Genomic DNA, 72,089 nt, shown 5'->3' on the forward strand with positions numbered 1-72,089 from the left:
CAGGAAGACATTTTCATAATAGCTAATAAATTATATATACCCTGAGCCATAATTAAACAAATATTCCTGTAATCTTTATACACAAAACTTATGTGTACAGTCTAGATTTTTACTACACAATAATTTATCCTCGCAACTTCAATGAAAACACTTTGGTTCCTGTCCTTCAACATTGCTATGTAAAAACCTCAGACCAGCTTGAATGTTCCTTCAAATGCTTCTTCTAATATGCTTATATTATTTTTTTTAACTTTAAAGGTTAACATCTTTACCTAGTTATGTTTCTGCCTATTGTTCTCTATTAATTCTTTATCAATTCTCACTATATTTCTAGTAACCCTTTTTGATACATGACAAATTTTTGTATTTTTTAAAATCACCACAACAACATCATCCATCCCACATGCTCCCCTTAAAATGAGGCATAGTCACTCATAAAGAAGTGGGTGTATGTTCTCTTACCTGAAATGTGGATAGGTCTCTAACCAAGGAAGATGTTACTCTAAGTGACTTTTGAAGACACATTACAAAAACGTCACATTTATCTGCTTCGTTCTCTTAAAACATTAGCTCTCAGAAGCCTAAAGTCACAGGTAAGCCGTTCCAGTGTCTCAAGTCCCTGATACTTTGAAGAGACCCAAACTAGCTCATGGTGAGACCACATGAGGAGGCCCTACGACCTGTCCACAAAAAGAGAAAGATGCCTGGCTCCAGCTGTCCCAGCTCCAGCTGTCATATGAGAGTTTCTGAACAAAAACCACCCAGGAAATAATGAGAGATTTTTTTTTAAAAGTTGTTATTGTTTTAAGCTTTAAATTTAGGGGTGACTTTAATGCAACAGTAGATAAGTGATGACATGTACATATTCAAATCTTCCTTTAGTTTGAGGAAGATATCTTTCAATATTTCTTTTCTCACCAATAGTTAGGTCCTCTTCCTAAGAAATTGCAATTCTTGAAGTATAGTACAAGATACTGCCATTCCCACACACCTATTGGTTGTGCTGTCGTCACTTTTGTTCTTGTAAGTTTCCCTTTGTAGTATATGCAATCTTGTCTCTCCTACCTCTTCTATCAGTTCTTTGTTTTTTAGTGTTCATTGTTGTTCTTATTCTTGATTTTTACTGTATCAATTCTTTTAGTTTCTTCTAATGGAGCTTTTAAGTATTTTCATATTTTATGTTTCACTTCAATTTCTTTCCCTGGATTTGTCAGTAACTTGTATTTTGTATCATCTCTTGTTTCATGTTTTCTTTAATTTCCTTGAGAATGCAGATATTTTTCTAAAATGCTATTTTCTTTTCTTTCAATGGGGTCTTGCTGTGTTGCCCAGGATGGAGTGCAGTGGCGTGATCATAGTTCACTGTAACCTCAAACTCCTGGCCTCTGGCAGTCCTCCCCCCTCAGCCTCCCAAAGTGCTGGGATACAGGCATGAGACACTGTGCCTGGCCACCTTTTCCTTTCTTTAATATATGATTTCCCACCAGGCTATGTTAAGATTATGTTGACATGCTTTTATAAGTTCCCTGACTGTGGCTGCCTTTAGTCTGTCCCAAGAAATCTTTTGGTCTTCCAAAAGGTTTGAGACTATAATTTATAACTTTCCCTGATATTTCCCTAATATTTCGCCAGTCACCCCAAGTGAATCTTAACAAGGCTACCTCTGCTTAAGAAGGACTATGCAGAGTTAAGTTGGCACGGGATCACAATGTCTCTTTAAGGCCCAATTCCATGCTCTCCCAGAAACTTAGAATAGGCTTCAACTGGAGTGACCCTCACTGCATTTCACTCTTGGCTCCCTATGGCCCAGTTATTGTCTTTCAAGGATAAGTACTGTGGCCTGGATGATTCACAGCTCTGTCATTTACTTTGTTGAAAACATATCACAAGTTTGGAGCAACTGTTACATCCCAGTGTCCTCTTTCAATTTGTTCAAAATTTCCTTTTATCTGGGAGATATTATTTATAATTGTGTCGAGAGGTTGTTCCAGATACATGGTTTCACTGGATATAATTCTTTCTCTTCTTTAAATATAGTGTGTATGTTTTGATGAACTTTGGGGGAGAGAGCTCTACTGGTGTCCAGAAACTTTTTTGTTGTCCCCAAAAAACCCTAGTCAGCACTTTTGAACATGACAAACTTGTGATCACTTATTTCTCCTAAATTCGCATATGCTGCCAAGTAGCCAACAGCTTCCAGAAATTTTATTAAGAATTTCAGACATTCCACCAAGGAATTTTATCTCTGCCAATGAGATCAAGTGTATAACCAGAGCTAAACTAAACATGCCTAATTTCATGCTAGCTTGCTGCTCTGTAGATAAATGTGAAACAGCGCTTTGTAGCCAAATGCACAGTTCAGTGAAATTGTGTTGCCTCAATTCTTCAAGTGCCTTGTGAGTTGCAAGAGGGAATAGTAAACCTATCCTGATTGGCATCTGTCAACTGTCATGAACTTCCTGGACATGTACAGTGATAAGAAAGTTGGTGACTGTTGGGACCCACAGACAAAAGCATTTGCTATAGAATCTACTGCAATAGATGCAGTGTTCACCCTTCTGAGTTGTGGCCTGTCTCTGGCCTTAAGATTCTGCATTTAGACAGGCTGTCAAAGATAAGACAGGGTGCAAGAGAGGCCCTGCTGCAGGGCACCTCAGGTAAGGTTTTAATAGCTTCCTATGCTTGAATAAGAATCCTCCTGATGCCTGAAATTTTTTTCCTAGTACAATGAAGTCATGCCTTCATATTTCTTAAATGACACTTCCATCCGGGAGAAATAATAGTTCAGTGCATTAATTGATGCCAATTTCACATGGAGCATTTTTATGGAAAGCACTTAGTTCTGATTTTCCAGGGTAGAAAAGAATGATTTGCTGTTCATGTTTCACCAGGCCTGACTGTACACCTAAGACAGGAAGAAGGAAGTGGATTTGGATTCTATGTAAGTAATAGGGTGCATGTAAACAAATAAGGCTGGCATTTGCTTTTTCTTCCTGCTTACAGATATATTTGACTGGTGCTACTGAAATAAAAGATATGCTACTGCATTAAGCCAATGCAATGGTAGGTGCTGGGCAAATAGATGATGGGTAGAGTGAGACAGATTAGGAAGATATGAAATGGATGATGAATTATATACTAAATAGACTGAAAGGATAGATCTTTCTGCTTTTCATTTTTCTTCTTTCCACAAATGTTCTCATATGTTTTTCTACAAAGCACAATAACATTCCTTGCAATATAATATTGAGTATTTATATCTCCTCTCTAAACCAATTTTTCTTTTACATTGCTTAATCTTGACATGCAGCAATATCTCAGTGATATTCTAAGGATTATCAGTCACAAATATTCACTGAACAGGCAGTGTGTGTGTTGAGGCCTATACCATTTATTTTGAAGTGGTTCAGAGAAAGCAGGATATCTAGCTATAACCCTTGTTCTAAAAATAAGAGCAGGAAGAGAAAGATGAAATAGAATACAATAAAATACATGATTTATGGGAATTTCTAAAAGTTCATCCCAGGTTTCTCTTCTTTTCTCGCTCTCTCTCCTTGCTTCAGAAGGATTTCATCTATGCACAGAGGCACTTTACTTTATGCAATATACAAATATGAATCAAGTGCCTTTAGTGTGTCATATCCTGAGCAAGAAGCCAAGAATTTAGAGAATAAGTCTTATTCTCTGTCCTTACAGTGCTTGTAGTATGGTGGTAAAGATAATTACATAGACGAACACAGAGAATCATCCCAAAGAAAGTGCATTAATTACAAGGATATGGAGCACAGCATAATGACATCTAATTCACCCTGATGAGGAGTAGGGAGTGTTTCTGGACAAAGTGATAGCTGTGCAGACTTTTAAAGGGTGAAAAGGGATCAAGACATGAATAGGAGAAAGAATATATTTCAAGTAGATAGGACATCAGGAGCAAAGGCATGAAAAAGAGAAACTTCACAAGTGTTCTGTGCTACTGAAGCCAAGAGTGATGGTAGGGTCAGAGGAAAGTCTATAATGGAGAGCTTTAATTTTACATGTTAGGAAACTTAGATTGTATCCACTGGGCAATGGGTGCTACTCAAGAGTTTTAAACAAACAAATGACAGGTCAGATTTCTATTTTAAATCTGATGGTTCAGTGTCAAACTGATTTGAAAGCAAACAAGGCTGAAGTTAGAAAAATTGGTTAATAGACTGTTTCAAGAGGCAGATTGCAAGATAATGATGGTGTCATCTAAGATAGCATTCACAGATGCAGAGAAGGAGAACAGATTTGAAAAACATTTAGCAAAATTGGCAGAGGTTGTCATTACTTGGACCTGGCATAAGGGAGAGAGCAAAGTAAAAGAAAACCCAAACTACCTGATATACTCTGCAAAGAGTCACAACAATATTCACTGCCCTCAAGGTCCTAGTTATCTGCCCTGGCTGAGTGCAGTTGTCTGTTTTGGTGAACAATTTAGAGGTCAGAGTATTTGTGTGACTGTCATTCATCCTTATTTCTAAATCCTGAGTAACATTTCATTGATAGAATGAAGCACCTCATTAATGAAACATTCAAACCACAATGAAAGATTTCATTGTAGAATTTGAGACACAGCAAATAAAAATAACTGACCCAAAGTTCCTTGACTTTTCTTAAAAGCTCTGGAAAAGCTTGGCCAGCTGTCTGCTACCATGTATAAGTTTGAGAGCCTCTGTATGTGTTCCTCAAGAGTGGCCTACAGAATAGAAGGCAGATGGTGCAGCAGCAAACACCAGGGTCATTGTGCACACTCTGTGCAGCAGAATATGTCTTCCTGTGTCTCCTATCACTGCTAAAATTGTTTACTCTACATCAAAAAATGTGCATAAAAAGGAAGGAGACTCTGGACCTGCTCTAATAGAGCAAAATGCAACTCATGGAACCAACTGCTTTATTATACCCCCATCTTGTATGGCCACTGGGTTGCTCACACCACAGATAGCTCAAAAGATTATACATAGGTGTGAAATGTAGGAGACTCTTCCCCATTCTGTCCAAAAGTTTCATTCTCTCAACTAGATGGGTGTATTAGTCCATTCTCACACTGCTACTGAAGACATACCCAAGCCTGAGTAATTTATAAAGAAAAGAGGTATAATTGACTCACAGTTCTGCATGGCTGGGGAGGCCTCAGGAAACTTACAATTATGGCAGAAGGGAAAGCAAATACATCCTCCTTCACATGGCAGCAGCAAGGAGAAGTGCAGAACAAAGGGTGAGGAAAAAACCCCATATAAAACCATCAGATCTTGTAAGAACTAACTCACTATCATGAGAACAACATGGAAGCAATTGCCCCCTTGAATTCAATTACTTCCCACCAGGCCCCTCCCAAAACACATGGGGATTATGGGAACTATTACACAATTCATGATGAGATTTGGGTGGGGACACCCGAACCATATCAGTGAGAGACAAGAAAGTACAAGGTTTTCTTCAAATTTTTAGTTGGCTGGAGAGGTAGACTATATACTTCCATATGCTCTGTGTTATCCAGCATGTTGCTACTTCATTAATATGCTGGTGGTAATATTAATGAGAATGGCAATATCGAATGCCTAGAAAATATACTTGCAAATTTTAAAATGATAAATTAAGGAATAGTTCTTCCAACAGAAAATGTCTGTAACCTTTAAAAATTATCATTAACAAAGTATAGACTAATAGGCTGAGACAAAAACCATAAAACATCCTTAATACAGAAAGATGGCATGAATTAGGTCAAGTAATTAGACCCAAATCAATAAAGCTGTGAGAAATAATTACCTGAACATGGAGCAGAGCTACAAAAACTCATCCAAAAAACAGAAAAAATATTTGGATAATTCTTAAAGCCACTGCATAATTGGGAATATCTAATTAAAATACAGCAAAAGGGAAAGCGAGCCTGGCAATGCATAACTAAAACAAAAACAACAAATCTCAAAGCAACAAAAGCCATGACCAAGAAAATAGCTTCTACTGTGGAGTCTCAGACGGAATTTTAAGTAGAAAATTACTGCGCTATCTTCCAAATTAAGTAAACATGGCTACTTGCGTGGCACTAAAACTCATCATATGCACAGCATGCTTCTAGTTTGTATCTTGATGATTACCGAACTATTGTAAACAAGTGTGCCAGGAAGAGTATGTCAAGAATGATGTACTCATTTTATACAGCTAACCAAGGAAACATGTTGCTAATGAAAATAACAGTGCAAAGAGACAAATTCATTTCCCCATTGATATGTGGAGGGACTGCATTCACACTATTTTACTTCTGTGTTCAGAATATAAAAAGGCAACCATTCTTAACTAGTTCTATTCCTCACTTTTTGAGAACTTAATCAATACTGAAAGGAATTAGGAACTAGCCCAAGACTGTGCAGCCTAGAGAAGTCAAAATAAGATTCATTTGGATTAATAACATCAAAAAATATGTGCATCCAAGGTTTAAGTGGATTAATAAAAATTTTGTTCACATACAATAAAACAATTGTTTTAATAATAGTTTTTTTCTTTTATATATATATAACCAAAGTATAGGGGAAAAGTCATGCACAGTTTATAAGCCTTAGATAGATTGATTGATAGATTAGATGATGATGATAGATAGATAGATAGAATCAGGGTCATCTGATACCAGAGGCAGCAAGACAGAACCTGTAGAGGCCAAAGTCATTGAACATAGTCACCTCCTTCAATGAGAACCCTTGTCTTTTATCCTGGGGTGTTGTGCAAATATTGCCATTTTCTAGGCATGTCATGAAATGAAAATTTCAGGAAGAATTGTTCTACGAAGTGAGTTTTCTCTTTTGATGTGTGTGTGTGTACATCTGAATCAGCATTTTCATTAATTTCTTTGTTCCTAATTAGCACTTTGACCTTGCGTGGGAACGGTTTGGAAGAATGTTCTGCAGTCAGTTAGTGTTTCTCAAAGCAGCCACTGACAGAGAGAATGGAACGTCAGCACTACAATTTAATAATATTCTACCCAGAATAATCTTATTCTCTAGATTTCTAGTGTGTAAAAATATCAAGTGAAAACCTAATAACCTTTGTAGCTCTCACTGATCTTATACATAGAAATGTAATCACAATTTTTTCTCAAATAAATGTACTCACTCATTCTTACCTTTCTTATTTACCACAGAGAAAAATATGGTGGTAGAACACCGTATTTGTGTGCCAGTTATAAAATCTTCTCCTTTACTCTGTCTGCATTTGTTTTGTGTATGTGTTTGTGTGTGTGTGTTTGTGTGTATGTGTGTGTGTGTGTATGAGAGAGAGAGAGATGAAGTCTTGGTCTGTCACCCAGGCTGGAATGCAGTGGTGCAATCACAACTCACTGCAGCTTCCACCTCCTGGGCTCAAGCAATCCTCACACCTCAGCCTCCCCAGTAGCTTGAGACTACAGTCATGCACCAACACACCTGACATATATATATATGTGTGTGTGTGTGTGTATATATATATATATGTATATGTGTATATATATATATATTTTTTTTTTTTGAGATACGTCTCAGTTCAGTGGCATGCAACCTCTGCCTCCTGGGTTCAAGCAATTCTCTTGACTCAGACCCCTAAGTAGTTGGGCCTAAAGGCACTCACCACACTCAGCTAATTTTTTTGTATTTTTAGTAGAGACAGGGTTTCACCATGTTGTCCAGGTTGGTCTCCAACTCTTGACCTGAGCTGACTGCCTTGGACTCCCAAAGTGTAGGGATTACAGACATGAGCTATTGCACCTGGCCCTGACCAATTTTTTTAATGTTTTATAGAGACAGGGTCTCACTATGTTAGCCAGGCTGGTCTTGAATTCTTGGGCTCCAGCGAACCATCTGTTTCAGCCTCCCAAAATGCTGGGGAGCTGGGATTACAGTCATGAACCACTGCACCTGGCTATCTTCCCTTTTCTCTGGAGGCCAGGTCTTGTCTCTCCTATGTTGGCCCTATGGCTCATTTGGGTTCACTAAAGTAACATAAGGCCACAGAGCTGGGAGTGAAAAAAGGGCCCACTGAGAGCACCCTCCACAGCCCAAATTGCAATTGATAGGGAAAAATACAAGTAGCATAAAGAATAGTACTTAGGAACAATTTTTTTTCTTTTTTTTTTTATTGCATTTTAGGTTTTGGGGTACATGTGAAGAACATGCAAGATTGTTGCATAGGTACACACAAGGCAGTGTGATTTGCTGCCTTCCTCCCCTTCACCTATATCTGGCATTTTTCCCCATGCTATCTCTCCCCAATTTCCCAACCCCCACTGTCCCTCCCCTATTTCCCCCCAACAGACCCCAGTGTGTAGCGCTCCCCTCCCTGTGTCCATGTGTTCTCATTGTTCAACACCCACCTATGAGTAAGAATATGTGGTGTTTGATTTTCTGCTCTTCTGTCAGTTTGCTGAGAATGATGGTTTCCAGGTTCATCCATGTCCCTACAAAGGACACGAACTCATAGTTTTTGATGGCTGCAAAATATTCCATGGTGTATATGTGCCACATTTTCCTTGTCCAGTCTATCGTCGATGGGCATTTGGGTTGGTTCCAGGTCTTTGCTATTGTAAACAGTGCTGCAATGAACATTCGTGTGCATGTGTCCTTATAGTAGAACGATTTATAATCCTTTGGATGTATACCCAGTAATGGGATTGCTGGGTCAAATGGAATTTCTATTTCTAAGTCCTTAAGGAATCACCACACTGTCTTCCACAATGGTTGAACTAATTTAAACTCCCATCAACAGTGTAAAAGTGTGCCTATTTCTCCACATCCTGTCCAGTATCTGTTGTCTCTAGATTTTTTAATGATCATCATTCTAACTGGCGTGAGATGGTATCTCAATGTAGTTTTGATTTGCATTTCTCTGATGACCAGTGATGATGAGCATTTTTTCATATGTTTGTTGGCCTCATGTATGTCTTCTTTTGTAAAGTATCTGTTCATATCCTTCACCCACTTTTGAATGGGCTTGTTTGTTTTTTTCTTGTAAGGATATCTACAATGTTGAAGCCTCAAAGTGGGTTTTGACTTAGGAGAGATATCCTACCTAATTAAAAACCTCTAATGCTTAGAATACAATAGCAGCTCTATGTCGTTTTGTCTTTCAAGGCCCTGTATCATCACATCTTACCTACCATTCCCTTCCCTGCATCACCGCACTCCAGAGGCACTGACTTTTTGTATTCAAACACGCAAGCACGATCCTACTGAAAACTTGTATATGTGCATTCCCTCTGCCTAGAATGCTCTTTGCCCAAGAGTTTTATTTTTTTCATTTCATTTATTACAGCCTATATTACTTTGCCTCTTTATTTATTTTCCTGTTTCCTTGTTTTCATGTTTTCAGGCTCATCAATCTCCCCCTACTAGACATTAAACTCAATTTTATCAGTGGCTATAGTAGACTGCAATAATGGCCACAATTATTCTCTTCATTCTGCCCATTCTCCTTTTCAATGTGACTTTGCACCAGCTCCTGTCAGCAACCTTATTCTATTTCTCCACCCAATAAATCCAAGCTAGCCTTACTCCTATAAAATGCAGAGGAAATGAAGTTGTGCACATTCCTATTCTAAAGCTCAAAAGGCCTTGCACAATCTACATAAAGTCCTGGAGCATTTCCCTTGAGTTTTCTTCTAGGAGTTTAAAGTTTCAGATCTTAGATCCAAGTCTCCAATCCATTTTGATTTGATTTTTGTGTATAGTGAGAACTAGGGGCCTAATTTCATTCTTCTGCATATGGTTATCCAATTTTCCAAGCACCACTCATCAAAAAAATTGTCCTTTAGCTATTGTACGTTTGATTTTTGTCAAAGGTGAGTCATTGGCAAATGTATGGATGTATATGTGGGTCTGCTATTGAGTTCTCTATTTTATTTCTGTTGGTCTGTGTCTGTTTTTATGCCAGTGCTTTGCTGTTTTGCTTACTACAGCTTTGTAGTACATTTTGGAATAAGGTAGTATGATGCCTCCAGCTTTGTTTTTGTTTGTTTTTTGCTCAAGATTCCTTTGGCTATTCAGGGTCTTTTGTGATTTTGTTATGGGTAGTTAGACAGGCATGGCTGGGACAGGAGAGGGCTCTTTACCCACCCACATTGCCTCTCTGAAAATGATAATTTGGTTGCCAGCACCAGGGAGAGACAAGCTCCTGGTGGTCCACAGCTGTCACAATTAAGTGTTGACTGAATGCAGGAACCAGGGAGAATCAACTTCCCAAATAAATAAAAACACTTGAAATTGGTAATAAAATCTCAGGTATTGGGCAAGTGAGCCTGGGCATGAGCATTAAGAGACAAAATGGGGGAGTATGATCTTCCCGGGAGCATTCCACCGAAAAGGGAAGAAATTGTCAGATGGGCATGCATACAACTTCCTTAACACACTGCTCACCTCACTTCCCAAGTATAAGGAGGACGCTGCACATGCGGGCAGCCCACCCTAAGAGAAGAATCATGAAAGAGGCACAAGACACCAGAAGTGGGCCAGTATATAAAGAATAAGATCAAGGTTAAGTGACACACTTGATCTTCACCATGCCCACTTGGGTCTCTTCTTGGTGTATTTCCTTTCTTTCCTGCTCTAAAGATTTAAAACAAACTTCCACTCCTGCTGTGAAACTTGCCTTGGTCTCTTTTTCTGCCTATGTGCCTCACTCAAATTGTTTTATCTGAGGAGGGAAAAATTGAGTTTGCTAGAGACCTGAGTTACTGGATTCACTGCCAGTAACTCAGGTACCTTCCACCCCTAACAGTTTTATATAAATCTTAGAATTTCTTTCCTATTTCCATGAAGAATGTCAGTGGCATTCTGATAGGGATTGCATTGAACCTGTAAATTGCTTTGAGTAATATTGTCATTCTAACAATATTAATTCTTCCAATCCATAAGCATAGAATATCTTTTCATTTTTTTGGTGTCCTTTTCTATTTTCTTCATCAGAGTTTTATAGTTTACCTTGTATAGATCTTTCTCTTTTTCGGTTAGATTGATTCCCAGATATTTTACATTTTTTTGTAGTTATTATAAATGGGTTTGCTTTCGTTATTTCTTTTTCAGATTGCTTGCTGTTGGTGTATAAAAATAGTAATGATCTCTGTATGATAATTTTGTATTATGCAACTTTACAGAATTTGTTTTTCAGTTCTAACCGCTTTTTGGTGGAGAATTTAGATTTTTCAAGGTATAAGATCATGTTGCCTGCAAATGGGCTAATTTGACTTCTTCCTTTCCAATTGCTTTGGCCTCATCTAATTTTTGCTGGTGAAGGCCACAGACATGTGAAAATACTCATTTGATAAACAGCAAAGCTGCCTATCCTCTCTGCATGCTGCTGAGCACAAATGCCTAAGAGAGTTCATTCAAAACCTGGCAAGCCTGGCCCAGATCAACAAAAATGTTCAGCTGACCTATGAATTTGTGCTTATAATCTCTTAATAGCAAATAGCACTGAATGTTCAATCTGACCTTGTAAACTTATTGTATTAGTCTGTTCTCACACTGCTAATAAAGACATATCTAAAACTAGGTAATATATAAAGGAAAGAGATTTAATGGACTCACAGTTCAGCATGGCTGGGGAGGCCTCACAACTGTGGGGGAAGGTGAAGGAAAAGCAAGGTGTGTCTTACATGGTGGCAGGCAAGACGGCATGTGCAGGAGAACTCCCCTTTATAAAACCATCAGATCTCGTAAGATTTACTCACTATTGTGAGAACAGCATGGGAAAAACTGACCACCATAATTCAGTTACCTCCCATTGGGTCCCTCCATGACATGTAGGGATTATTACAATTCCAGGTGAGATTTGGATGGGGACACAGTCAAACCATATCATTCTGCCTCTGGCCCCTCCCAAACATCATGTTCACACATTTCAAAGCCAACCATGTCTCTCAACAGTCCCACAAATGAGTTAACTCATTTCAACATCAACTCAAAAGTCCACAATGCAAAGTCTCATCTGAGACAAGTCAAGTCCTTTCTCCCTATGAGACCGTAAAATCTAAAGCAAATGAGTTACTTTCTAGATACAATTGGGGTACAGACATTGGATAAATATACCCATTCCAAATGGGAAATTTTGCCAAAATGAAGGGGCTACAAGCCCCATGCAAATCTGAAATCCAGCAGGGCAGTCAAATCTTAAAGCTCCAAAATGATCTCTTTTGACTCTATGTCTCACATCCAGGTTATGCAGATGTAAGAGGTGGGTTCCCACAGTCTTGGGCAATTCTACCTCTGTGGCTTTTCAGGGTACAGTCCCCCTGCTGGCTGCTTTCACAGGCTGGTGTTGAGTGTCTGAAGTTCTTCCAGGTGCACAGTGCAAGCTGTCGGTGGATCTATCATTCTGGAGTCTGGAAGATGGTGACTCTCTTCTCACAGCTCCAGTATGCAGTGCCCCAGTATGGACCCTGTTTGGGGGCTCTAACGCCACATTATCCTTCCACTCTGCTCTAGCAGAGGTTCCCCATGAGAGCCCTGCCCCTGCAACAAACTTCTGCCTGCACAGTCAGCCATTTCCATACATCCTCTGAAATCTATACAGAGGTCCCCAAACTTCAGTTTTTGACTTCTGTATACCTGCAGGACCAAAACCACACAGAATCTGTCAAGGCTTGGGGCTTGCACCACTCTGCAGACATAGCCAAAGCTATACTTTGGTCCTTTTAAGCTATGGCTGTAGTGATTAGGACACAGGGCACCAAGTCCCTAGGCTGCACACGCAGGGGTGCCCTGAACCTGACCACAGAACCATTTTTTTCCTCCTAGACCTCTGGGCTTGTCATGGGAGGGGTTGCTGTGAAGATTTCTGACATGCCCTGGACACATTTTTCCCATTGTCTTGGCAATTAACATTTGGCTGCTGGTTACTTATGCAAATTTCTGTAGCCCACATGATTTTTTTTTTCTCCAGAAAATGGGTTTTCCTTTTCTACTGCATCATCAGGCTACAAATTTTTAAAACTTGTATGCTATCACCTCTTGAACGCTTTGCTGCTTAGAAACTTCTTCCACCAGATATCCTAAATCATCTCTCTTAAATTCTAAGTTCTACAGATCTCTAGGGTAGGGGCAAAATGCTGCCAGTCTCCTTGCCAAAGTATAACAAGAGTCATCTTTGTTTCAGTTCCCAGCAAGTTTCTTACCTCCACCTGACACCACCTTAGCTTGAACTTTATTGTTCATATCACTATCAGCATTTTGATCAAAGCCATTCAACCAGTCTCTAGGAGGTTCCACACTTTCCCATATCTTCCTGTCTTCTGAGCCCTCCAAGTCCCTAGGAAGTTCCAAATTTTCCCACATTTCCCTGTCTTCTTCTGAGCCTTCCAAACTGTTCCAAACTCTGCCTGTTACCTAGTTCCAAAGATACATTTTCATGTATCTTTACAGCAGCATCCCACTCTACTGGTACCAATTTACTGTATTAATCCATTCTCATGCTCCGAATAAAGACATACCCAAGACTGGGTAATTTATAAAGGAAAGAGGATTAATGGACTCACAGTTCACCATGGCTGAGGAGGCCTCACAATCATGGTGGAAGGTGAAGGAAGACCAAGGCATGTCTTACACAGTGGTAGGCAAGAGGGCATGTGCAAGGGAAATCCTCTTTATAAAACCATTATAGTTCATGAGATTTATTCACTATGTCAAGAATGGCATGGGAAAAACCCACTCAATTACCTCTCCCTGGGTACCTCCTGTGACAGGTAGGAATTATTACAATTTAAGGTGAGATTTGGGTAGGGATACAGAGCCAGCCCATATCACTTGTCAACCATCACTAAGGCTATGGGGCATAATAGGCATATAGCTAAGCCTTGGAGCCCTCAGAGAATCTTCCATGGCCCTAGTCTTTCCTCTTGTTCTAGGATTTATTTGTATTTCATTGCCTTAGGTATGGATTTTCTTTCCAATTAATTGAGCTGATTATTCTGTTTGATTGCTTACCTGATTCCCACGTCTTTCTTCATTTCAAGACGCTGATTTTTTTTTCAATATGTTTGCATATGGAAATATATAGCCTGGAAAAAAATCCTTTCTTTCATACTCCTAGGGCCATTTTTCCAGAAACCCAAATAAGCACTTCATGCACATTGGCTCAGGCTGCCCAAGGGCAAATTGTATTGTCCAAAGGGCTCTCATTGATATTTTATGGGGCCCACATATGCCTTTCCAGGGAAATTATAAACCTGTAGATTCAATTTCTATTACCTATTTTTATTATTTATATGAAATACAAAAATATTCAGACGATGGCCAGAATATTGTTAAATTATCAGCTCACTTGAATCTCTTAAATGTATTAAGTAGAGAAAAGGGGAAGAGAAACATCTGTTTTTAAGGGGAAAAGGGATATCTAACTTTTTTTAGATTAAAGGTCTCTAGTGAATGTAAGTCTTCATTTCTTTTTTTTTTTTTTTTTTTGGTCTGTAAATACTAATGCCATTTTTAGTTATTCAATTACTGATGCTTTGTTTTAAGCAGGGATAATCAAATTTACTCTCAGCCTTATATTTTAAAATATGTTTACAGTTTACAGGGTGTTGCTGATTATATTTTTCAAAGATGGCTGGCATCATGATATTTCTCTTGCAGATTATTCTTATAATTAGAGCTTATGCTCCTTCATCAAAAGATTGTCTGTGCCCAACCCCCTTAAGCCTGGACAGAACTTTGTAACTGTCTTAAATAGTAGAATGCAATCAGAAGTGACATTATGTGACTTGCAATGACAGGTTACAGAGTAAAACTGAAGAACATTTAGATGACAGGAACTGACATAACAACTAAGGGAAGAACAAAAGTTAAAAAAAAATTATTCAATAGTAGTTCTCACACTTTAGTGTAGATCATCAGAAACACTTGGAGGGCTTGATCAAAGAGATTTCTTGGCCCCACTTCCATATTCTCTGATTCAGAAATCTGAAGTTGGGTTTGAAGAGTTACATTTCTAAAAAAGTTTTTATGTGATGCTGATGTGGCTGGTTCAGGGACCACACTCAGAGAAACACAAATGAAAGAAAATATCAACTGACAAAACAGGAAAATTTTAGAAAAAGAGAAACAACTAAAAAGTAAAAAGATTCAGTGCTATGTTTCTCCAATAGCGCATGAAATTGGACAAAACAGCAAATATTTAAATAATAGCTAGAATAATTTTGGCATAAGGCATTTAGTCCTTAAGCATCCCTTGACAAACCAAACAACTGTAATTAGTAAGTGATTATTTAACAATAGTATACTCTCTCTTGGTCATACATCTAAACATTACCTTTAAATCATCAGTTCTATAAAAGAGCACACAATTTTGGCAAGAAAACCCAGTTTAAGAGGGTTATAAAAACAGGAAAACAAGAAAAAGAACCAGACTTTTACACTTACCCTATTCAAGAAATTCCAAATGCAAACATCTCATATGAAGATACCTTGGCCTTTGTACCTAAATTACAATGTTTTGGGATTAGTCTTTCTCTGGGCAATTAAAAAAATTATATAGCTTAACTCTGTGACAAATACAGTTAAAGTAACCATGAAAGAGATAGAATTAAGCCCAAATTACTCATGCGGCCACACTTACAAGCCAAAATAGCTGAGCACATTGCTGATTTACAATAGTCTTCTAAATGCTTAATTAGGACATAATTGTGTGTTACCTGAAGGGTTACAATGCCAATAAAATAAATTTTTTCTTTTATCCTTAGGAGAAAAAATGTTGGGATGAGGAGAAACAGTCACAGCAGTCTCCTAATAAAATGAAATGCAGTATTTTTACATTGTCAGGCATTCTTTCAATCTAGAAGTAACCCCGTTACATACTTTTCCAGTTATTATCCCATATATTTAATACTAACAAGGAAAAAAAAGTTAACATTGTTTCATTATTTTACAAATAATGTAAAACTTCTAACAAAACAAATACAACGAGTTGTATATGCAATGGCAATATAGGAGCATTTATACTATTTGGCACTATTGTCAAATACCTAGATAAAACTTTCAAGCTCCACTTGTCTTAAAAAATGTCAGTTACCCAAGGAACAGATAGCCAGATGGTTAAATATTTCAACTATTTTCCAAATAACACCAGCAACAATATTGAATCCAGTAATTAGCATCTGTGCTGTGATTTTATGAATGCAAAACAGGAAAATATTGCTTTTAGATAAAATTTTATATCTAAATATCATAATTTCTTAAGGGATTTTATTTTTCCTGGCCAAAACATTGTTTACTTGGTGCTGATACATTAATTATCCAGAAAATTAACAACTATTTTTTCTTCTTTCAACACAAATATTTTGACCAAACCCTAAGTGCCAGGCCAGGTAGGCATCAAGTACATTTTAAAAATAAAATATAATTCTTTCCTCTCAATGGTCTACATTGTCTAGTGGATGTTAACCATGAAAATAAATAATTACAATACATTTCAGTGAGTGTTGTTTTAGTGACAAGAACTGAATTGTTAAGTGGTATGGTTTGGCTCTGTCCCCACCCAAATCTCACCTTGAATTGTAACCCACAATTCTCATGTGTTATGGGAGGAACCTGGTGGAAGGTAATTAAATCATGGGGGCAGATCTTTCTCATGCTGTTCTTGTCATAGTGAATACGTCTCACAGGATCTGATGGTTTTTAAAACGGGAATTTTTATGCACAAGCTCTCTCTTGGCCTGCTGCCATCCATGTAAGATGTGACTTGCTCCTCCTTACCTTCCGCCATGATGTGAGGCCTCCCCAGTCATGTGGAACTGTAAGTCCATTAAACCTATTTTTCCCCCAGTCTCGGGTATGTCTTTATGAACAGCATGAAAACAGAATAATGCATTCAGACACAAAGGAGTGTTAGTAAATCACTGTATTAATTTGATGTGGAAACTCTTCATAAAGGTTTGACATTTAAATGTACAGATATTTGCCTGCTAGAAAGTATGAAGAAGAAATTACAAGAAAAATAATGTAAAAATGTCTATTGGGTAGCCCAGTAAGCATACATAGTAAAACAATAATTGAAAATAAGTCACCCTGACTTCAGTGGCAAGAGATGACCTTTAAAAGGAAAGCATAATATGAATCATGAGTGACTCAGATACCAGGTTCAAGTTAACACCTGTAGCCAACCAGAAGCTATTAAGGGAGCAGCATTATTTATTTCATTTCAGATTAATTTACCATAATTGTTTCACTAAAGAATAAGCCCTCAAGAGAATATTATACTCAAAGAAAATGGATTAATTTTCATGAAGAGGAAAGTGATACTTGTAGCATTTTCCAGATTGCCAAGATGGTGGCTCAAATCTGCAGCTACCGAGCAAATGATATGGAAACTCATACCTGGACCCCTGGCTGGGGTAGAGGATTGAAGCTGCCCAAAGTAGACCATCCCTTCCCCAACATCACACAGGAGCCTCCAGTAGTCCCTTAGGGACAGTGTGTAGACACAGTTAAAGATTTCTTGAGCACTATAAAGTACAGAGGAAGAAACTGTTTGGCTGCTTTATGAATTAGTACCAACATTAATTTAGATTAGATAAGACACTTATGGTACATTGAAAGCAAAGTGATTAAAAACACATTTACGCAAATCTCGTTTGTGGCAAATAGGACTCTCAGATCTGGCAGTTGTGTGATCTTAACAAATATGGCTTTAATAATGCATTAAGATTTAATTTATGGATTTTCCATATTGGATTGTTTAGAAATTAGTGCCCATTTGGGAAAGATTCTGTTGCACTGAAATTAGTGTGGGGGGACTGGTATAAGGTTAATGGATTTGGGTGTTTAGAATACATTCATTTATTTAGTTTATCAGAAAGGCAGCCCGAGGCTTCAAAACTAAAACTATCACCATCTGCATAGCAACAGTTTGTATTCATCAAAATATTTAGTGAAAACAACCAGATCAAAGTCCTATCAAATCTACAAAGAGGACCTGTGAGACCCTTAGCCCAATTTCAGAGCACTAAAATATGCCCCTGAAGAGGTTAAATGCTTTGTCCACTGTCATACTACTAGGATAAGCAAGTATTTAGATAACTAAATTCAAGTCTTCTGACTAAATCCAACTTTTCTTAGCTACACCATAGGGTCTCCAGTTCTGTGGTTATTTATTTGCATGAAAGACAACAACTTTATTCTCATATAAGCAGAAGCCTTCAGCCCAGATTGGATATGCATGTATCAGTCCCCAGGACTTTGTGGTTGGTTAGCATATAAATCTTATGAAGTATCAGCCTTGTCTGCAACATTCTCTTTTTTCTGAGGATTTATCTCACAATTCAAAGGAATGGACATCTTAGCACCATGTTCAACCCACTCCTCCACTTTCTACACTATGGTGCAGGATTTTGGAATTGCGGCTGAGAGATTCTCTTCCCCTTTAAGCTATTCTCCTGAAGTAACATGAACTCTGGAACTGCGGGGATTCTAGCAGAAGAACTACAGGTAAAGTGACTGCAGACGACAAGAACAAAGCCGGCAAGCAGCGAGACACAGAGCAAATACCAGGTAGCCCCAGGGAGAGAGTGCCTTGGTTCTTCATTATTTCCCAGTTCCTGCTGGATCTCCAGCGTCAAGGTTCACCTGTACTTTCTACTCTTGCATTCTGAAATGTATTTCTGAATCCTCACAATAAATTCATACCAGGAAATTCCATCGCAAACAAGAGACTCTATAAGAGAAAGTGTGAAGCCATGAGGATTCCCTCTGGCTAGCTACAAAGTGGGCAGTCTTTGGAAGTCCATTGGAAGAATATGAGAATATGCTTGAGCAGCTACGATAACTTGAGTGTACGAAACTGGAAACAAACTCTATTTCAGATTCTTTACACTGAAAGTGGAGAAAATTAGGGCATGCTCCATAGAGACAGTTGGTGCCTAGGTTAAAACATTTATAAGAAAATTCTATGCTCCACCCGTCTATTAGTCAGGATATGCTAAGAGATAGAACAAAAATAAAAAATCAAAGTTCCAAAAGCTTAGCATACGAAAAGCTTATTTCTCACTAAGGCAAATGTTCTGTTTAGGCAGCTGCCTTGCACAGATATGCTACAAATAGTAACTGAAGGACAAAAGCTTAGTCAATCAGTGGCTCACTATGACCTAGTATTTTCTTTATTTATTTAAATTAATCAATTAATTATTTTTTTGGGACTTGCTCTGAGTGCCAACATAGCTTCATAACTCACTGCAGTCTTGATCTCCTGGGCTCAAGAAATTTCCCAGCTTCAGCCTCTTGAGTAGCAAATGCTTGGCTAATTTATTTTATTTTATATATAATATATATTTTTATATAATATTATAAATGTCATATTTATATATGTATAAAATATATTATAAATAATATATATATATATATATATATATAGTGTGTGTGTGTATGTGTGTGTGTGTGTATATATATGTGTATATTTTTTTTGGAGATGAGGGTGTCACTTTGTTGCCCCAGGCTGATCTCAAACTCCTAACTTCAAGTGATTCTCCCACCTTAAACTCCCAAAGTACTGGGATTACAGGCATAAGCCACCACACCCAGCCTCCTAGCTCTTTAATTCCTTTGTTGAATCCTCTCTATCCAGGCAGTAAAGGAGAAAATTCAGAAATTTGAAGTTTTGCAAGTTAAAACACTGCCTACCTCAGACTCCAAGCAAGAAGAGTTAAGACTGAAAAAGACTTAGAGCTACAAAAGCCCCTTAATTCTGTGCTCCACAAAACGATGACCAGATTCAGGGTACAGTCATCTCATCTATTATTTCAGATGGTCTTTAAGTCAACAGCCCCTAACCGAGAAGGAGACACAGGATGAGAAAGAAAAGGCATAGCCAACCTTGAGAAGAACATCTAGGAAAGAACTCTGGATGGTCACTGGCACATGAAGCCTCATGCAAGCCCACTAATTTTATAAAGGAATCATATTACCAAAAGCAATGAAAATCCCTGACTTTATACCTTTGACTAGAGCAGTCTTAATATGAATTTTGGGCTCTTGGATTTGCACCAACAGGAATGGGCTCCAAAAACTGTAGCCACTAAGGAGAGCAAGGTTCTCAGTGTCAATTTCCGAGCTGGAGAATAATAAAAAAGAAAGTGGAGCCTGAGTCCGCAGAGAACAACAAAAAAGGTAGTGTCTCTAAAACAGCAAACTCAGGTTCTAATCAAGGAACTATCCTCATTCTTTGAGTAAGATTTTGCAACTTTTATGGGCCAATTATTGCCATGCTTCTACCATCTGACCTGCTTCTATATGGGAGATTTATCACTGTTGTGTGTGGTTTGTCCGTAATTATTTGGGGAAAGGTATAGTGCAGACAACTTGTCTTTTTAGCTCTAAGGTGGTTCAAGATGCCACATTACAGTCTTATGGAGATGACTGGGAAACACTTATAAATACAGGACTTTGAGCATAAATAGTAACCAGGTGGGGTTTTGAGTTATCTCAAAGTGTGTGGGAAAAGAGTGAAACAGATATTTGGTCACCAAAGGAGAGAGGCTGTTGCAGTTGCAGAGATTGGCTCAGTGTTCACCAAATTAATGTTATTCTCCTCCAGGGCACATGGCCAGACATTTCCTTCTTTGCAGTTAGACACAGCCACGTGACTGAGTTCTGGCCAATGGGGGGGCACCTTCCATTTCTGGACTTTGGCTGTGTAAAATCCTCATAACCAATTACCTCTCTCTTCCCCATCGACTAGTTGGATGTAGAAACATTTTTAAAGATGGCAAAAGTCAGCATAATTCCCTAAATGGCCGTCTTCTCCATTGGTGGCTATCTAGACTCTATGTGAGTTACTGACGTAAACTGAGATTTGGAAGTTCATTTGTCAACACCTAGAATGATCTTAGCTAATAAACACCTCTACCCCTATTTAAAAAAAGCTTAATGATCTGACTGAGACATTGTAGGTTTCAGGCAACTAGAATAGTAATAGCTAAGACGATCTAACTGTGTTAACTACTACTTCGGATCATCCAAGGGCTGTAGGTTACTTTGTTCATAGCCCAGCTCCAGTAGAATAAAAATAACCTAAATAAATCAAAGCAAACAGCAAATACAAATAAAACAGAAAACTTTGTTCTCTAAAGATCAAACGCAAATCAAGCCTCTACTATCTCCAAGTCTTTATCCTCAATGATACCCTGAGGTGAAGGTCATTTTGCAGAAAGTAATAGCAATAGAGTAGCAACCAGATCTGCTGGAAAAGTCTCACACTACCCAGGGCCCAAATTTTGTTTTTAATTCAAATAAACAAGGAGACCCAAGATTATTACTTTTCAAGGATCCTAAAGATATTTTACTGTAAGCTACAGACTCCAAGACGAAAGTGAAGTTGTTATAGGACTTGTAGTGTCAGATAAAATGCCACCTCGAGAGGACTCTCGAGGCTGTCCATCAGAGGCCCTCTGTACTCTTTAGGACTGGTTACAAAGATACAAAGAAGCGGTATGTGGAGGCCACATATCACCCCCAAAGGATAATCCTACCCCCAAATGTTCCCAGTGGTTCCCTGAAGATCCTGAACAAGAAAAAGCTGCTCAGGGTAGGGCAGGGAAAAATAGCGTGCAGGTTTTTAAACCAGCTATCACACATGGCCACAATAAACAGCTGATCCTTTCACTTACTTTTCTGTACCTGTTTCGGTATGCTCTTTATCCTTTGGACACACGATTGCATATATTAAGATAGAGATGTTGGTTTTGCCCCATTTGCTAAATGGGATTTTTTTGGTGGCAATTTTCTGTTCCACCCCCAACCACCTCCCCACTATAGGTCAAAATTTGCAGTTGTCTCTGAATATAACAACTGCCTGAGCCTAAGGGTCACCAAGCCTTAGAAAACAGTTGACTTCTTTCACAGAGGGGCCAAACTCAAGAAGATCCATGAATATTTGGAAAGAAGGAAAGCTATCTGTTAAACAGCCAAGGAAAAAATTAAGATGATACCTTGAAAGATGCCTCCCAGTCCATGATAATGTTCCTTGTATGGGAACTGACCCCTTTCACTAACAGAGACTAATGATGCCTCTGGCAGTCTGTTCATATAATGTGAGTGTACATATATCCTGTTCTGGGCATAGTTGATAAGTCAGAAATGGGCACAGCATTGAAGCTGAACAAATAAACAATTTTTCCTGAAAATTTAGTTTGAGTTTCTACATTAGCCTAGTGGTCCACTTAACTGAGGTAGTACAACAGTAGAAGAAATGAAGATAGTCTCTTCTACTAATATCACAGAAAAGAAGGTGAAGCCAAACTGTCAAGAGCAGAGAATCATGCAAACAAACAAGGAAAAGCAGAGGCAACAGCTCATGAATTCCAGGAAGAATTAGACGACTGTGGGAACATAGATTTCTGATTATTCCTGTTTGAAATCAAGCTGTCCTCAACAACCTTCAATTCTGCAAGATAACTCTGCATCTTCCAAATGTATATATATTTTTCTTAAACAAGCTCAAGTTGGTTTTGTTTCTTAATGCCAGAAGTATAGGACAACAACCAGGCACTCCCTTTGAAGTCAGCCCCTTTGCATAATTAATTCCCTAACCCTAGCTTAGCCAGTTCACTTACTTCATTTTCCCCATTGTCAGTCTACTGATACTGTCATGCCCCCTGGCCACATCTAATAATGGCTATCAAAGGGTTCACAGTATTCCTCACCAGGTGTTTTTTTGTTTTTTTTTTTAACTTTGCTAACTGCAAACATTTATTTCCCTTTGCTTTATTAAAGTCAGATTTCAAATATGTAAGGATTAACCTTTATACACTTATATGGCTGCTATTCTGCTACTAATTCCATTCATCTTTTATCTATTTCACATTTGGCATTACTTAAAAAGGAGATACTTTATGCTGTCTGATCAGACAACTTGTCGTTTTCTTTTTATCATTTGCTTTTGATGTACTGAATTCATCTGTGCTTCATTCAGGTTTACCACATAGTTATTTGAGTTGATCTAGCAGGATCTCCTCCTGGGCTTTACATTCACTGTCCAGGGCCGTCCACAAGGACATGTTACAGGTTACGTGATCACCTTGGCCATGATGGATAGTAGCCACATTGACAAGAGAAGACAATACTGATCTACCATGAGTAGGACATACGCTATTTTTTTTTGTCTTAAATCTCATATTTCAATGACCCCTCTAGTCTCCCTTCTCATTTGACTGAATTAAGACATTTTATTCTATATCTCATTTTAAAATAATGACTACTGGGGAAAATAACACCAGGGATTGTCATCTTCCAAGAAACAAAGCCTTACCTCTCTGGTATTTATTCTTTCTGAAATAGCCTCCTATTTTCCCACAGCTTAAGGGTCAGTTAAAACCTGACCACATTTAATGTAAAATGGAGTTCAGCAATCAAACTGTGCTATCGCCAAAGTAAAGCATGTTAACACCTGAAAATACTTGGCTTCTGATAGACTGAATCGAATCAGACAGGTTTGTTTTCTTTACATCTTTGCTTTGGGTCTTTTACTCCTTTATGCTTTGGTTCAAATCCCTTCTCCAATTAATATAGAAACACTAGACTTTACTGAATACTTCTAGCCCTATGGCCTATGTTACTCCATCCACAGTCAAGTTATTTTACTGAACATAGGAAAACCCGAAAGGACACAGTGGTGTGAAATTCCCTTTGCAGTGTCCTGGGGATCTGCTATTCCAGGCCTGGCTCAGATGAGACAATTCAAGGGAGGCAGTTCTGTTCTTCCTGTGCCATCCTAATCCTTGGACCAGTAGGCTAACCCAGGCATGCTGTTTTCATGGTGATAACAGAAACACCAGCAAACCCTTCCACATCCACTAGAGGCTTGGTGCTGGCACACCATTATTTCTTCCTTATTTTATCAAACAAAGCAAGTCACCTAGCCAAACTCCAATGCCAGGGGTCAGGAAAAATACTGCATTTTTATGTCAGGAACTCAAAAATCACATGTCAAAGGTCCTAGATGGAAAGAAAGATGAAAAGTCAGGGACTATGATACAATCTGCCACCACCCAACTAGTCTTCTATTATTATGTTTACTACAAAGAAACTGTATTAAATATTTTTAAATATTTTCCCGCTTTAGCCTTATGATTTTGTGTAAACTTTTCAATATATTGCTTTACAATTCCAAATTATTTTTCTTACTCTAATAATTATAGATATCTGTTCAGATTAAATTCATAACATATTACAGATGCTTCACAATATGTGATACATATATTCTTTTTCCAGAGAGAATTACAATTATATTAGAAACCTATTAACTGTTTTTCTAACCTTAAGAGGAAAAATGATTTTGTCCTTTTGGTTGTAATTCACATATCTTCAAATATTAACTGGCCTACAGAAATGAATGAGGTGGTATTAGCATTTTTGCCACATCATAGTTTACTGGTTCTGTAATCCACCTATATAAATTGCTGCAGCTCTAGACTTCACACCCACACATCTATTAAATCATTTTTAAGTGTCCCCAGGTTGTACTGTGTATGCTTATAAATAAATTCACTTATATTCCTCAGCTCCAGAATCTTTACTGATACCTTCTCCCAGCAAATACACTAAATGGCAGCAACTTTGTTGAAGTATTCGTGCCATGAAATAAAACGCACCCATATTAAGCATAACTTTCTCTGAGTTTTGACAGTTTTATTCACCTGTGTAACCTTTGCCACAGCCAAAAAAAAAAAAATAGAGTATTTTTATCATCTATAAAAAGTCCTATGTGCTCTTTTCACATCAATCCTACACCTTCTACTCAGCTCAAAACACTGACCTACTTTCTGTCAATCTGGATTACATGTGATACAAATGGATTTTTACATTAGCTTTTGTATCTGACCCCTTTAGATCAGCAAGATTTTATTGTGATTCACTTATACAGTTGCACAAATGAGTCTTATTATTGCTTTACATTGCTGAGTAATATTCCATTCTGTGTATACACAGCAAATTGTTTATTCATTAACTATTGAAGAACAGTTGAGATTTTGCCAATCAAAGTTATCACAAATAAAACTAATATAACATTTGCATACAAGTATTTTCAAAGATACTTGGTATGCATTTAATCATTATAGTGTTGTATAATGGTATTTAATCATAGTTTTAATTTACATTTTACTGCATATTAACCTTTAAAAAAACACAATATGTTTCAAAAACACAAATTCAAGATTTGATTTAACTTTGTTAGGGTACTTATAGAGTACTTTATATCTAGGGAATGTTTAGTCCCATATCTAAGACAAAATCTTTATCGACATCTACTGAATACCTTGGTGATGAGTGAGGACACTCACTTCTAGTTAGTTACAACTTAAACAATCCTGTACAACAATCCAGTTGTACAAAGTCCAGAAATTACTCAACTCACAGCTCACTCATGTTTGTTTGTCCAACATCATAGAATTTCACCCTATACATGTTCAACATAATATTCATAAGAAACTCAACAGGATGCCTATGCAGACTTGTGAAGCTTCTTTTTTTTTTCTTTTTGGATCCCCCAATTCTAAAATCTGTCTTTACAACTTTCAACCATGGTCTGCTTGGGAACCTCTTTCTGAGGAGGAGATCTGGAAGGTACCTACAAGAAGCAAGTCAAGGTGATTGTAGGGCTAACCTTATTTTTTTACCCTCTCTCAAGGATCAAAGTTTTGCACTGTATGGTTTCCAATATATGCAAATTATCACTTTATATATTGTAATTGTTTTCTAGTTGTTTATAACAAGAAGGTAAATGTTATACCTATTATTCCATTGTGACCAAAAGCAAAGAAAACTTTACCATTATATTCTATCTGAGAGGCAGGTAAAGTACTAATTTGCTAGTGGCCATTGTTGTCATTTAACACCAAGCACGAGAAACAGTAGACATTTTTTAATTACTCTAAATCAAAAGCCACTGAAGTATAATATGTTGCTAATCTGACTAATAATTAAATAACATACATATAATTAAGGGCAGCATGGTGGAGTGGAATGGTTTTAAAGAAAACTATGAACCTTTTTCCGATTGAAAATTGTATGATAACAATCTAGAGAGCAGTCCTTGACCAGACATGGTGGCATGTGCCTAAAATTCCAGCACTTTGGGAAGCCAAGGGGGGCAGATCACCTGACATCAGGAGTTTGAGACCAGCTTAGCAAACATGACAAAATGCCTCATCTCTACTAAAAATACAAAAATTAGCTAGGCATAGTGGTGGGCGCATGAAGACCCAGCTACTTGAGAGGCTGAAGTAGGAGAATCACTTGAAACCAGAAGGCAGAGGTTGCAGTGAGCCGAGATCACTCCACTGAACTCCTGCTTGGGTGACAGAGAGAGACTCCCTCAAAAGGAAGGAAGGAAGGAAGGAAGAGAGAGAAAGAAAGAGAAAGAAAGAAAGGAGAAAGAGGAAAGCCCTCTTCAAGGAGAACCACAAACCACTGCTCAAGGAAATAAGAGAGGACACAAATAGATGGAAAAACATTCCATGCTCAAGGTTAGGAAGAACCAATGTCATGGAAATGGTCATACTGCCCAAAGTAATTTATAGATTCAATGCTAACCCATCAAGCTACCACTGACTTTCTTCACAGAATTGGAAAAAAAAAAAATCTTAAGCTTCATATGGAACCAAAAAAGAGCCTGCATAGCCAAGAAAATCCTAAGCCAAAAAAAAAAAAAAGCTGGAGGCATCATGCTACCTGACTTCAAACTATACTACAAGGCTACAGAAATCAAAACAGCATGGTACTGATACCAAAACAGAGATATAGATCAATGGAACAGAACAGAGGCCTCAGAAATAAAACCACACCTCTACAACCATCTGTTTTTTGACAAACCTGACAAAAACAAGCAATCAAGAAAGGATTCCCTATTTAATAAATGCTGTTGGTAAAACTGACAAGCCATATGCAGAAAGCTGAAAATGGATCCCTTCCTTACACCTTATACAAAAATTAACTAAAGCTGGATTAAAGATTTAAACATAAGACCTAACGCCATAAAAACCCTAGAAGAAAACCATTCATAAAAACCCTAGGCAAAACCATTCTGGACATAGGCATGGACAAGGACTTCATCATTAAAACACGAAAAAAAATGGCAACAAAAGCCAAAATAGAGAAATGGGATCTTATTAAATCTAAGAGCTCTGCACAGCAAAAAAAACTATCATTAGCATGAACCGGCAAGCAACAGAATGGGAAAAAGTTTTTGCAATCTACCCATCTGACAGAGGACTAATATCCAGAATCTACAAAGAACTTAAACAAATTTACAAGAAAAAAAAACAAGCAACCACATCAAAAAGAGGGCAAAGGGCATGAACAGACACTTCTTAAAAGAAGACATTTATGTAGCCAACAAACATAATCATTACTGGTCATTAGAGAAATGCAAATCAAAACCACATTGAGATACCATCTCATACCAGTTAGAATGGCAATCATTAAAAAATCAGGAGAAAACAGATACTGAAGACATTGTTGGTGGGAGTGTAAATTAGTTCACCATTGTGGAAGACAGTGTGGCTATTCCTCAAGGATCTAGAACTAGAAATACCATTTGACCCAGCAGTCCCATTACTGGGTATATACCAAAATGATTATAAATCATTCTATTATAAAGACACATGCACATGTATGTTTATTGCTGCACTGTTCACAATAGCAAAGACTTGGAACCAACCCAAATGCCCATCAATGGTAGACTGAATAAAGAAAATGTGGCACATATATACCATGGAATACTATGCAGCCACAAAAAAGAATGAGTTCATGTCCTTTGCAGGGACATGGATGAATCTGAAAACCATCATTCTCAGCAAACTGACACAAGAACAGAAAACCAAACACTGAATGTTCTCACTCATAAGTGGGTGTTGAACAATGGAACACATGAACACAAGAAGGGGAATTTCACACACCAGGGCTTGTGGGAGCATGGAGGGCTAGGGGAGGGATAGCAGGGGTTGGGGGTATTGGGGAGGGCTAGCATTAGGAGAAATACCTAATGTAGATGACAGGGTGATGGATGCAGCAAGCCACCATGGTACGTGTATACTTATGTAACAAACCTGCATGTTCTGCGTATGTACCCCAGAACTTAAAGCATAATACAAAAAATACATAAAAATAAAATAAAATAGCAAAAAAGGAATCCCTAAATAATTATTCCACTGTTCCAAGTACTGTTCCAACATCCTACACAGATGAGTGTCCAAATAATATAAATTGTAAATATCCAATTCTGTTCAAATATTAAGAGAAGGATATAAGTAACACAAAAGTGGGATATATAACATTTGGAGAGATAACATCTTCTATTCTAAAACACATTAAACAAAGGAAATAAATATAAAAGATACAATCATTTCAGAATGTAGCAGGAATGGGAAGGAAAAATGATACCATGTGGAAAGGTGGATTAAAGGTCATACTTTGGGAGTTTGACTTCACTATTCCAAAAACAAAATAAATTTTAATAAAACTGATCCAATGTATCAAAAATATAACAAAAGATATGAACTCTGAAATAAAAGATTCAGAACCAGTTATTAGGTAAGAAATAAGATTCAACAGTTATTTACTAAGCAAATAAATTCAATGAAAAATAATCCAATTGCAGGACTTAAATTGGAAGATATACAATATTACTAGATAATATATACAATAAATTGGTGAGGAAGACATTTTAAGCAAACTCATAAAAAGAAAAGTGAAATGAAAGGAAAGAAATTAGAAGGTGATGGATATGGAGGACAGGCATATGAGGGTGGACAAACAGCTACTTGATATGTCTAAAGAAGAGATGTGACCGAATGAAGCAAAATCTGTTCATAAGTAAAAGAAACTTACGGGAAAATGAGACTAAATCTATAATTGAACAGGCCTTCCATATTAGGAAATAAAAAATCCACAGATACTAAAATATCTCTTCTTGATGATATTCTTTAATTTCAAGAGTCAAGAAGAAAACCTTAGTAGGAATAAAAAAGGTAAATGGTAAATGATCTACCAATAAAAGAAAAAAATTGTGACTGTCCTAAACATTCTCAGTAACCTCTAATAACAGTGTAGCAATTTCTACAAAAGTTTGATGGGAAAAGTCATTGACAAAATTACACATTCAATCTAGTTATTAATCATCTATGAAGGAATTAAACAGGCAATCTTAGATATTCAGGAAATATAAAACTATTTTTTGCATGCACACACACACACACACACACACACACATACGCATACACACTCACATACACACACTTAGACCAATCTCAGAAAACAATAGATTCACATAAGGAACAACAGATTCACATTAAAAATCTATTATTAACAGTCTAGAGGGAATAGGTGCAGTGGTTCACATCTGTAATCCCAGCACTTTGGGAGGCCAAGGTGGGCGGATCACCTGAGGTCAGGAGTTGGAGACCAGCCTGGCCAATATGGTGAAACCTCATCTCTACTAAAAATACAAAAATTAGCTGGGCGTGGTTGTGGGTGCCTGTAATCCCAGCTACAGAGCTGAGGGAAGCTGAGGCAGGAGAATTGCTTGAAACCAGAAGGCTGAGATTACAGTGAGCTGAGACTGCAACATTGCACACCAGCCTGGGTGACAAGAGTGAAACTATGTCTTGAAAATAACAACAACAGAACAGTCTCGAGGGAAACAGGGAATAAATACAAACACAAATTTATTTTAAATATTCATACAATTTAAAAAGGCAAATTGCTATAGTATTGTAAAAGTTAATGCTACAAACAAATAATTTTAAAAATAATAGTAATAAAATTAAATAACAGATTAGCACTGAAACCCAAGGTCATGTTGCCAAAAAAGGAAAAAGTAAGTGGAGAATATTATTATCTTTTGGAAAAATGGAGGAATTTAACATCCGTTATTTAATTTCAGATGTTTATAAATTGGGAAAAGCATAAAATATATATCCCAGCTTATTATTTGACATCATCAAATAATAATTAGTTGAACTGAAAACATGCAACCCACTTAACAATTTAGTAAGAGTAGAGGGTAGAGATTGAGGAACAAATTACACAGAAAAATCGAGTAAATAATAGAATCAACAAAGAAATTTAAGGCAAACATAAATAACATGGAAAACATCTAACCTTATTGCTATGATTTAAATGTCTTCTTCAGAACTCATGTTGAAATTTAATACCTAGTATTAAGAGTTGGGACCTTTAAAGGTGACTAGGTCATAAGGGCTTTGCTCTCATGAATAATTAATGCCATTATCAAGGGGCTAAATTAATCATCATAGGAGCTCCACTCTTTTTTCCTCACTCTGTTCTCTGTGCACTTGCCATCTTTTGCCCTTTCTCACTATATGATGCCCTCCTGCCATGTTATGTTCTAACAAGACGCCCCTTACCAGTTTTTGTGCAGCCCTTAGATTTTGGACTTCCCAGTTTCCAAAATCAAAGCAAAATAAATTTTCTTTCTTTATAAACTATATATAGTAGGATTAAATATGTAATATAGTGGTATGAAAAAGGGTTTTTTTTTTTAAGGTTAATATTTCCCAACGTTGGCAAATGAAAATTTTACATCACAAATGTGCCAAGATAGACAGGTAAACCAACTTCACACATTGGAATGTAAGCCTAAAAACAATGAGAAGACTTGAAAGATTTCAAGCAGGAGCTTGACCTAATAAGATTTTCATTTCTACAGAATAATTCTGGAGGCAGTGATGAGAATGAATTCGATCAGTGTTTCCAATTTCAGGACTACTGGCATTTTGGACTGCATCATTCTTTACTGGGGTGGGGGGGGTCTGTTCTGGGTATTGTAGAATGTTTGGCAGTATCCCTGACTTCTACCTAGTAGATGCCAGTAGCACCCCCAACTAGTTATGAAACGGAAATGGCAATCAAATACCTTAATACTCAAATACATGTAGAGCTCGAGGAAACAATAATTGCCCCAACTGGGAAAAATTACTCCAACCGGGAAACACTACATGAGAAGGAATCAAGAAGGTGTGAGAAGATTGGATAGCAGTCTGTTGAATGGAGCGGACAAAAGGTAACATATACTTACATTCCAAGGCGGAAGTGTAACTAGGGGACACTGAATAAATATGAATGCTCAAGAGTGAAGGAAAGATCTTAATCATCCCTGGAATGTTGGATATGGGGGGTAAAGGGGAATTGGATATTAACCCTAGATTTTTTGCTTAATTTATGTGGATTAATAATTTTAAAATGGACTATAGGACAATAAGCAGATACATGGAGGAAAGATTTCAGTTTTGCTTTGGACTTGTTGACTCAAGTGTTTGTGAAATATTCAAGAAATGATAAATGTAAATGATTATAATCTCTGATTTGTGGAATTTCATATGCTGGTTTTGTTTCTTTTTCTGATTTTCTCTATTGCTTTATTTATCAAAGTATAAATTTTCTGAAAATGTATAATTCATATGATCAGAAAGTCATCACAACTTTTTCCAGTTTGAAAAAATTATTATGTAATTAATTTTATGATCACAAATAATATGTTTTAAAAGCACAACCCCTTTAACCCTGACTTTATTCATGAGATATTAATGCACTTTTACATTTCTGGAGAAATTTTACATGCAATATATATCAAATGTATGTGCATTCTTTATTTTCTGGAAATTCAATGTTTATATCTACTTAATGCTAATATTAATGTTTACTTAGTAGGCAAATATCATTCAAACTGATTATTTGCTTATTATACATGCCCTAAAAGGTCAAGTTGACTTTAAACTTTTATATATTTTTTTAATTCATAAAGTTAGGTTTGAATTTCCGACTTTTGATCCACTTGACAATATGGATAAAAAAATCTAATCCATATGTTTCTATGATGAAGTATAGAAACACTAATTTTTTCATGTTTTTAAAGAGAAAAACAACCGGTAGTAAATAAGGTTTGCCCCAAACACCGCATGTTCTCACGTATAAGTAGGAGCTAAACAATGAGAACACATAGACACAGGGAGGGGAACAACACACACTCGGGCCTGTCAGGAGGGTGAGCCTCAGAATAAATAGCTAATGCACATGAGGCTTAATACCTAGGTAATGGATCGATAGGTGAAGCAAACCACCATGGCACACATTCACCTGTGTAACAAATCCATACATCCTGCGCATGTATCCCGGAACTTAAAATAAAATAAATAAAATAAGGTTTAACTTTCTATAATTAATGAAAGTATACAGCACTACAATATCATGTTTTTTGTTTTGCATTAGCAAAGTGAATTCCAGGAATAGGAAGGAAACGAATTCACATGTCAGCAATTCAAATTCTTCTGAATTTTCTGCATTGTGAGCCTACGGATCTCCAGTCAGAACAGTTTTCATTTCTTTTTCTGGACTTCCTTTATTTTCGGTCTGGCTTAGGTAGATGGTAAATATTCTTGACAAGAACTTGGTTGGAAAATACTTTGTAGATATTTCTATTGTATTTTCCTCCAAAGAGTAGATGGACTCTTTCAGGTTGCCAGGATCTACAGCACTGACAACATAATTAATGAAAAGTCACTGAATTGTGCAAAGGTCCAAAAAGGCCAAGAAACCAACAGTTCCAACTCACCATTCAGCACTCTTTCTTGAGACATTCCTTGCTCTAATTGTGATCTAATTCAGCTTGGCACCTGGGGAAGTGATCATTCTGCTAATGAGGCTTTCCTGTTCACATGCCTTAGAGATTTTTTGAAAATGTATAATTTCAATGTTTCCTCAGAGATGTTTGTCTTCTCACAGCAGTTTATTGCATGCCCTTTTGTTTTAACAATCAGTATCAAAACTGGTAATAGATAACATTGTGGACATAGTCATCACTTCGGCTGCCTCTAAATGTGAGCACTCAGAATGCAGATATGTGTTTTATCAGGTGTGTATCTTTTGGTCAAGCCTCAACAGATACATTTTCAACATGTACATGGAATTTCGTTGTTATGCTGCGTTAATTACCAAGGAGGGTGCTGGGAAGATGGTTTATTCTGTCAAATAAGAGCTCTGAGCTAAATTATCCACTGCTAATTTATTAGGGCTACTAATGTATACTCATCGTTAATCTGGTAAGTGAGACAACAATTATCTTGAAAAGTAAGAATCTTAGTACTGAGAAAATCAACAGATGAGCTTTGAAGGGGTGAGTGTGTCAGAGATGTAGTTTAGTAATGCAAAAAAGAAACAAACAAAAAACCCATGAGTGCACAATTTACTTCTTACAGGGCCAACATTGTTTAAGGAATTAGAATTATAAATTATTATTAAATAAGAATGGTACAAATGGTTGATTTTAATGATGCCTCCCTAACTGAAATGTTAGTAGGCAAAAGATGTGGACAGGACAAACACAAAACCATTTAAAATGCACACTTATTTTCCCATTATTTCCCATTGTGCTAATTTCCCATTACATTGCACAGCACCATACTATCCATGTGAAATCTAAGATATCTACCTAACATTTTTAAATGTGGAGGCAAATTTTGAAATTATAGCCATACTCATGGCCAAATTACTTTATAAAAATTTTGGTTGTCTCTAGATTTTAAGTCAATATTAATTGGAAAAAACAATTTATTGGAAAAATTTATTGGAACAATAATTCTTAAAACAATATTATTGGAAAAAAACAAATCAACTTTTTTGTACCTGCATTCATGTTGGTCTCTGCCTTTGGGCTTTCTGTGAGCCTGGGAAAAATGCATGAAGTTAGTTAGACTCTCATTATTATTTTCATTCAAACCGATCACTTTTTAATTGGTGGAAAAAAATACCAAACAACACTTGGGGATTCCTGCTAAAAACTCTGTCCTGAGACCATGGCTAACCCACACTGGCAAAGATATTATTAATTTAGTTCTGGAATGCTTCTGCAACCACATTCATAAAATCTAAAATGACCACGTTGATATTTTTTCTATTCTCCACTGTCAGTATTACTGAAAATGTTCAAAAGGTAAAGGCCATGCTGCTCAGTATCATTGTAGAAAATGTGATTGATGAAAGAGCTGGAAGGGAAAAGAAATAATTTGATATAAGAATATAAATATGCATTTCTGAGTCATGTTCAAAAATACTGTGTAATAAGTGAAATTGCTTTTTAATTAGAAATTTAAAAAGTAATATATAAAACAAATGTAGTTGTATATAGAGACTGAAACTATGACAACAGATTTAGTTGATCTTAACTTAGAAATTCAATTAAGTAATAAAAGGCAATACAGCCATCTTTATTTGGCAATATGTTGGAAATTTATTGACATTTTGCTTCTTTTTCCTTTTTTTTCTGTTTTTTGCTTTTAACTTTGCAGGTTTTGTTCTATAGAGGCAAAACTTCTAATTCTAGAAACTAAAGAGCTTGTTCAAAGTAATTGTTGGCATTTCAGAAGAAGCTCGATTAATTATGACATTGTTTTCCCCATGCAAAAGGTGAACCAATTAAGGAATAAGACAAAAAAGTTATTGAGAATGAAGATCTTCAGAAATCATATGTATTGATAATAAAACTGATACTGGTGAATGTGCCTTGGATACAGAACTACAACAGCTTCCTCAAGGCAGCCTAGAATTAGACAATGCAACTCCCAACTCAGAGGCTGAACCAAGCCCCTGCAGAAATCTCTATGTGGAACCAATCTCTGTTAAGCTTACTTCAAGGTAGGGAGGGCTAGAAGATGTGCTTTCTACTGGAAGGCTGACTCTGGAGAGAAGGGTTGGGAAAGACAGAGGACTATGCCCCATTCTTCCAGACTCAACAATGAGGGAACTCATGCTACCACCCTAGGGAGAAGTAAATGTTAAGATCCAAGTTTAGGAGCATTTAGAAAAAATATCCTTCTATATGAAAACCATCATGGAAGCTTTCTTTTCACCCAAAATTAATATATGGAAACTAAAGCTCATAGAGAAACTAAAAAAAGTCTAAAGCAACATTCACACTGCACAAGAGCACCGAATGCTTAGAGGGACTTTGTATCTTTCTTTGAGAACATTAATTTATAGGATCTCAGAAACCAGATTCTATTACATGACCAAAGTTTAATGAAAATATTGTGGGCACAATTTGATATAGTTTGGATGCCTGTCCCCTCCAAATCTCATGTTGAAAACTCATCATCCCCAATGTTGAAGATGGGATCTGCTGGAAGGTGTTTGAGTCTTGGGGGTGAATCCCTCATGAGTGACTTGGTGCTCTCCCTGTGGTAATGAACACGTTACCACAGGATTTCATTATTAAAAAGAGTTTGGGACCTCCCCTCTACCCCTTGGTCTCTCTTGTATGTGACACACCTGCTCTCCCTTCACCTTCCACCACAAGTAAAAATTTCCTGAGGTCTCACCCAAAGTTGATCAGATGCTAGTGCCATGCTTATACTCTCTGCAGAACTGTGAGCTAAATAAAGAAATGTCTTTGTGGGTCACTGGCCCTGAAGTCACAGATACCTATAGACCTGAACGGGCCATTGGTCCTATATATTGGTTGTTACAGGATAACTTTTGAAGGCATATTGATATTGTTTGGCTATGTCCCCACTCAAATCTCATCTTTAATTGTAGCTTCCATAATACCCATGTGTTGTGAGAAGGACCCAGTGGAAGATAATTGAATCATGGTGGTAAATACGTCTCATGAGATCTGATGGTTTTATAAAGGGAAACCTCTTTCACCTGGCTCTCATTCTCACTGGCCAGCTGCCATGTCAGATGTGCCTTTTGCCTTCTGCCATGATTGTGAGGCCTCTCCTTACATTACCTTGAGTAAGAAGAAAAATCCAAGAATAACTGAGATTTTTTTCTACCTGACCTTGGTAGGATAGAGGGCTTAATAGGGAAATTAATTTTATATATGGAAAAGAAAGAGATGTATTGTTTCCTGCTTGCTTGAATTTGGAGTCTGACATTTACATCTATACAAAGTTCCAAGTGCTCATTCTTTCATTATGATACTCAATAACATTCAATTTGTAGAACCTGAGAGATTGCTATTTATTGATATAACAGCATAATCGGGAGAGCTGCATACCAAAAATCAGGAAGGTTGTATTTAAGCCTCACTATCATTGTTGACTATATAGTTTAGGTAGGTCATACCTTCTAATCTGTAATAATTCTTAGACAACTATCCTAAGAGCTTGTTTTGAAAGAAATAAACAGGGAATTTCTAAATTGTTTCTAAACAATACTAACTCCTAGAATTATTATAATGATAATGAAAGGGGGTATACACAAAACCATTACATTGTATATAGGTATAATTGAAGGAAGATAAGAAAATAGAAATTTCTACATGATAAAGATACAATTTACTGTCTTCATAATAATTCAATGCTATTTACCGTTTCACTTTAAAAATAAATCCAGCTATTACTGTATCTTGTTAGAGATCACAGTCTGCTATACACTTTACTTCCATTCTACAAGAAAAGGATTAAGTACCAAATACGCCTTAGTAGACAACGTGGAGAAGAAAACCTCTTGAAAATGATCCATCAATGACTTTAGTTTGAGAATATTACCTGATGTTCAGGGAAGATGCCTTTGTGTTATAACCTCTCCAAGCTTCAATTTCCACTCGGTCATATGGTGACACTTTCTACTGCAGCAAAGATGAGATAAGAAACAGTGATTTGTGTAACATGTTATGGGAACTGAGAAGAGGAGAATGTAGTTCTGCTGAGATGATAAGGAAGGCTTTGAAGAAAAGTGATACTTGATTGGTAGTCTTTCAAATGAACAAGAAAAAGGATAGGATGTTTTAGGCAGAAGAGAAATATGTACAGCACCTTAGGCATGAGATAATTTGACATAATCATGAAATCTCCATGCAGGAGTGGCCAGAGATCAGTGTGTGTATATTGCAGTATGGAAGTTGAGTCTGAAATGATGACTTGGGCTAAAAATGATGTCCTTTCTATGATATACTGAAGAGTTTACAGTTGATCCTGTCAAGCAGCAGAATTCTGAAGGACTTTCAAATCAGAACTTATAATCTTGACCATAATCGAAGTTTTCTAAGAAACTAAGCAAATACGATGCCAAAAGCTTTTCATGCCCCTTCACTACCTTGTGTTCCTGCTTTAAGTTTTCAGCTACAGAATCCAAGATGTCCAAACTTGGAGATCAGTTGTTACCCTAATAAAACCTAAATGTACAAAGACAAGACAGTGGATTGATCAAAATGTGGAGCCTTCTTTTTTAAACGTATAGCCTACATACCTTGCTTTTTTTCCTTAGCCCTCATTGTCAATTTTTAGTGGATCCATAATTGATTATTCATGTTCCATCAAGCTCATTCCAACTTCAATGCCTGCCTTGTCCCCTAAGTCCTATCTGTGTTGACTCACTGCCTGATTCTGCTAAGGCACCCTCATTCCAGTTAGTTCATCTGGTTCCAACAACCTGGTTTTGATTATATTATTTTTATTTATTTATTTCTATTATACTTTAAGTTCTGGGATACATGTGCAGAATATCCAGGTTTGTTACACAGGTATACATGTGCCATGGTGGTTTGCTGCACCCATCAACCCATCATCTACATTAGGTATTTCTCCTAATGCTATCCCTCCCCAAGCCCCTGACCCCCTGACAGGCCTTGGTGTGTGATGTTCTCTTCTTTTTGTCCATGTGTTCTCATTGTTCAACTCCTACTTATGAGTGAGAACATGTAGTGTTTGGTTTTCTGTTCCTGTGTTAGTTTGCTGAGAATGATGATTTTCAGCTTCATCCATGTCCCTGCAAAGAACACAAACTCATCCCTTTTTATGGCTGCATAGTATTCCGTGGTGTATATGTGCCACATTTTCTCTATCAGTCTATCACTGATGGGCATTTGGGTTGGTTCCAAGTCTTTGCTATTGTGAACAGTACTGCAATAAACATACGTGTGCATAGTGGGGTGATTCCTCAAGGATTGAGAACCAGAAATACCATTTGACCCAGCAATCCCATTATTGGTATATACTCAAAAGATTATAAATTACTCTACCTATTTCATTATTTTCTAAGCATAAATAACTCTTAAATTGATCACCTACATGGATCTACATTCCACATTTTCCCTCAGGCTTCCTGCTCAAAGAACCTTTCTTGAATTCCAAATCTCATATGTTCCCAGATCCTGGTGTAATGAGAAGTCTTATCAAGGTCACTTCTTCCACTTAGAAAAGCCAAATTTTCACACTCTTCCAGGCACTCAGGTCAAAGGAAGAAACATCAAAACACAGGTTAAAAACCAATAACATATCCTGCTTGAGTTTATGTTTAAAAATAAGTTAGAGTGTCTTGATCAAAAGTAGTGTCAATATACTCTTTATTTACAGTTAAAAGTAGTCTTACAATCCTCAAGAGACCAGCTGTAATGTGAGGCAAGTTTCATCCTGTATTTTCTTTCACATTTATATTTGACAGGTAGAATATGTAGCATATCTCCTTACCCTGATGGTCATGGAATTCATGTTACCATATACCAGTATCAATAACTGTGCTGCCGATAGAACCATGGTGGGATGGTAGCTGTCTATTGCAGCTTGGGTGTGGGAACACCTTTGAACCTTGTGATCCCTTATCAATAACCATGTTTAGCTTGAAAAATGTTGGACTTTTACCAAGTTGCAGCAACCAATATTAAATGGGATGAAACTCATCATCTTTTCTTCCCCTGACTTTTGTCTCATAACACAAAAATCAATTTAAAAGAAGCTCACTTTTGTTCCCTACAGGATGAAGCTCAATTTAAGTTTTAGATTTTTTCACTTAAAATGTGATATGCCTTCTTAAAGGAATGCTATACTTTGATTATTAAAAAAGAACCTGTTTACAAAATCTGGAGCATAATATTTTAGTGGAACAGTTTTATGATTTAAAATGTAGAAAAATAGCAAGGGAAATATTTACTAAATGAAAAAATCCATATGTACTTTGATCTGTCTGTTCAATTGCTAGAATTATAAAGTGTTACAATTACACTTACCTATGCACCAAATAACATACACAAGAATATTGCTCCCACACAAGCACAACAACAGTGAACATTAACAAGGGGCCAGCTAAATGCATTATGTTGCATTCATACAATGGGATAAAAGCTAACTATTTAAAAGAATGGACCAACACTGTGAGTACAATTAGGAAAAAATGCCAAGGTATATAGTCAAGTAAATGCAGTTGATCCTCATCATTCACGGAGTCTGAATTCGTGAATTCACCTATTCACTAGAATTTATTTGTAACCCCAAAAGTAATATTCACAGAGCTTTTGCAGTGACTCTCTACACATACATAGAGCAATGAAAAACATAGGCTGCCCACGAATATGCTCCCAGCTGAGGTCAAGGAAGGTGACTGACTTCTTATTTCAGTGCTCATATTGTAGCCAAGTTTCCTTCTCAGGGTCAATTGAATGCCACATTTTTTCAATTTTATGCTTTTTATTGGTGATTTTGATTTCCTCTTTACAATGACCCCCAAGTGTAAGGCTGAAACGTTGGTTACTATTACTAAGCACAAGAAGGCTTGTGAGGTACCTTAAGGAGAGAATATGTGCATTAATTAGCTTCATTCAGGCATGGGCTATAGTGTCCTTGGCAGTGAATTCAGTGTTAATGAATCAATAATATATGTTAAGTAAGGTATCTTTAAACAGGAAGATACACAAAACAAGGTTATATATTGATCATTGATGAAAGGGTGACTTAAATGCTCATAGGAACCTAACCTTGTATTTCCCCTAGGAGCAATGGTTCATTGTTTGCTAATTCAGCATTAATTGAAACTTTATTACAGAACTTAACTACAACAAATAATACAAATTGCCTGTGTTTAGCTACAGAACAATGTGTGTGATATGCTACTCTTATGTCCAAGGGAAATAAAGAAAAAACATACATATGTAATATATATATATATTACATAACAAGTTATCTCAATCTTCAATATATATCAATCATACATATATGATATATAATATATATATAATATATTAGAATTATATAATTATATATGTCTATATATCAGTCATCAATATATATGAATCACCATTGAAAAGCATAAAAATGAAATATATATTATAATTATATAATATATATGTCAATATATATCAATCACCTATATATCTATATATAATACATTATATAATTATGTAATCATAATATATATCTGTATATCAATCATCAATATATCACCAATATATCTGTATATCAATTACCAATGAAAAGCATAAAAATGAAGTATAATATATATTATATATAATATGGTACCTAAAATTATATATTATATATAAAATATATAACATTATATATTATATATCATATATTATAAAATATATATAATATTATAAAATATACACATTTGTAAAGGCACAGAAGTGGTTATACTAGCAGTCTCTTAGGAACTAGGTGGTTGACTATTGTACTTTGAGGAACTTTATAATAACGCATGCATTCCTAAATCAAAAACTAAATACATAATTTTATACAAGAACAAGAGGTTTTACTGGAACCAACCCAAATGCCTATCGACGATAGACTGGATAGGGGAAATTTGGCACATATACACCATGGAATATGATGCAGCCATCAAAAACGATGAGTTAGGGTCCTTTGTAGGGACATGGATGAACCTGGAAACCATCATTCTCAGCAAACTGACAGAAGAGCAGAAGATCAAACACCGCATGTTCTCACTCATAGGCGGGTGTTGAACAATGAGAACACATGGACACAGGGATGGGAGCACTACACACTGGGGTCTGTTGGGGGGAAATAGGGGAGGGACGGTGGGGGGTGGGAACCTGGGGAGAGATAGCAAGGGGAGAAATGCCAGATGTAGGTGATGGGGAGGAAGGCAGCAAATCACACTGCCACGTGTGTTCCTATGCAACAATTTTGCATGTTCTTCACATGTACCCCAAAACCTAAAATGCAATAAAATAAATAAATGGGAAGAAAAAAAAAAGAACAAGAGGTTTTAATTTCCATGTTTACAGTGTTTTGGAAAGTGGCTCCTGACTTGTGGTCAGTGCCAAAATAAATTACTTGAAGGGGATTATAATTACCAGCTTACATATTTATTGTATGCAGGGGAATACCTTCTGCCTCAGATGTGCTGTCATCCTTGGTGCTGGCCTATTTCAGCCCTGAAGTGGATCCCCGATTGCATGCTAAGCATGTTTTGTCAAAAAAGAAGCAAATGTCCACCTTTCCAAAATTTTTTGGTAGGGGGAAATAGGGCAGAGAAGGAGATCAAAATTTACATTTTAACCAAGAACATGAGCTCTTTATTATCCTAGTTTCACAAAAGCATGTTTGAAGTATTACTAATACGAGCACTTCCACTGAAAATAATTTCAACTGTCTTCATAGGAATTTAAATTACGCCAAAACCTTACCCAAGGAAAAAGAAAAAGGCATGCTTGGCAATGCCACACTTATTTTCTCAGATATCTCTTATGTTTAATGTAATCAGAAACCAGGGAAAAGGAGAAGAGGTGGCCTAGAGATGAGAAGAAATATTGGAGAGAAATTTGGATCCTCTAAATTTGTTTTCATAAACACAAGTCAGGAATCTGGGGACATGCCAGCAGCATATATAAATATGGAATGAGATCTATGGTGATATTTATTTTTTCCTAGCCTTTTTAGGATATACTGAAATCAGAGAAATTGAACAAAGAGGAGACTAGTTGCAGATTATTGTAGGTAATTATAGCAAGGAGGCAGAGGGAATGGGCATTACTTTCACAGAAGCTTGAGAACAATGGCACCAAGGTCCATGGAATAATTAATGCATGACTTGCAATCAAAGCATCATTTGTAATCCTGCTACAAATTTATTGTTGTAGCATCATGTACGTACAAGGATATCTCATTGTGAAAACCAAAGACGATGCCTTTCCAAGTTCCGTTTATCATGCAACCTTCCCCTGCCTGAAATGGCTAATATCAGAACCTTTCTGCTAATAAGAAGGATCTAAAAAGAAAACATGAAAAAGATATTTTTCTGCTGGTAATACTAAATTGAATTACATTAAATTTAGTGAGGGCTTTCTTGGAATAAATAGAGATATAAATGAATTAAACATAAAGGGACTCTTCAAAATAGAACCTATGTGGTGCAGGTTGAGAACAGTGCTTGCCTCCTGTTTGAGCACTTGTCACTTGATCTTCTCAACTACACATGTTGAACAGAGCGTAATAAAATCAATGCTTTTTTGAAACATTTTTAATAAGACTGCTGCATCACCACATGGCTTCCTTTCATTATGACTACTGCCGCTACCCCACCCACCCCACACACATATGCACACATATTTCTTTGTACTTTGCTCTTGAATTCCTAGTTGATTACTTTGACTTCTATTTTGTTCTTGGCTTGTCTGGGGTTTGTTTACTGATTTTTTATTTTGGGGGAACTATCTGGGCTGGTTTTAAACAAAATGTGTTTTGGCATCAGACATGACAAAAACCTGCTTCAACATTCGCCAGCTGTGTTATTTTCTTATTGCTGCTATAAGAAATTACCGCAAACTCTGTGGTTTGAACCAACATGAATTTCTATCTAGAGCTCTGGGAATCAGAAGTGCAAAGTGGTTTTCACGAGGCTAAAATCAGAGTCTTAAAGGGACTGTATTTTTTCTGGATGCTCTAGAAAAGAATCTTCCTTTGCCTTTTTCTGTTTGTCAAGGCCACCTACATTCCTCGGTTCATGTCCTCTTTTTCCATCCTCAAAGCCAGCAGTGTAGAATCTTCAAATCTCTCTCACTCCAAGCCTCCTCCCTCCCTTTTTCACTTATGAGAATCCCTTTAATTTTATTGAGCCCACCCAGCTAACTGAAGACAATAATGCTATCTCAAGATCCTTACCTTAACAACTTCAGCAAAATTTATTTTGACATGGAAGGTAACATATTCACTGGTCCCGGAGATTAGGACATTTCTGTTGCATTTGGGGGAAGTCAGTATTATGTCTACCACACTATGCATCATTGGACAAATTATTTGTCCTCTTAATCTAATTTCCTCATTTTCTAATTCAAGGTAATAATATTTATTTTATTTGGTTAAGGTCTTGATTTGGGGGGAATTAAAGAACATCTGGTTTCAACTTTTTCACACTAAATTCAGGTTGGCCAAAGAATCCTCTAAGGAGGCAATTTTGGAATTTAAATTTATTTTGAAAATTTTTTCATACCAATTAAAATGAAAGAGCATTAAACCTTTGGAATTTTATTCTCTTTTGCCATGGTATTTCACAAATGAAGAATTCTGTTTATATCAAAGTTCATTCCCAAGTGACATCTGTAATCCTACATGACAGGTAAAATTGTGTCATTTAGAAAGATCACATGGATTATCCCAGAGTAGGCACAGACCTAGGTTTATGTTAAGACAATTTCAAGAGTTCTGCCATAATCAGAAAAAAAAAAAATGGTGAGGTGTAACTATATGTCTTCAGAATTGACCCAAGAGATTAATCATTGCTGATGAAGGATCTCCAGATTCCAGGCAATGGGTCTAAACAAAGTAATTCTCATGATATAAAGATGAGGCTGAGAAAAGTTATATTATATCCATGTAAGGTGATACAAGGAAAAATGTTACAAGGGCTATCCAGCCAGACCTGCTAGACTTGTTTCAAGATGGACTTATCAAGCCTACACCCATTCTTCTCTCTATACTCACTCTTAGGAATTAAAAGAGGCAAGAATGGACAAAAAGACAAGGAAGTTTTTAATTACTCGTAAGTCAAGTTTCCATCCAAAAGGAGAGTTCACAATTCTGACTCATAATCAAAATATTCCTAAAGAAAATCCATTTCCTAGGAGAAATCTAGACCTACCATTTTTGGTTCAATGAAAAATAATCAGTTTTCAGGCCTAATCTAGTCAGGGGAGGCTCAAGAGCATGGGGGAAGTGTACTCTCTTACCAGTAGGGATCTTAGGCTAGGGCATTGAGAGTTCAATCAGTTGAATCCTAGTGAATCTCCAGATAGTTGAAATGTTCAAAATATGGCTAGTCAATCTATTGATAAAACAGAAACTAAGGTTAAACTCATTGCAGTAAATTAGAAAACATGCCATCTTGGCAAAGTTTAAGGGTATCAGAAGGGGAAGTTAATAAGTCGGAAGTTTATAGGGTTTGGGCTGTGGCTTCGATTAGTTTAGAGCAGACCTTTCAAGGAAGAAAACTGATTGGGATTGGATAAAGTTCAAGACATAATTGTTTAGGACTGATGGATGTAGTAAGGCAAGGGTCTTGAAGTAAGTCTTGAGAAGTAAACTTTTGTTTTATAAGCAACTTGTTTGCACAGATGAGCAGAATCTCAGACAAACTGACTTACAATAATTTCCTGAAGCAAATAGTGAAGTTATTTATTGATTTATAGTTTTTTGTCTTTTCCAGGATGGAACAAATAACTAAGCCATGTTGACTCAGAGGCTCTCAGTTCCTACTGAAATAGTTTTGTCACATTAATGTAGGTGTTCATAGTTCTCAGGCATGTGGACACCCAGCCAAAGACACATTCTCCTACCCCTCTCTTTTCATTCACAGATAAGAGGGTGATATTGTTTGGCTATGTCCCCACCCAAATCTCATCTTGAATTTTCCCATAATTCCCATGTGTTATGAGAGGAAACTGATGCAAAATAATTGAATCATGGGGGCAGTTTCCTCTGTACTATTCTCACAGTAGTGAATAAGTCTCACCAGTTCTGAAGGTTTTATAAAGGGTTTCCCTTTCGCTTGGCTCTGATTCTCCCTTGCCTGCCACCATGTAAGATGTGCCTCTTGCCTTCTGCCATGATTGGGAGGCCTACCCAGCCACAAGAAACTGAAAATCCATTAAACCACTTTTTCTTTAAAAATTACCCAGTCTCAGGTATGTCTTTATTATCAGCATGAAAACAGACTAATATATTGGAGCTATATATTACATCTTGAGTTTGGGCAAGGGGATACGAGTGGAAGTGATAAATACAACTTTAGAGTTGTACTCTTAGGGAGAAAGGAATGCATCCCCTCTCTTCTCTTTCTTCTACCCTACTGCTTGAGATGTGACAGAAAAATTGGAAACAGTCACCCTAACTACAGAAAGGAAACATAATGTTAAGGATGGCAGAGGTATAAAATAATAGAATTCTTGGTCCTCATCATTCCCAATCATCTCAGATCTTCACCACTGACATTCACTGGTACAAAGAAATAAACATCTATCCTTTACACCTCTGTTATTTTTGAATGTTTCACAGCAATTCAACCAGAATTCTAGCTAAAAATGCACCTCAAATTAGTACATCCATCAATCTGGCAAACTGGTTTTCCTCTTTCACTTAAAAATCACAGTCAATCCATCAGCACATCCTACCAGCAATTCTTGAAAGCTCATTGCAAATCCACCCACTTCGCTCTACCTCCAGAAAACAACTCTAATTCAAGCCAGCACCATCTCTTGCCTGAAGTACTGCAGTAGGCTCTCTATCATCCTGGCTTCCTACCTTCAGACTCTCTAGAAACGATGTTCTACTTAACCAAACCACAGTCACATGTATTAGGCAGGGTTCTCTAGAGGGACAGAATTGGATAGATGTACATATAAAGGGGAATTAATAAGGAATATTAACTCACACGATCACAAGGTGAGGTCCTACAATAGTCTATATGCAAGCTGAGGAGCAAAGAAGCCAGTGTGAGTCCCAAGGCTGAAGAACTTGGAGGTCGATGTTCAAGGGCAGGAAGCATCCAGCACGGGAGAAAGATGCAGGCTTAGAAGTTAAACCAGTCTAATGGCTCCACGTTCTTCTGCCTGCTTTTATTTTGGCTGTGCTGGCAGCTGATTAGCTTGTGTCCACCCAGACTAAGGGCGATCTGTCTTTTCCAGTCCACTGACTCAAATGTTAATCTCCTTTGGCAACACCCTCATAGACACGCCCAGAAACAATACTTCAATCCAATCAGGTTGACACTCAATATTAACCATCACAACACATAAAACAGAGAATGCCATTCCTATGTGTTAACCTTTCCTCTGTACCTAAAGGAAAATCCAAATTATTTCCCGTGGTGCAATGGTTTGAATATTTGTCCCCTCCAAAGTCTATGTTGAAATTTAAGCCCCAATATGGCAGTTTTGAGGGATGGAGTCTGGAAGAAATGATTGGGTGATGACAGCTCTGCCCTCATGAAGAGATAAATCTATTCATAAATTCATAGGTTAGTGGGGTTATTGTGGGAGTGGGACTAGTGGCTTCATAACAAGAGGAAGAGAGGCCTCAGTCAGCATGCCCAGCACCCTCACCATCTGATGATCTGCACTGTCTCAGGATGGGGCAGAGGCCCCCACCAACACGAAGGCCCTCAAATAGATGCAGACCCTCAACCTACAAGGTATAGGCCTTTACCTATAAAGTATACCTAAGGAATAAATTTCTTTTCTTTATAAATTGCCCAGAGTTAGGTATTTTGTTATAAGTAGCAACAAACAGACTAAGACACACGGTACACAAGCCACTGGAAGACTTAACCCTTGCCTACCTCCTCAGTGAAAATGCTTATCCTTCCCTTTTTCACTCATGATGCTCCAGCCACACTGGTCATCTGTGAATTCCTTGATTATCTAAAGATACTCCTACTTCAGCTGGCTTTCTGCACCTGCTGTTTCCCCTACCTAGACCGTGTCTTCCTCTGCTCTTCATTGTCTCCCTTCTCATCATTCAACTCTCACCTCTGATGTTACTTTGCATTGAAGCTTTCCTCGACCACATAATATAATTGTGTTTCCTTCCCGTTACCCCTCCTCTGTAGCTCTCTATCACAACACCTGTATTGCTTTCTTCACAGCACAGCCCTTTCTGAAATGATCTTACTTCATTGTTATTTGTTTGTTGCCTGACTTTCCTACTGAAAATAAGCTCTATGAGAAAAGAAACCTATTCCTGCCCATCTCTACCTTCTAAATCGCAGAACAGTGCCTGGGACATCCTAAACACTTTATGCATTGAGTGAATACATGACATGGGAACGTGTGTGCTGATTGTTTTGTATGGCCTCTGGCATATACCTGCAGTTAATCATAGGACATATTGTTTTTGTTGTTGATGCCTCTTCACTGTGTCCTCACATGGTGGAGAGAGGGAGCCTTGATGTCTATTTGTCTTCTTATAAAAGCAATAATCCCCTGATGCAGGCTCTATTCTCAAGATGTGATCTAAAGGCCTCACCTCCTACTACCATCATATTGAAGGTGAAGTCTTCAACCTATGAATTTTGTTGAGGGTGGAACAATATTCCACATAAATAGCCTTGCCAAAAAGAGGAGAGAGAAACAAGCATCCATGTTAATGTATAACCTCATTTAAAACAGGATAACTTTGCCAAATATAAACTGGAATAAGACATTTTGCTTCACATCATTCACTCAAAATTGTATAAATAAATCCTGCTTAAGTAATATAGTATTCAGATTAATCCTTGGAATAAATGAATCTTTACTCAAAGATTCAAAAACAAGTATAAGGCAACTTCTGGTACTATAAAATTAATGAATGAAAATAGTACTCCTTAGATCATAGTTTCATTAAATTATCACAAAATTAGAGTTATTTTGTTAAGACAGATCACATTTTGTAAAGATGCCATAAATTAGTGTGAGGTTAAAATGGTATATTTTTAAAACTTTAAAAATCCTATGTTTTTAAACTTAATATTTTGTTAAAGGATCTGGATTATGATAAAAGAGAACCTTAAAAGTTAAAACTTTCCAAACCTCTGGTATGTACTGTCAAAAATCCTCCAGGATACTTTGGAAGAAACGAACGCCTAAGTACAGAGAAATGCACATTTTCTCATGCATATAAAATACCCAGATGTATTCTACTTGAGGAAAAGTCTTTTTTGGAGGGGGTAGGGGAAGGAATGATTGCTCTCCTAGTTACATGTCATTACTTGTGCAATAACAATTGTTTTCTGGTGGAATCTTTAATCTTTTTGCCTCTAATAGTATATAAAATTATGCTTCTGGTCCAAGCCTTGTGGCTTATGCCTGTAATCCCAGCACTTTGGGAGGCTGAGGCTGGAGGGATGCTTGAATCCAGGAGTTCCAGTCCATCCTGGGCAAGATGGTAATGTGGCTTGGATCTGTGTCCCTGCCACATCTCATGCTGAAATGTAATCTGTAGTGTTGGAGTTTTGGCCAAGTGGGAGGTGTTTGCATCATGGGGCATTTGCATCCCGTTGGTAACCAGAGAGTTCTCCCAAGACCTGGTTGTTTAAAAGTGTGTAGCTCCTCACCTCCATTCTCTCTCTTGTTCCCTTTCTCACCACGTGAGACACTGGTGACCCCCTTTGCCTCCGCCATAATGGGAAGCTTCCTAAGGCCTCCCCAGAAGCTGAGCAGATGCTGGCACCAGACTTTCTATAAAGCTCGCAGAACCATGAGCTATGAGCCAATTCAGCCTTTTTTCTTTGTTAACTACCAGCCTCAGGTTGTTGGGGTTTCTTTTCTTTTGTTTGTTTGTTTCGTTTTGTTTCTGTTTTTGTGTTCTGAGATGCAGTCTTACTCTGTCACCCAGGCTGGAGTGCAGTGGCACAATCTCGGCTCACTGCAATCTCTGCCTCATGGGTTCAACGGATTCTCCTGCCTCAGCCTCCTGAGTAGCCGAGATTACAGGTGTGCACAACCACACTCAGTTAATTTTTGTACTTTTAATAGAGACAGGGTTTCACCATGTTGGCCAGGCTGGTCTTGAACTCCTGACTTCGGATGATCCATCCGCCTGGCCCTCCCAAAGTGCTGGGATTACAGGCATGAGCCACCATGCCCAGCTGAGGTATTTCTTTATAGCAATGTGGAAAATGGCCTAACAGAGATGGCAAGACCGACTTGCTACAAGAAAATTAGCCGGGCATGGTAACACACACCTGCAGTCCCAGGGAGGCTGAGATGGGAGGACTCCTTGAGCCCAGGAGTCTGAGGCTGCAGTGAGCTATGATTGCACCACTATACTCCTGCCTGGGTGGCAAAACAAGACCCCATGTCTAAAAAAAAAAAAATTTAAACAAACGAACGTTATGCTTCTGTAGAACACTACATTTACTAAAGTTCACTTCACTTTTAAAAGATTTGCTCTTAAGAAGGGTAAAATATTATATAATTTCCCACTGCTACAAACTTTAAAGACACTCATGAGAGAAAGAACACATAGTCTGTAAAATTGTCTCTCTTATTTATCTTATATGTAACAATCATGGTTTGACCTACCTGGTGATATTTTTTCTTTTTAAGAGGCAGGATCTCGATTTGTTGTCCAGACTGGTCTTGAAACCTTAGGCTCAAGTAGGTCTTCAATCTCAGCCTCCCAAAGTTCTGGGATTACAGGCATTACCTATGGTGTCTGGCCTACCCAGTGATTTATTTATTTAGGCATGAATATCTATCTATATTGGTCATCCAATTGTTTCTATGTATACAAGGTGTTGATTGACTTACCACTTATGCAACTTATGACCATTCGACTTTACGACCACAATCGCTAGCCACTACTTCTCTGCGTCTGGCAGCGCAAACGTTGCCCAGCTGGGCGTACGACGGTGCGGACCAGCTTCCGGCAGCACTACCATCTCCGCGTGCACCATTTCAACTGTACATATAGCCTACTCAACTTACGACCAAATCGTGTTACGACCGCTCCGCGGTCCCGACCCTGGTCTTATGTCGAGCACTAGCTGTACTTTATTTTCCTGTGCAATTTATAAACGTGATTTGTAGTAGCTGCCATAAAGACATATAGATTAAGAAACTTGCCCAAAGTTAAAATGATTAAAGAATGACAGCGTGGGAATGAGTCTAAGCACAGGCTGTATTCTCAGCCATTCACCCTATCACCTCCAGTATTCATCGTTTATCAGCAGAAAGAATAAAATGTCAGGAAATGGAAAAAAAGGGAAATGAAACTACCAGAAAATGTAAAGTAGATGAGGAGTATGAGGGTTGTTTTATTGCCACAAAGATTTAACACTCTAATGTTAAATTTAATGATGAAAGAAAAGCCAATTCAGTAACAAATATTGTATTCTCTAATAAAATTCAGCTAAAATAAAAGAAGTTACTTAAAGGTAAAAAATCATGTCTTATGACAGTTATTTTTCTTAATATAATGTGAGGGGTAAAAATAAATAAACCAGGGGTCTTGGCTTCAGGGAACACAAAATCTAGCAAAGAAGGCCAAGAATAAGTAAGTAAAAATGGAACTGTAATTTTAAAAATCAAGCAAGCAAGATAATAGGCAAGATAACTAGGTGAAAAAAAGAATATTCCTTTGTTTAAACATATTACTTATGATGACAAATATATTTGTATTATAAATTATATTATAAAATATAATGATAAATTGGCAATTTAATGGATATTATTAATTATACTACATATTAATATATACTGTACTAAAATGATCTATAATGATATTATTATATGATGAGAATAGGAGAATCCTTTCTATTCTACTAAAATGAAACAAGTCATTTTCCTTAAGATATACAAAATAATTTAAATACATTTAATGAAAAATTAGCACATCAACAATAAATGATTTAGTATTTAAACTTTACTTTTTTGGAATTCTATTGTATTAGACAAAGACAAATAATTAGGCCAAAATTATTGCGTGGCTACAGATTTATTTGCCATGCTATTTTGTAAATCCACACAGGCCTTGCATTGTTTATATATTTACATATTTTTGTAGGATACTGAATATACCGTGTTCTGTATGTATAAGCATATTCTGTCACTCATGCAAGAATACCAGATTCTCATATTGGTAAAAATACGGTTTGTGTTGTTTTCTTTCATCTTTCCATTATAATAGGAATTATAGCAGTCCTTTGCAAAGCTGGAATAATACAATTTCCCACATTTTTGGTTTTCTTCAAAAGACAGATGCTATATAACTCAGTACAGATAAGACATTAGCATTAAATGAAACTGCTATATTTGTTCTCTTTGCTTTTTCTATTAATAATTGTGCCATCACCTTCCCCCCTGACTAGAATTGTAAGATTTAGCGGGAGTTTTTGTATGTCATGTAAAATATAACTATAACCTTTAGAGTCTAATTTCTCCTTCAACTAATAGTCTTTAAAGTGGATCGTTCAAGATTTTCCCCCTTAGCTCTTATACTCCTATTTAAATCATTATTTAATGTCTTTTAGAGTCCTTTATCTGATCATCATTTTTCAAAAACCTTAAGTATGACAGTCTCCTGAAATACCCACTAAAATGCCATATAGTTAATTTCTGCACAGGGACTGGACAGAAGATTATTCTACTATAAATTGTCAGGTTCCTCTTACGAGGATTGTGAAGAGCACACACAATGACAACATTCACTTACTAAGTCCACATTTATTGTAATTCCCTACTTAACATTATTCAGGAAGCCGAGACTCTCCTGTCAAAAGACAATAGTGTCAAATGAAGTCAGCACATTTGGGGAATTTAGAGCAAAGTCAGATCTGGTTTAATAAGCATCTCTTTGTACTTGGGAACATAACTCCAGATGTGTTAATCTGAAAAACAGTGGAATGGGGTGATGGAGATTCATCTATGTGCCCAGTGGGCATGAAGTAGACATATTAATATAATAAATCTTATGATTGTGCAATAAATTCATTCCTCAGAAAAATTATTTAAGGACAGCAATTTACTGAACACTCATCACGTAGCAAGCATTTATTGAGAACCTATTGCACTCTTCAACCACAAATAAGGCAAAGATAGTCTGTAGCACATATTACTTGGAGGTCAATCGTCTTTTGTTCAGACATAGAGCTCTTGTTCTGAAGAATAAAAAAGACCGATTTGGGTGTCCTCCTGCATTTAGCTCACATGGAACAACTTTGAGACATTAAATTATTTAAAGTAAGATTGGTAGAAAAGTGAAAGGTGAGAACTCAATAGTATCACTCCCAGCCTACCTTGAGCCAGAGTCCTTTTCAGAATTTTTTATGAATATCTACTGATTTAAGCACTTAAATGGTGTACATGACTCTGGAAAAGATGGTTCTCTAAAATAAGCCTGGTCAAGTTAAACTTATTTAAGCAGACGTGACTGGTCTTGTGTGTATCATAAGTTAGGAACATTTTGTTATTAGAAATGGGAAAGTTTAAAAAACAAACTCCATGTAGGATTCTCTTTACAGTTTTAAAATCAGGATAAAAGTTTAAACATATTCTTGCCATTAGCACCCTGCTTCAAGAATTAAACCTGTTCACATCTACCCCAAAAAGAAAAATAAGAAAGTAGTCACTTTGTGGTTACTAGATATATAATAATTTTCCAGACGTCAGGTCAATTTTGGAAAGAGGTGAGGAGAAAAATTTTAAATAAACTTTTTCATTTGTTTCTATGGTTCTATTAGGCATTTGAAAACTAATACTTGAGATTCCAATAAAGATGTTCTGAAACAAATATAAAATTTTTTTACTTTAAATTATTGAATAGAAGAAGTTAGTATGTTGGTAGAACTAGAAAAAAAATATCCATAAAAGCAATAAGAAAGCTGGCAAACATGATCAGAATCAACATTTTAAGAACTCTTAAAATGAACTAAAGATTTGTGGCAATCCACAGAGTGGATTTTCTTTCATTCAAGAAAAGAAGTTGAATCTTGATAATAACAATGAGCTCTGTGGCATTTTAAGTTACTGTATTAGTCCATTTTCACATTGCTATAAAGAATTACCTGAGAGTAGGTAACTTATAAAGAAAAGATTTTTAATTGACTCACATTTCTGCATAGCTACAGGACCTCAGAAAACTTATAATCATGGTAGAAGGCAAAAGGGAAGCAAGGAACATCTTACTTACATGACGGCAGGAGAGAGAGCATGCAGAGGAAGCCACACACTTTTAAACAGTAAGATGTTGTGAGAACTCACTCACTTTCATGAGAACAGCACGAGGAAAAGTTCCCCCATAATCCAATTACCTCCTACCAGGTCCCTTCCTCAACACTTGGGGATTAAAATTCAAGATAATATTTGGGTGGGGACCCAGAGCCAAACCACATCAGTTACGTTAGTCCCCTTCTCAGCTGTCTAGCTACACAGTAACCTTGATACCAACAGCTCACATTATGTTGAAACTCTGGAAGCCAGTAAAGGGAGAAAATGGGTTGTACCTTCTTCAAAACCTTATTCCCAGAGAATCAAGTTTTTATTTGGCATTATTTGACCTGTTAGGTAGTTTCCTGGAAGACCCTGCTTATAATATTCCTTCATTGATCTGAATTAGCACTCATGGAGACAAAACAAAACACAACAAAAAAGCCTTTCCTCTGGAGCATTTTGTCAAACACTAAATACAGACAATTGTTTAACTTTTTGGCTGCCTGAACAAGCGGTTCATAACTGGAATACGCAATACACCAACTGAAAGCTTAAGAGGAAAATTTCCTGAATAAGATGTTCACCGGATCTTTGAAAAGTGTCAAAATACTATTGGGAATACAGAAAGTTGTTGCATATATAAGGCAGTGCACAATTCAAGAAGGATCTGAGAAGAGCCTGAGCATTCTCACACCTGTATCTGACCTGGAGGCTCTTTACTAGCAGAACAGGAAGGCCACAGTGGAGGTGTCAACTGCTGGCCAAGTGCTGAAGGCCAGTTCCAGCATACATGCAGTCCCTTAGCAAAGGCTGGGAGATGATTAGTTCTGGATGGATAAGGAATGCTTTCCCTAATCATTAGTTGACAACTAAGTTAACTGACTGAAGACTGCAGTGGCCGAACATGACAAAGAGTACAGATTTTATAGAATTAGTTCAGAAGGTTACTAAAAACACAAATGGTAACTACAACCAGCAGCAAAAATATCAAACACTGTATGGGGAGAGAATCTGATTTAATCACCCCACTGTATTATTTACAATGTCCTCTTTTCAACATAACATTACAAGACATACAAAGAAACAAGTAAATATGGCCTATACACAGAAAAGAAGACAATCAAAAGAAATTGCCCCTGAAGAAGCCCAATCATTTTGGATTTACTCATGAAGACTTGAAGTCAGATATTCTGAATATGTTCAAAAGACTAAATGAAACTGTATCTAGAAAACTAAGTATAAGGATAATGAGGCCAGATGTGGTAACCTAACATCTGTAATTTCAGCAATTTGGGAGGCTAAGCTGGGAGGATCCCCTGAGTCCAGGACTTTCAGTCAAGCCTGGGCAACATAGCAAGACTCATAGTAACACACCTGGCTAAATTTTAAGAAATTTAATTTAATTTAATTAAAGAAATTAAGCTAGGTGTGTTACTCCACTTTGTGTTGCTATAAAGTAATGCCTGAGGCAAGGTAATTATAAAGAAAAGTGGGGTTTATTTTAGCTCATGGTTCCGTAGACTTTATAAGAAGCATAGTGCTGCCATCTACTTCTGGTGAGGGCCTCAGGAAGTCTGTAATCATGGTGGAAGGTGAAAAAGGAGCATCATGTCACAGAGCAAGAGAGGGAGCTAGAGAGCTGCCAGGCTCTTTTAAACAACAAACTCCTGTGTCCTCTTACTAGTTAACACGGGGAGAGCACCAAACCATTCATGACCGATCTGCCTCCATGACCAACGCACCTCCCCCAGGGCCCACTTCACACACTGAATGTCACATTTCAACACGAGATTAGGGACAAAAGACCTAAATGACATGAATGCACCTCTAGCCCCCCAAATCTCATTGCAACACATAATATCACATTGCAAAATATGACTATTCTTTCTCAATAGTCCCCCCAAATATTAACTCATTCCAGCATCAACTCAAAAGTCCAAAGTCTCATCTGAGACTCAAGATAAGTTTCTTCCACCAATAAGGCTGTAAAATCAAAACCAAGTTATTAACTTTCAAGATATTATGGTGGTACAGGAATCAGATAAATATTCCCTTTACAAAAGGGAAAAATCAACCCAAAGAAAGGATACTAATCCTCATGCAAATCTGAAACTCATCAGAGCAGATATTAAATTTTAAAGCTCCAAAGCAATCTTTGATTCCGTGTCCCACACCCTGGGTTCATGGTGTGAGGGGTAGGCTCCAACCATTTGGGAAGCTCTGCCCCTCTGGCTTTGCAGAGTGCAGCCCACATGGCTGCTGTCATGGATTTGACCCTGATATCTGCAGCTTTACAGGCTGAGGTGCACATTGCTAGTGGCTCTACCATTCTGGGTTCTGGAGGTTGGTGGCCCCATTCCCACAGCTCCGCTAGGCAGTGCTCTAGTAGGGACTCTGGGTATGGGCTCTGATCTCACATCCCACTAAGCACTGCCCTAGTAGAGGCTGTCTTCAGGGGCTCTGCCTGGGCACCTAGGTCTTCTGATACCTTTTCTAACATCTGTGTGGAAGCTGCCATGCTGCCTTCATTCTTGCATTCTGTGTGCCTGCAGGCTTGACACCACCTGGAAGCCACCAAGCTATGCCTTGCATTCTTCAAAGCAGCTGCCCAAGTTATACCTGGAGCCATGGGAACCACGACTGGAGCAAGAGCAGTTAGGATGCAGCGGCAGCCTCCCGAAGTAGTACAGCAGGGTCTAAAATAAGGACTTCTAAAACCATTTGTTCCTACTAGAACTCTGGGCCTGTGATGGGAAGAGTTTCCTCAAAGATTTCAAAATGCCTTTGAGGCTAATATGGTTTGGCTGTGTCTACCCACAAATCTCATTTTGAATTCCCATGTGTCATGGGGGGGATCCAGTGGGAGGTAATTGAATCATGGGGACAGGCGTTTCCTGTGCTGTTCTCATGATAGTAAGTCTCATGAGATCTTACGGTTATTATATGGGTGAGTTTCCTGCACAAGCTCTCTCTTTGCCTGCTGCCATCCATGTAAGATGTGACTTGCTTTTCCTTGCCTTCCACTATGATAGTGAGGCTTCTCCAGCCATGTGGAACTTTAGGTCAAATTAAAGCTCTTTCTTTAGTAAATTGTCCAGTCTCAGGTACATCTTTATCAGCAGTGTGAAAATGGACTAATATAGAGGCCATTTTCTCATTGTCTTTTCTGTTAGAACTTCGCTCCCCTTTGTTTATGCTAATTTCCCTAGCAAGTGGTAGCTCCACAGCCCTCTTGCATTCTTCTCCTCTTTCCTTCTCTTCCACATGGTCAGACTGTGAATTTTCCAAGCTTTTGTGCTCTGCTTCCTTTTTAATTAGTAGTTCCAACTTTAAGCCACTTCTTTGCTCTCATACCTAATTGTAGGCTGTTAGAGGTAAGCATGCCACTTCTTAAATTTTTTGCTATGTAGAAATTTTTCCACCACATATCCTACATCATCACTTTTAAATTCAACCTTTCACAAAGCCCAGTGTGTCATGGACACACTGCAGCCAAGTTCTTTGTTAAAGCAGAGCAAGTGTGAACTTTGCTCCAGTTTCCAATAACTTCCTCATTTCTATCTGAGATCTCCTCAGCCTGGCTTTCATTGTCCATCTCTCTAACAGCACTTTTGTCACAACCATTTAACCAGTCTCTATGAAGTTTCAACTTTCCCTCATTTCCCTGACTTTTTCTGAGCCTGCCAAACTCTTCCAACCTCAGCTTGCTACCCAGTTCCAAAGCTGTTTCCACATTTTCAGGTATCTTTATACCAACTTGCCACTCTCTGTGCCAATTTTCTGTGTTAGTCTGTTTTGCATTGCTATAAAGGATACCTGAAGCTGAGTATTTTATAAAGAAAAGAGGTTTACTTTGGCTCATGGTTCTAAAGTCTATACAAGAATAGAGTGCCAGCATATGCTTTCGGTGAGGCCTCAAGAAGCTTGGGAACATGATGGAAAATGAAGATGGAGCAAGCATGTCACAGCCTGAGAGACAGCAAGAAAGATGCCAGGTTGCTTAAATAACCAGCTGTCATGTGAACTAATAGAGTGAGAACTCACTCATTACTATGAGGAGGGCACAAAGCAATTCATGAGGGATCCATATCCTGACCCAAGCACCTCCCATCAGGTCCCACAATCCAGTATTGTAGATCACATTTCTACATGAGATTTGCAGGAAACAAACATCCAAACTATATCACTGGACATGGTGATGCATGCCTGTCATTTTTAGCTACTTGAGAGGCTGAAGTGGGAAGGGAAGATCACTTGCACCCAGAAAATGGAGGCTGTGATTGTACCACTGCACTCCAGCCTGAGTGATAGAGCAAAACCCCAACTCTTAAAAAAGAATGATGTTTAATCTTATAGAGAATATCAACAATGAGATAGAAGTTATTAAAGAGAACCAAGAAAAATTCTCAACTTAAAAGTATAATAACTCAAAAAGTTAAAAGAAAGGTTTAACAGCAAATTTGAGAAGACAGAAGAAAGTAAGATAAATCAAAATTATCCAAGCTGAGGAGCAAAAAAAAAAGAATAAAAATAAAATGAACAGAACTTCAAAGATTTGTAGGACATCATCAAATGTACCAATATATACATTATAGGAGTCCCAGAGGAAAGGAGAGAAAAAGGAAGAATTTTAGAAGAAAAAATTATGGAAAACCTTATTTTTTAAAATAACACATACATTTAAGAATCTCAAGGAACTCCAAGTAGGATAAATTCAAACACATCATAATCAAACTATCAAGAGCCAAAGACAAAAAGATAGTCTTGAAAGCAGCAGCAATAAATAAGTGATTAATCATGTATAAAAGATATGTAATAAGATTAACAGCTAATTTCTCATTAGAAAGAATGGAAGCCGGTAAGTAGTGAGAGAATATATTCAAAGTGATGATGGAAAAAAAAATTGTTGATCAAAAATTTTATATTCAGCAAAAGTAATCTTGAAAAATGGGGCAAAATTTTTAAGTTCCCATGTAAACAAAAACTGAGAGTATTCAACACTAGAGCATGTGTCCTACAAACAGAAGAGTCCTCCAAGTTAAAATGAAAGGTAAAAAATATTAATTTGAAGCTACATCCATAAATAAAGAACAATGTTGAAAATACTTATATAGGCAAATAAAAAAGAAAATATGAATGTAGTATTTGTTGATAACAATATTTCTCCCCTCTGCGAACCACGTAAAGCAATAATTACAACTCTAAGTTGGTGGGCACACAATGTGTAATATGACAACAGCTCAAAAGACTGGAAAGGAAATAAGCTACACAGGAGCAAAGATTTTGTATACCATGAATTAAGTTTATATTAATTCTAGCTAGATTGTTGTAAATAGGAAGGTAATTGTGATCACCGTGATAATCGTCAAGAAATTACATTTTAAAATATATTAAGGGAAATGTGTTAAAATGGTACATTACACCACGTCTATTTGACACAAACAAAGGCAGTCATGGAGAAACTGAGGAACAAAAAAGACAAAAGGCATGTGAATATAAATAGAAAGTAAGAATTATGCCCTTTTGAATGAGATTTTAAACTACTTGGAATTAATAAAGCAGAAGGATACACAAACGTTATGGGAGTAAGGCCTTTTGGTTTTATATAAATTATTTTATTTTATTTCCTGCCTTGACCTGCATTTTTTTTTAATCTAGAAATCTCTTAAGAGTAAATATATTGTCTTCCAATATTCTGGATATGATGAAAGACAGATGGAAAAATGCTTTCAAACCCCTTTGTGTAAGGGAGTATAATTATGCACTGTCCATACAATCCCTTCCCTAATGACCACATTAGTGCATCCTACCTAATGTTTATGCCAGACTGACTGCTAATCAGGAAAAAGAAAGTGAGGAGAAAGAAGGAGGAAGAAAGAAAAAAAACGATTTGTAATGAAAGACAGGGAAAGCACATATTCCCTAGCCTGGCTTCCATTGCCTTTTATAATAAAATCACAGAATATATTTCAAATGCTTTTCCTCATTTCTTTCTTACTTGAATCCTTCACTGTAGTTGAGCCAGACCTCTATGCATGCATGGCTGTTTCTCACATTCCCTCCTCAGTTTGACATTTTCTTTCCTCGATTGTTATTCTGTTATTCTGTCACATATAAAAAGTAGCGTTTCTTCCAGATGTGCTTTAGATCCCATCTCCATTAAACCTTTCAAGGTGGTCTTTCAAAATGATCTCTACATTTGAAGTTCAACTCATTTCAGTTCAATTATTATACATTACTTTTTTCTTTAATCATGGTCTTAATTCATGTCAAGTTCAGATTCCTACAACAGTGGCTCAAACTCCAAAAAGTTTATCTCAAAAGATAAATGAAATCTGATGACAGGCAGTGCAAAGACGATCTAGAGCAGAGGTCAGAAAACTCTAGTAAAAGCCTTTTTTGTTGAAATATAGTCATTTCCATTAATTTACATATTGCCATGTCTGCTTTTATACAGACAAAGCAGAACTGAGTAGTTGCAATCCTTCTTAGGAATAGTTTGCCCAACCTTCCTGCAGAAAAGTCCTTCTTAGGAAAAGTACTTAGGAAAATCCTTCTTAGGAAAAGTTGGCCTGCCCTTCCTGTAGAAAAGGATGGAAAAAGTTTGCCCACCCTTCCTGTACTTCGATAAATCATCAAAGGCACAAGTGCTCTCAACTTTCTATTCCAACATCCTCATAACCAAACTTTTATCTTCAAGGCATTGCATATTCCCAAAGGCTGGCTGTGTTCCTATAAGCTATCTCCATTTACAGACTGATCAGAAGTCCCAGATAGTACATTTATTAATATATCTTTTACCAGAACTTATTCTCATGACCATTCCTAGCTGTAAAGGAGCCTGGGAAAGACATCTTTTAGCTGAATATATTGCTACACTTGATAATATAGGGTTCTGTAAGGGAAGAAAAAGGAAAGACAGGTACTGTATAAACAATTAGCAATATCTATTACAATTAGAAATTGTTTTATTTCAAGAAAGTAAACTAAATAAAGTTAGCATTTATTTGAATTATTCAAAAGGATTGCATGGCATTCAAAGGCAAACATGTGGTCTGGTCTTACAAAGGACAAGAGCCAGAAATCAGAAGAATAGCAGCCCCTTCTATCTTCCCTCATCTTTACAGGACCATGTGGTCATCTCTGATCTCTTTGCAAGGCTCTTTAATTCTTCTCTCTCTGAAAGCCAGATTTCTCTGCAGTGGCAAATTAATTGTCTATGATTTTATCTGAGTATTTTTCAAACTATTACCTTTTAGCTCTGATTTTACATTCCTTTTGTGATCTAGGCCATGAAAACCCTGACTAGATTCTTCAAGTTTCAAAAAGAAATTTAGAAGAGAAAGAATCCCACTGACATAACTTGAGTCATTTTTCTCTACCAGCTATTGGATTATTTGTGGCCTGGAATACAGTTTCATGTGGACCAGCAGACTTTCCAGGCAGAGATTAAAAATCATAGGCATGTACTGACCAACTTCTGCAAGCTGGTATCTTTAATAGTCACACATTAAAAAAAAATAATAATAGCATATATTAGCCAGGTGCAGTGGCTCGTACCTATAATTCTAGCACTTTGGGAGGCCTAGGTCGGTGGATCACCTGAGGTCAGGCATTTAAGGCCAGCCTGGCCAACATGGCAAAACCCCATCTCTACTAAAAATACAAAAAAATAGCCGGGCATGATGGTGGGTGCCTGTTATCCCAGCTACTTGGGAGGCTGACGCAGGAGAATCACTTCAACCTGGGAGGCAGAGGTTGCATTGAGCCAAGATCACACCACTGTACTCCAGCCTGGGCAACAGAGTGAGATTCTGTCTCAAAAAAAAAATTAAAATTAAAAATTAAATAGATAACATATCGATTATCCTTTTATGCTTTGTAAGTAGACATTGATGTCACCTGTTGAGGATTCTGTTTCTTAATCAAAGGATCATCCTTATGGAATAGATAAAGAAAAAAAGAATATGGGCCCTTTGCCTGTTCTTCCAACATATATAAGCCAGTCCCAAAATACGTTGTATGGAATGTTTGGTTTCAGATTTTCAGTAATAGTGAAATCTTATGAAGGGAAAAACAAAAGGAAATTGGTGGTCAACATATGACCACCAGCACAATCACCAATGTCTAAAGAAGCAAGCTTTAGGCAAGTGTATCACTACGTATAAGCAATGCATAAAGTTTGTCTTCCGACTGTACTACAACTTGTCTAAGGACAAGAAATATAGCTTATGTTTACCTGTATTCATTATGTTATTCATTTATAAGAGTAAGAAATAGTGTTTATCAGGTACACAGAAATCAGAATTAAAAGCTGAGGGACAATCTTAATCTATTCTGTACTCATTTCTCAGAAATACATTACCCAGAAGACATTATATTTTCACATGTTCCCTTTCTACTCAAAATCCCCAAACCACTTTTAAAAAAGAGAAAAAAAAAAAACACATTACTATTCTGGTATCTCAAATAAAATGTAATCATGTCTTCTTGTTTAAACAAAACCCAGGCTACTTCAAATGCCATTTTATTCTTCATGTAGCAAATTTTCCTAGCATGCTTTCCTTTTTATATCAAAAAGTATTCCAGTGATTTCAGTGATGGGACCAGAGCATGGTGGGTGGAGTGGGTTTTGAGGCATTGTAGCCTCATTGAAACAAACTCTATGTATTTATTATTTTATAATTCTCTTATAAAATATAGTAAAGGTCAAACAACTCGAATATCTTATAGAATTTGAGCAGGTATTTGATAATTCTTCTGCTTTGTAAAGACAGAGCACTTATAAGGCTATAATGAATTTGCAGTAAGTTATGTTTTAAGTTTTTGGTTTGGCTTTGCTTTGGTATGTGTTTGTTTGTTTTTAACATCAAGAATGTCTGTAGAATAGAACCAATGTAGAAATGAATTTAAGAGCTAGTCACAGTGGCTCATGCCCGTAATCCCAGCACTTTGGCAGGCTGAGGGAGGCGGATCACAGGAGGTCAGGAGTTCGAGACCAGCCTGGCCAACATGGTGTAACCCTATTTCTACTAAAAACAAAAGTAGAAAAAAAATTAGGCATAGTAACACACACCTCTAGCACCAAGTACTCAGGCGGCTGAGGAACGAGAATTCCTTGAACTTGAGAGGTGGAGAGTTCAGTGAGCTGAGATCGCACCACGGCACTCCAACCTATGCAACACAGCAAGACACTATCTCAAAAAAAAAAAGAAAAATAAAGAATTTAAGTTCCTTTGTTGGCCACCTGTGGTAACAACCATCTGAGTCTGAAGCAGAGATTTTTGAACATTTTAATTTCAAAATTGTAGCAATATCTGACTAACCAGTTACCAGTGTTTCATTTTTAGTTCAGATTGTTCTTATTCTTTGTGAAAAAAAGTAGAATATCTCATTTAGTTTTCATAATCTCTATTTGGTTATTAGGAAAGGCAACAATATATAATTAAAATTATGTATATAAATGTACATTATGTGTTATTTTCCACATTGCCTTTATGTTATTCTCTTTGTGGATATAGCCAACATAAATAGATGTGACATATGCAAAACCAAAAATGCTCTTCATTCTACATCATGACCTTGCTTCACTCCTGTGACCAGTGACAATGTCCTTGGCTTGATGAAGCCATTTAGCTTGCTTTGATCCTTACAATGCACAAAAAACGCTTTCATCATTGACATTGATTAGTTATGCATTTGACTTTCTGATGAAATAGAAGGATCAACCCTCCTTGTCCTATTAGTATGATGGCGTGGCATTAAAAATTATATGTTTGTTTTCTGGAAAAATATAAATGACACTAGGGAAAGCAATTTATTCTAAACCATAGTATCCATAGTATAAACTGTATTTTCAAAGAACTGATGTAATCAAGTTGATAAACCATGAACCAGGCTTATTTAAATGAGTTGTCTTTTGGCATATGGAGAGAATTATTTTCTGTTATGAAAATCAAACAATCTGTTAGTGAATCACAGAAGACAAATACAGAAAATTGCCTTGTAAAATCACATTTCAGGAGGAGCCATTGCCCATAGCTTTGATGAAGGAACAACTGCAATATCACAAAGAAAATTGTTTGAGTAACAGGGAAAACAGAATATCCTTTCCTGATATTGTTCTAAACAAATGAAATATTAATCATAATAATAACATAAATATTTGAATAACTTAAATATATATAGTACTGCCAAAACTCTACTAAATTAAAACTATGTTTCCAGAAGAAATGGAAGATTAGATACTTTGACTGTCCCTCCCATTGCAAACAACTAAAAATGCTGAATAAAGCTGGGCGTAGTGGCTCACACCTATAATCCCAGAACTTTGGGAGGCCAAGGCAGGAGGATTGCTTGATGCCAGGAGTTCGAGGCCAGCCTGGCCAATGTGATAAAACCCCATCTCTGCTAAAACTACAAAAATTAGCTGGGCATGGTGGGGGGCACCTATAATCCCAGCTATTTAGGAGACTGACGCAGGAGAATCGCTTGAACCCAGGAGGAAGAGGTTGCAGTGAGCTGAGGTCATACCACTGCACTCCAGCCTGGATGACAGAGCAAGACTCAATCTCAAAAAAAAAATGCTGACTACAATATTTTTCTTATCTTTTAAAACACGTAAATAAACTGACAAAAGCATTGAGAGAGAGTAAGAGGCTGAAAAGAAGTAGAAGCCATATTTCAGAAAAGTCACTTTTAGAGCATTAAAGCATATTTACATATTGAGAGGGACTTTGCTAATCAAGAAAAATTCAGCTCTACTTTTCATAGGCTTTAAGGAAACTGATGCCTGGAGAAAAACCCACTGACATCCAAGGTAGACACACAAGCAGGAAGTTACAAAGATATTTTTGTGCACTCAAAATTTTACACCCTCAGCGTAAAGTTGAATTAGATATGATCCTAGACTCCAAATACCCATATTTAAGATTTTAGGAAAACTTCCCAAGTAAGACTTTAAAGCTGAATTTGAGGTGATCTTGAGGAAATTTTTAGCATAGGTATGACTTCCCTCAGTTTACAATCAATTTAGTTAAAAAAATAACTTAAGAATATCTAAAGTGACATGAATTGAAAGTACCCTAGGCCCCTAGCAGGAACAACTGTAAATTTTTACTGGAGAAAAACTTTCAAGAAAGTTATCAGCATTTAACACAAAAAAAAATTCCATTAAATGCAGCACTTAATTGAAAATCAAAACACATAAGGAAACAAGAAACCATGAGAGACAAAGGTATCAGACCTGCAAAATATTTGCAATGTTGGAATCATCAGACTTAAACTACGATGTAGTTGTGTTTTATAAGTTTAAAGATATAGTTAAATAAAAATGGAATGAAGAGCAAGAATTTTTCTGCCAAGTATATTTAAAATATAAATAAATAGAGGTTCTAGAAATAAAATAAATAGACAATAAAAGGTCAACAAATGGATTTAAAAGCATATTAAAGCAGTTGAATCCAGCAATAGCAAGTGGTAATATTTAGCTAAAAAAGGAATCCAGAGAGCAGGACATAAGGGTGGAGATACAGGCTATTTAAAAAAGAGTTGGAAGATTGAAACAAGTGACAAAGTACAACTTACATCTCATTGGAGTTACAGATAAAAAGAATAGAGCAGGAACATTTTTAGGAGTAATGACTGAGAAACGTTCCCCTAAAATGAAAATCACCAATACACAAATTCAGGAAAGCCAATGCATTCCTAATAAAATAAATTTTAAAAAACCCAACATCCAGTCATACAATAATGAAAGTGGAAAGCACAAAGACAAAGAGAAGGTGTTAGAACAACTAAAGAGAAAACACAGAATGTTTCCATTCCAGGATAATTAGACTAACAGCTAACTTATCAACAACAGGAAAAATACAGTGAAATACTATTATTATCAATCCACTGGAAAAAGAGTAATCATCAACCTCAAATTTGATACCTTTCAAAAAAAAAAAAAAAAACTCTCCTGTACTTCAGGCAAAAGGGAAATGATTCAACATTAAATGGTGGAGTCATAAGAGCAAATGAAAAACCATGGCACATGAGTATAAAATCAAACAAAAATTCACCATATGCAATGTTAATAATTATAGCTTGATGATTTCAAAGAACTACAAAATATAGAATAAAATAAGACAAAAATAATAACATACCAATTGATAGGGGTCATGACAAAAAAGTTTTTTTTAATTCTTGTATCGTTTATAAGGATGATGACATTTATTAGCTTCAGATTTTGAGGAATTACATAAATCAGTAATGGCAACAGTAAAATAATGTCAACTGTCTTACAATTCTATAAGGTTGAAATCAGACAAGATATCAGCATGCTAGAAGAATTCAAAGATGCTTACTAAAATAACTATCAAATGAGATAAGCGTAATATAAGAAAACTTAAAGAGAGTACATTATTTTGGGCTGTTATGAACACTAGGCCCAAGAGGATAAAGTGAGAGAGTGATTACAAGAATCTTTAAGGAGAAAAGCTTGTGGAAATGGCTGCCTTGAGAGCTGTAAAAGTGAGATAAGGCAAAAAAGTCAACCTGCTATGATCACACAAAGTAACAAATACCCTAAATCCTCTCCTCTCTGCCATCACTGTCCTGCCCATATTCATTTCTAGGCAGCCCTACCAGGTGACTGATGGCAAAGGCATACATTGATGAAGTCCAAACAATTCAGCCTCTTGAGACAAAAACTGTGTTGGAGAATGTAAGACAAGGGATTTGGAAAGCACAGGGATTTCCAGGGCCTATATTTAAATGAGCTTCACTGAACCATTTTCTGAGGTGGCAGACTGTTGCAAGAACAGGTAGTTAAAATATAGTTGGATGCTTAACATGAAAATCTAAGCAGCATTTAGAAGGCAGACAAGATGTACAGTGAGCAAAAAGGCAAATATTAAAGTAACAGTGCTGAGTGAAAAAACATGTAAGGGCAATGGAGCTATGTAGCACAATAACATTTACCTATATTTGAAAATGTGTGCACTCAGAACAGCAATTCACATTTAGTAGAACCGTAAAAAAGCAGAAAGATTTATAGGTGTACTACAAAGGGAAAACAAGAAGAAGGGATTGAATAAATACGTAAATATCTGTGTAACGTAAGAGAAGGTCTTGCATACAACTATTGGTGTTAATAATATGCCATGAGTTAAGGATTATGATTAATTCAGTGAGAAATGTAATTAATAAGCCTAAAAGAGGTCAAGGAAAGCTAGAAAAAGGAACATTTATTGTGAAATAAATCTATGATTGCAGCAAATATAAATAGATTAAACGTTCTAGTTAAGGATTATCATAACATCAAGATTATCTTTAAAACCAATCTTCTAGGGAAAATATGTACATATGTGCAAATGAGATTTTTTAAGGCGCAAATACCATTAACAATAAAAGTGTGATACTAAATCATGATAAAAGTTTTTAAAGATTTAATTATCCAGGAAAATGTAATAATTCTAACATAGACTGAATAACATGGTTTCTGAATTTATAGAGTAAAAATTAATAGAACAAATAACAGAAATTGACATATCAATAGTCATGCTGATAAATTTTGACATATATATTAAGAAGACACAATTAAATATGTAGTAATAAGACATAAACACAAAAATTAATAGACAATCTAACACAAATATATACATCATTGCACCCCAGAATTGTAGAACACATAGTCTTTTCAAGCTGATATAAAGGATTTCCCATTCTGATAATCATGGGCTGCTGCCTTGTTGTAGACAAACTCTGACAAAATGTAAAAACCATCTCCTTGAAGACATTTAAAACCTATGAATGCAGTGAAGATTTAACGAAAAGAAAATCTGTGTGGAAGTGGAAAAAGCACCCTTTTCAGCCTCATTTATTTCTACTTTTTCCCTCAAGATGTTTGCTTATTCCTCAATGGAAGCAAAAGTCCTTGGGTTTGAAGCAAAATATTCAGTAATCTTAAGAGGCTATGTAGGCAAAAATTAGAATTCTGAGTCTTGCATGGAGGAAGAAATCCTAGTAAGTACCTAGTGTATTCAGCTGGAACTCCTGAAAGGCTACCTGCTAGCCATGGATTAAATGGAACTAGACCAACTATTATGAAACATAAGCCCAGTCTCCAATTACTTCCTTTCTACAGGGCAATACAACATCCAGAGACCCAAGTTATTTCCACAGTTTTCCATACACAATGTTCATCCTCACTAAGAATTACCCAAAATATCAACCACAAGGCCAAATGGCCAAATATCAAATGGAAAACAAAGTGGAAAACATTCGCAGTTTACTCAGATATTAGAGTTATCAAAAACAAACAACAGACATATATTTTAACCCATCAAGCAAATTAGATATAATAATGCAAAATGTCATTTGATAACTAGAAGCTATAAAAAGAATCAAATATGTATTCTAGAACAAAAATATACAAACTTAAAGCCTAATGGATGTAGTTAACAGCTTAGAAACAACTGAAGAGAGAACCAATAAATTGAAAGTTATGTAAGGAGACATTATATCAAATGAATCTTGAAGAGATGAAAGAATGAATATGTAAAGATAAATATAGAAGTTATAAGGGACACAATCCCATGATGTAATTGGAATCCAAGAGGCAGAAGAGAGAAAGAATAAAATAGAAACAAAATCTGAAGAGATAATGACCAAGAATGCTAAAATTCATTAAGCCATAAATTTAAGAAGTTCTATAAATCACTATAAGAAAGAACAAAAACAACCCCATATCTATGTACATTGATATGGTTTGGCTGAATTCTCACCCAAATCTACTCTTGAATTATAGTTCCCATAATCCCTGTTCCATGGGAAGGAATTGAATCATAGGGTGGTTACCTCCATGCTGTTCTCATGATAGTAAGTGAGTTCTCACAAGATTTGATGGTTTTATAAGAGGTTTTCCCACCCTGCTTTGCTCTGCACTTCTCCTTGCTGCTGCTATGTGAAGAAGAATATGTTTGCTTCCCTTTCTGTCATGATTCTAAGTTTCCTGAGACCTTCTCAGCCATGCCAAACTGTGAGTCAGTTAAACCTCTTTTCTTTATAAATGAAAAGCAGCATGAGAATGGACTAATACATACATCATAGTACAATTATTGGAAGCAAAACAAACATAGAAACATATTAAAAGCTGTCAAGAATAAAAAAGAAGTATTTTCTTCAGGTTTCATAATAAGATTGAAAATTGATTTCTCAACAAGAAGAAAAAGGAAGTCAGAAGTTGATATAATGATACTTTCAACTCGCTACTAAAACATAAATGCCAACCTAGTGAAAATACTCAGTAAAAGGAAGAAAAATAAAGATATTTAAAAAACAAACAAAAACTGAGGGAAGCATTTAATTAATATGCCTAAACTAAATAAATCACTAAAAGAGCAATTTTAGGCAAAGGGAAAATGATTCATGGGAGGCATAAAGATGCAAGAAGGAATGAAAAGTACAGAAAACGTAAACATGTCAGCAAATCTCAATAAGATCAATAATAATACATGATTTTAGAAAAACATTCATAATCAATATACATAAGAAACCATACTTTAAAACAAGACACTTTTCCAGAAATAGAGGTCATTTATATATATTAAATATAATTAAAATTATATTTTATATATATATAGTTCATCAAGGTGTGGCTTCAGGAAGTTTGAACATATATGTCATTTTAATAGCACCAAAAAATATTATGTTTCTAAAATAAAGCTAATAAAGGATGTGTATTACAGAAAAACTTAATTGCTAGAAAGTCATTAGAGAATTAAATAACCTGGAAATTGTACTATATTCAAGAATTGGATGACTTGATATTACAAATACTTTTCCCCATATTAATCTATATAGTCAAAGATCTTTCCAGTCAAGATGTATCAAACCAAAATCACAACTTTAGGTCAGTGAAAGGTTTGTCAAAAGCTGAGTCTCCAGTGCCTACTGAAGAACAAAAAGCTATGAACAGCCAATACAATGTGAAGAAGTAGAGCAGGGTGAGAAAATCTGACTCAGGAGATAACAAAACTGAATACACCTTTAAATGATGGCATTTTTATATTGACGCAAAGATCGACATACTGACCATGGGATAGATTTCCCAGAAATAAGCCTACACATTTGTGACAGAGCAAATATTAAAAATGTCTGAGGTGGGAAAAAACAAAAAATTTAAGAAATGATATCCAGACATGTGGGTACACATATGGGCAACAAACATAACATTGGACCCCCTACCTCACACCATCCATAAATATTGTTTACAGATAAACTAAAGCAAATATAAAAAGCAAAATTCTTGAAGGCAGTAAAGTATATTAATCAACTGAAGAAAACTAAGACTTTTTAAATACAAAAAGAAGATTTCTTAATCACGGAGAAAGAAAGCAGAAAGGAAGATACTGACAAAGTTGACAGGTTAAGAATGTCTCTTCATCAGAAGACACCATATGATGAAAGGTGAGTCATAAACTGGGAAAAGCTCTTTGCAACACATTGGTATCCAGAATATATAAAGAACACCTACACATGAATAAGAGAATATAATAACGTATTTTAAAGCCTCAATTAAATAGCAGTTAACACCCACTACCTCAAGTGTTAGAAGGAAGAACTAAAACCACTTATTTAGTGTTGGTGGGAGAATAAACTATTGAAGAACAAAGAGCAAACAAACACAATAATTACATTTATATGAAGTTAAAAAGAAAACTCAGCTGTATATTATTTAGGTAATAAAACTATGTTGTAAAACCATAAAGGAAAACAAGGTATAAGGTAATAATAAAAGTATAATTCAAGTAGTGATTATCCCTGATGGACACACCGGGAAACTGAGAGATAGTGGTAATGTTCTTTATCTTAAACTTCTTTCAATGTGTTCATATTCTTGATATCTGACATTTATTTTTATAAATAACCCTTGGTGACTACTTAACAATGAATAAGAACAGTTTTCAAGAAGACTTTAGATACCCTATCATGCTGACTCTAAGTATCCATAACAGTTTGCTGATAATTTCCCAGAAATGAAGCATTGGCTCTGCAGCATGGACAGAATATTTCATAATATTCGGAACTGAGCAACTTCTGGGAACCCAGGCCTTTTGTAACCTTATTCAATATTCTATTGCACAAGGTTATAATTGCTTGTCCAGTCCTTCAGATGGGTCTTGGAATACCCAATAACTAGGCATGAATTATCACAAATTTTTGTTTTTAATTATAAAAGTCTTCTCTGCATGAAGTGGATTCTAACAGTGCCCTCCAGAGCATACATGTATGGGATATTAAAGCACTCCCTTATTGGGACTGATGTCTAAATTGAATTGTATGAACTAAAAAGAATTTCTTTTAGCTAGTTTTTTAGCAATAGATATAATTTATTTTTCTATTTTATGTCGCATTTAAACTCAGATGAAACAGAGAAGTGATCTCCTCTGTATTAAAGTTTCTGCACAAGTTGGGCGAAGACATTTTGTGAAAGTCAGGCAGAGTGCGTTCTTGCTAAAGTGATATGACTTCACACATCTCTTGTACCCCAAAAGGTTCTTCACAGCCTGCTGCTACTGAAATTATCATCCTATATTTATATATCTAGTAAAGGTGACAATCATCCCTTAGAGTGAAACAGTTTATAGCATCCTTTCCTGAAAGAATTTAGTCATAGGGTAAGTCAAATGAGCAGAAGATGTAAGGCATAGTTGCTCACACCTTTAATCCCAAAATTCTGGGAGGCCAAGGCAGGAGGATCTCTTGAGCTTAGAAGTTGGAGGACCAGCCTGCTCAACATAGCAAGACCCTATCTGTACAAAAGCATGTTTAAAAAATCAGCTGAGGCGTGGTAGTGTGCACCTATGATGCCAGCTACTGGGGACACTGAGGTGGGAGGATTGCTTGAGCCCAGGATGTTGAGGCTACAGTGAGCTGTGATTGCCACTGCATTCCAGCCTGGGTGACAGAGCAAAGTCCTGTCTCAAAAATAAATAAAGAGTCAAAATTTAAAACTGAGCAGAAGAAAAAGAAAGAATTCTCTTTCTAAAAGCATCCGAATTGATGAAAAAGGGCAGCATGGAAGCTAGGGCACCTGAGGAGTGAAGAAGCTGTGAAACAGTGAAGAAAGAAGTGAGGAAAACTTTAATAACACTTAAGTATTAGGCCATTCTTGTGTTCCCTTAAAGAAATGCCCAAGACTGGGCAATTCACAAGAAAAGAGGTTTATTCGGCTCATGGTTCTGTAGGCTGTACAGAGAGCACTGCAGCACATCTTCTTGGCTTCTAGGGAGGCCTTAGGAAGCTTGCAATCATGGCAGAAGGCGACGGGTAGTAGGCATCTCACATCTCATAGGAAGGGCAAGAGAGAGCATGAGGGTGGGGTGGGGTGCCACACATGTCAAAAATCAGATCTTGCAAGAACTCATGGTCACAAGGATAATACCAAGCCATGAGGAATTTTCCCGCATAACCCAAATACCTCCCACCAGGCCCCACCTCCAATACTGGTGAATACATTTAAGCATGAGATTAGGGCGGGATGAATATCCAAACATATCCGCTTGGAAGGCAAGTTTCATCTCTATCACTATCTTACCACATTTCAATATATCACAAAGATCCTTATAAACTACATATTTCATGAAGGAAACAGCTATAAACAGGTGCTGCAGTGCAGAGTAAGAGGAAAACTGCTTTCACTTTCAGCAAAAACCCATGAAGTGACTACTCATAGCCAGGACTTTGATTAAAAGATAAGGAAAATGAGTGATTTTTTTTCAATATTGTTTATCTAATGGACCTGTAAATGAATGCTTTTCTTTTTCTTTAAGGTCAACATGTCTCCCTGAAAAGCCCAGTCTCTGATCAACTTGCGCTTTTAAAATTTTTCTAGAAAACAAGAAAGCAAAATCAGTCAATCTGAGTACGTCATTCTTACTTTTGTTTCTTCTATCTTAATTGATTATGTGAAAGATAAAAGAAACAATGTGAAACTGACTCTAAACTCTAATGTCTCATATACAATCAGACACTGTACAATCACTCATCTATCTTGGCAGCCTCGCCCCTGGACACATGGTTGGTACTCTGAAAGAACTAAATATTTTAATTTATTTAAATTCGCTTTGAAAATTAATACTGAACTTCATTATTAGAAAACATTTAAGTGTGTTTGGAATAACGTAATTGTGTGAATATACTTT

The sequence above is a fragment of the Sapajus apella genome, unplaced genomic scaffold, assembly GCF_009761245.1.
Source record: "Sapajus apella isolate SASKATOON/1434 unplaced genomic scaffold, GSC_monkey_1.0 scaffold9, whole genome shotgun sequence".
NCBI lineage: Eukaryota > Metazoa > Chordata > Mammalia > Primates > Cebidae > Sapajus > Sapajus apella.